This window comes from Vidua macroura, chromosome 3 (assembly GCF_024509145.1).
Source record: "Vidua macroura isolate BioBank_ID:100142 chromosome 3, ASM2450914v1, whole genome shotgun sequence".
NCBI classification, from domain to species: domain Eukaryota; kingdom Metazoa; phylum Chordata; class Aves; order Passeriformes; family Viduidae; genus Vidua; species Vidua macroura.
Genome location: NC_071573.1, coordinates 21,652,258 through 21,724,346, shown reverse-complemented (window position 1 = coordinate 21,724,346; position 72,089 = coordinate 21,652,258). Strand labels below are relative to the sequence as shown.

Genomic DNA, 72,089 nt, shown 5'->3' with positions numbered 1-72,089 from the left:
TGACTATATGCTAGAAATGCAGCTCTGCTTGCTTGCTACAGGTCTTTTTACTAAATACAATCTTGTTTTCCTCTCTCTCTTGCTACAGTATCTGTGCTTTACTGTCATTTGAGCCACTGGCATCAGCCTGAGACCTCTACAAGAGCATGATCCGGTGAAGATAATCAAGCTATACAAGTAATATCCAAACATGAATGTGCCTTAACTTACACAAAGCAAGCAGACTTTGCATGCAATTGCAAGAAGAAAAGCATTCTACTTCCACAGAAGAACCTGCAACCTCATTTTTATGGGTCTGACAGTCGGTGCCTACTCTCATATAGCCTCTGGAAAAAGGCTGTAGCTTAGTATCAATCCTCAGTGCAAGTTTTGAAAACACTGCTTTGCTAATATCTTTGTATTTAAGGTGTTTTACAGGACTTCAGGAAGAAAAGCTCATTATAGCTTGACAGTCTGGTTTTAAAAAGTGCTTTTTGAATAACATCCTGCATATCTGAAATTAGTAAAGAGGTAGTATTGCATATCTAAACACCTGTACTCAGAGATAGGGGTTCCAAGCCCCAGCACTATCCTAGTGAAATATTCTTTAAAGAATTTGAGTAGCAAGTACATCTTTGACCGAAGTGAGCATTGAGGTGCCCAGAGCTGGAGGCTGCTGGTAACAAGATTCTTAGAGAAAGCCCGTGCTCTCAGGTGGAATCTTGAGTTCCTGTATCTTATTTATCTTCCTTTGAAATACAAGAAAGAATTTAATTAAAAAAAAAAAAAAAAAAAAAAAAGTAGAAATAAAGTTTGCCAGACTGTTATTTCTGCTGAAAAAGCAATTTTTTTTTCTTAGAGATTGATACTATATACCCCACACCCAGCCTGTTGAAAGCAGAGGCTGTGACTGTGAGCCAATTGCTGCTGCCTTTAGTTTCCCCACCTGAGGAATTGTGTCCTCCTTACAAACTATTTCTTCCTTATGGGCACCTTTTCAGAAAGCAGTAGGACTTACCTAGTAGCCTGCAGGGTGAGGCATTTTCTAAATACCCTTAAGGAATTATTTGCTCCTCCATTAAATACTGTTCAGTATCAAATTATTGCCAAATGGAGAGATAGAAAGGATAGCTCTATAGGAAAGGCTTTATTTGGAAAATACTTGTACCAAGTTGTGTTTTTTCCTTAAGTATGTCCCTTAGCTTTTAAAGTTAACAATGTGTCACTAACAGATTCAGCTCAATTTTAAATGCAGCAAAACTACCTTGAATGGAGGGGGAGGAGGGGCTCAGTTTAATACAGAAAGTAGCTGAAAGTTAGTGTAATGTAGAACAACAGTGTGTCTTACTGGTAACTTTTCTAATAAAAATCACTATTAAAATACCCAGAGTTAAAGCTTAAGAGGAGACAAAAGTTTAATGGTGGAGTAAACAAGTAGAGTAAAAACAAGTACATTGCCAAAGACTACAGAAAGTTTCTACACTTAGTCTTCAAAGTACAAACTACAATAAATACATGAGGCTCTTTGTAAAAAGAGGAATCTAAAACTACATTTCTGTTACAGCACATGATATTTTGAATACATTGAATTTCTAAGGTGCTACAGCTTTTAAAAAAGTTATTGCTTAATGGATTGGTCATGTGGTAATCACTCTTCAGATGCACTTCAGTTTTTTTAGCTTCTTTTAACAAACATTCTGCTTCCAGCAATAAGCAGTTGGGTGCTGTGCACATACTTCAATTTCTCCCATCTGGAAAAAGCCTCGGGATAAATTTGGACAAAGCCAAGTTGTCTGTTTTATGATGATTCCTTCAATGGCAAATTCAAAAGTATTTAATGCAGAAAAGAAGCGAGACTCTCTTCTGCCTTGTTTGAAGACAACCGGGTGGGTACTTGAACATAATGGCTTGATTAGACCAAAGGCAGCAGCATTTCATTTGCTTGTAAGCATTATTTCATCTTGTACAATGCCCTCATCCATTTGCTCATGGATCAATCCTTCATTTGTTTTCAAAGCACATTTTTCATATCTTTCAAATTACATTGTCATTGAAATAAGTCTCATGATATTGGAACCAACACAAAATGGACTTTTTTTGCTGTAAGTTATCCATGATTAGTACCTCAAGAATCTGGCTTCTGTACTATTTCATGTCAAGCTTCTTTGTCTAGGTTTAATCCTTGGATACAGCTGAAGGTAAAACAGAAATGAGGTTTAAAATTTTAGTACTTTAAAAGGTTACTTTTTTAAAAGAAAAAATAAAGGAAAACACCCCCCCTCCCTTTGGTGCTACAATTCTAATGTAATCCATAGGAGCAAAAAGCATGCTTATAAAAAACATCCAGGGCACTGACAAATATGAATTTAGCATTTTTAGGCAAGCTTAAAAAATACCAACCATGTCAGTACAAAAGGAAGGTATTGAACCGCACATAATTGAGTTCTTTCAGCTCTACCCAGATGGGTGGGCCAGGAAAAGCTTCTGGCTTCTCACAGAAGCGACTTCTGTGTTCAGTGAACTGTGGGATTGTTCCCTGTTTTATGAATGGGACCAGAGAGGTGAAGTCTGGTTTACTTTTTCTCACCTATCAGCTTTTATGGCAGTATAGCTTTGGGCAAGCTGGAAACATCTGTCTGCAGAAGGACCATGGAAGTGGAGGAGCTTTGCTTTAGAGAGTGGAGGGGAGGTGGCCAGTTCCACGAGTGACCTGCCCAGCAGGAAATTGGTCCCTGCCAGCCTGTGGGCCCTGGGCCATGTGCTGCTCACACAGCCTGGCTGTGGGAAACTAATTTGTAAAGAATTCTTAAAATTTGATAGAAAGCTCACATAGTCTTGTACATCTGTATGCAAACACTGAGATAAGGTGTGTTGATTTTGGAACTAGATTGAACTAGAAACAAGTTTCAACAAGTTTCAAAATATGGCCTTGCAAAAAGACTAGATATGTGAGAGAATTAGAACTGTGATAGATGCATTGTAACAGGACTACGTGGGGAAAAAATAGGAAGCTGTTGGCTCACACTTGGAAGGGAGCCACCAGTAACCACTCAGTTACTGGTAATTTAATCCTTATTTTTATTCAGTACACCTGGCTGCAAAAGGATAAAGCAACTATGATAAAAATAAGAATATATTAATCTACCAAATGCTTTCATCTTTGGTGAAGATCATAGACTAGAATTCAGCTGCTATATTAAGAGGCCAGTAATTGCTTTGGAGAATCACCACAGGATATTTCAGTGGCAGCACTAGAACAACTGGACACAGGAGTGTCACAGTTAATTAATAATGTGTAGTTTTCCCCAAAGATTCTGTGTGGGATTGTGTTGTGCTTACAAAGGTAAGTTTTGATCCCCAGTTTAAGCTGTGCTGCCTTGTACTTCTTTTTTTTCCAGAAGCACAGATGTTCCTTGTGTTCTTACACACCTGTGCTCAGGCTCAAAGCACAAGCTTATGAACAAGCACTACATGCACAATTCACCATGGGGCAGGCAAAAATCAATTGCTCTCAATTTAGAAATGTTTACATTGGAGAGGGGAAAAACTGAGCAGGAGTAGTATGTTGGGCAGAATTTTACAGTACATGGTGTGTAGGCCTGACCTGGAAATGATACAGACATGAAAACTGATTTTGTATCAGATAGAGCCGCTCTTCAAAATCCAGCCAGTTTAAGAGTAAGGATTATCTGCATGAGGAAGGAGGCTCAGCCTCCTTCAAATATCATACATCAATCAGCTAAAATTCACAGGGATTAATTTTGGAGAACCTCTTATCTCCAGCACCAGGGCAACTAGAATTGCATAAAAAATATTAATGGAATTTTTATGTATGTGTCCATCTGCCATTGTTTTCTAGCAACTCAGCAATGAGGAGAAATACAGGGACATAATTTAAAGTATCTTATTTGTACACTGCTGTTTTTAATAAAAGGCAATACAAAAGGTGATGAGAGAAGGAGAGGCTATTCACGTAAGGCCTCGGACATATGGTTAAAGGTTACTTAAAAAGCACAGGAGAAAACAAAGATCTGCCTTTACTGAGCAATGTAATTTGTTTCCCAGCACTAGAAAAAAGATAACCTAGATTTTTGCAGTTTTTATCTCCTTGGATCAAAAGGTGCCCTGTATACACAGGGAAGAACTCATGACTCACTCTTCATGCAAGTTTCAGTTCTGAAGGCCTTTTGTGTCAGTACATCCCTTTTTAAAACAGGGAAAATTATCAAAAAATCATAGAATGTCCTGAGTTGGAAGGGACCCCCCCAAGGAATCATTGAGTCCAGCTCCTAGCCCTACATAGGACAGCCCTAAAATCACCCCATGTGCCTGAGAACATGCTCAAGAAAATCTTATTCACACATCATGTTTGGATAAAAGGGTTTTTTTTCCTCTAAGATAGTGAGACTGAGTGGAAATCTACCAGGGCTATTCTGTAACTTGCTTAAAAGCATTTAATCTGTGCTCAAGGTCCCATTCCAAGATAAGCAGGGGTGCCTTTACGGGAGCAAAGGCTGAGGCTGCAGCAGGGAGGAGGTGACCAGAGAAGCTCTCTGTACAGAGGACAAGGACTGCTAAAAGTTAATTGCACCTTGTAACACGAAACCAGTAAGATGGATATGCATGAGACTCTATGCATATGTATAAAAAAGTGGGAGATAAAAAAGGTTCGGGAATTCTCAGTGGCACACATGTCCTTCAAAGGGGGAATGATCCCCACATGCGCCCAGCGCTGCAATAAACATACCAGCTTTACAACTTTTACAAAGTTCTGAGTTTGATTCTTTTTCCTCAATTCAATATGATCAAATGAAATGCAATTGAAAAAAAAAAAAAAAAAAAAAAAAAAAAAAAAAAAAAAAGAAAAAAATTGGGAAATTTAGTGACTACAAGAAAATGGACCGGGATTACAGGAGTTGCAGTGGAAAGGACCAAAACGTGCCAAAGTAACCTCACAGATGTTGCAAAATCAGGGGGAAAAAATCAAGGAGGAAGAGACAACATTGAGGGGAAGATATGAATGCCATATGAATGGATACTGAAAAGAAAAAAAAAATCTTTGCCAAAGTGAAATCCCACTTAATGGGATGCCATGAAGTGCAGGGATATGGACCAAAGCATGCCAAATTGATCCCCATTGAAATCACATGATTTTGTTTCCTTTCAGGAAAGGAAATTAAATTTTGGAAACTGAAAAGAAGTTCTTACAAACACTCTGGAAAGGAGATATGAGCAAATGAAATGCTATTGAAAAAAAAAAAAAAAAGAAGAAAGAAAATTGGGACATTTCTTGTGAAAATTCTGGCATGGTATCACATAACCAGTTTAAGTTGGGAAGCAAAGTTAGGAAACACAGTTCTGACACCCAGGGCCATTCTAATAACCTATAATAGTACTGTACTGTAGGTTGGGAACACTGATGTAGTCTGTATCACAAACTGACTTTATTTCCGTGAGCTGCTTGCCAACTCTAAACAATGAACATTCTTTTCACATCTTGCTCATAGATGTACTCACCAGTTCATCCCTCTTGAGCCTGAACATCAATCTGAGAGCAGTAGCTGTTTATCTCAGTCATTCCTGATAGCTTTTGAAGAATTATATGGATCCATTTCTAATCTCATGTGATGCGATGTAGTTGACCTGTGAATTACGTACTATTCAGGTATATCTAGTGGATCTGTTGCTATTTTTTCTCTTCTTTCCTCTCACGTCCCATTAAAAAGGATAAATAAAACCCATTTATTTGATGTTTTACTTGCTACTGGGAAAGTTTTGCTTATTGAGCATTGCAGCTCATTTATCTGCAGTATCATTTAGTTTGAAGACTTCTTGCTTTGGGCTTGAGTTGATGCTGTGTAGGTGTATTTACAAGAAATTGAAGTTAGCCTTTTGAAGCTATTCACTTTTTGACAGATGATCTACAATGACAATGACAGGAAGCAGGACTCTGGCTGTGAAGGAGTGCTCAAGGGCAGGACTGCTCAACATGTGGGCAAGAAGGCTGCATTTGGCCCACAAGTGCATTGGTATGTTGCAGCTTGTGCTTATCCCCCAATCATGAATTGTAGTCCTGTGTCAGTAGGGCTCACCTGTGTACTCAGGACTTCCCTGGATTTTGGGGGATGGTGTTGCAGCAATCAGTTGCACAGACAGGCAGGACATGAAACTTGCGGTAGTTGGTTCTCAGGACTAGGTTTTTAAACAAGTCTTTATTTCTTACATTAGATCCCTAATGAATGGGTAACAGATTCATCTCCTGTCACTAGGCCTCTCGTTTTAAAAAAATATTTAAACTACCTTTGCAAAATGCAGCTGAGTAAAAATGAGATTGAAATTACCTCACCCTAACTAGCTGATCTATACACACACATGCGCGTTAGAAATGACACAGTGCACCCAGTGGGCATGTGAATTAATCTGCAGAGAAGCTGCACAGGGGGTCATAGACTTACATAAATTTCATAAGCTAAGCAAACCAAATTCCTGAAATATTTCACTGCAAACTGTTTTCCAATTTTTAATGGCAACTATGAGTCTACTCTAAACCTTCTTAATGTCTCCACACTGAAATTAGTGGAGATCAATCATACAAATGTCAAATAGGCCCCTTCACTTTTGATTTATGAGCACATTTATGGTTTGCATTAATGCTCTTGGCTGCAGAATCAGAGCAGAGGTTGAATGTTCAGTTGTCAATCCACCTTAGTCTTAGCCAAATTCTTTCCAACGTCACATTTTCACATGAGAACTCTCCCAGCCTTCACCAGTTGTCTGAATATGAGGGTTATGCTTTCATCCTTGATGTAAAACTTTTTGTTTGATTATGTCTTCTGTATCCAGTTGACCATGCCATCCGGATCATTCTGTATTATTGATCTTCAGTCTTCGTTCTTCACAACTCCTTAGGTTTTGTTGTATCTCCAAATATCATCATCCATTAGGCAGAGAGACACTGTTGTTTCCCCTTTGGAATGTTTGTTCTCACCACAGCTTCTGTACACAAGTTTGTTGAGGCAGCATAGCTCTGGTAAAAGCAGGATGTGCAAACAACAGAGACAAGGTTTCTGTTTGCTCAGGCTGCTTTGTGCTGGGCTGCAGCACATTGTTCCTGTGTCCTGGGGACTGGGTCAGCCTACTGGTGAGAGGCACGTGTGGTCCTGCGGGCTGGTCATCCAGGAGGAACTTTCTTTCTTTACATACACAGTGCTGCCACAGAACACACAGAGACAGCACTGTGGAGGCATCCAGCCTGGTTTCCAGAAAGCAATTTTTCAAGTCTGGATCCAAGGATCCTTCCTAAAGACTTGGCTCAGAAGGCTTTAAGAAATGGTACTTTTCTCCACTGAGAAGATAGACTCTCTGTCCACTTACATTGATATCTATGAGAGGTTCCTTAGGATACTCCTTCTGAATGCAGGATTGAGATCTAGCACCTGTACCTACAGATAGCAGCATGAACTGGGCACTTTCCCCAAGACTCAGATAATTCCACACTTCTTGCATATCCTTGGCAGACAGACATTCCTCTTCCCCAGAACTCTGAGTACTAACAGGAAAATCTGGACTGGCAAAATTGAATAGTGTCAATACCTTGAAACAATAGAGTATTAGAATAGAAATGCTAATGAGGTATCAAATATTCCTCCTCTTTTTGACCTTCTTGCTGTTAACTTAGTAACAGTCTTCCTGCAAACTATCAGTATCTAGTCTCACAGATAACAGTTTCACATAAACTGCTTAAAAATGGTTACAGATTTTTCCCCACATATTCCTGTAAAGCAGTATGCAGAGGATATTATGCATTTCTTATTTAGAGTTGGAATTGTTTCTTGTTCCCAAGAGTTTGGTTGTATAGTGATACCAGTAAGAGTATTGAATAAGCAAATATAAAATTTTCTATCCAAGAGAACACTAGGTCCATGCTGATAATATCCCTGTATTGAAACTTCATGTCTGAATTGCTGTTCTCTCTGGGGACCCCAACAATAATTTAGCTGTGACTTGGGTTACTTGTGTTAGTATCCTCTTGTACAGATTTTTTTTCCCTGTCACTTCCTTGGTAACGAGACATTCTAAGAATGGATTTTGAACTAATTCCAAACTACAGAACGACCAAATTACACCAGTATTGCCAGTAAATTGAGTATTTGCATTGCTTCTCTTTATATGTGAACCCTTGGCACCATCTAGTGTTTGAAAATGGAGACCAACTCTCACCTATTGAGTACAGAACATCACTGCAAAGAGCTTTCAGCCAAAATAAAAGCTAATGGTGCTCTGAACCATCACCTAATTAATATCACACAACTGTGTTTTTCCAGTTACCAAACACAAATATAGCAGACCGGCATACAGGAAAGACTTTCTATGCTTGTGATTTCCAGTCCCTTATCTCTCCCATGACATTACACTGGAACTAGTAGATCAAGTCAGTGTCAGAAAAGGACCTCTGCGTGCCCACTAATGGCAAATGCACAGTACTCTTCATGGAGGTAAGTATGATAGATAAATCTTCAAACACAGCCTGGATGGAGAAAATTATCTTCTGCTTCTTTTCTAGATTAGAGCTTTTCTGCAGCTTTTGACCCAACCAAAACAGCAGCCCTTCGCATTCCACATTTAGCTACTAATTATCCCTCGTTCCAGGGATTGATGTTTACCTTTCGGTTCTTGCATGAAGTTTGCCAGAAACAGAACCAAAGATACCTATAAATGTATGTATTAGTACATGTGCTACTCTGCAAAAATCTGCCAGCAAAACCTTTCTGTCAATAGTTTGCATTTCATGAGTTTGCTACCAAAGTATTTGTTTTAGTAAGATGAGTAAAGAGTGTATTGTTTTAGCATAGAATTCTATGGCTGCTAACAAAGCTGAGACACCACAGTCTCTGATTTCTGGTACCTTGGGGCCATTGCTTGCAGCAGCTGAGTGAAAAGATCTGTGTGAAAGGGAAAAATTGCTGTGACAGCAAATTTCACTTCCTTCTATGTGCTGTGAGAAATGTGGGCAGGCAAAAAAAAAAAAAAAATTACATCCCTTTGTCAGTTTATGCCAGGCCAATGAAAGCTGGGGAAAGGAGATACAATTTTTAACAAATAGCTTTGTCTTGTTCTTATGACTCCATGAATGTGACCCAGCCGCTGGTTATTGAGGTACTGCTAGGAATGGCTGGAAAAAGACAATCTGCTATAGCTAACTACAGCTAGAGACAGAGGATGTGTAGAAGACAGAAAACAGAGAGGATATTTAGCATTTAAACTAAATTCTATTGATTCTCATACATATAGTGAGTTTTGTTATGCATGGAACAGATTATGAATGCTTTTCTGGAAAAGTAATCAGCTTGACTAGAGAGTCTGGCCCATTATTAAGGAAATAATTGTGATTGCCTTTACATGGCAGTCAGATAATTTGACAGCTGGCCTAAGGCTGACCTAGTCACTCCTCACTGATCAATGGGAAGAGGCAGCGCATTCAGGAGATGATTCCTACCTCGTCTCTTAAGACATTTATTGTGTAACGGGGTGAATCCAGGGCTTGAAAGGTAGTTCTTTTTTTCCCAGACTATAGGTAAACCAAAAGGGGCTTACACATGACACCAGTTTGGATGTTAGGTGGGATGAACCCTCTACTAATTTGGAGGTGGAAGCAAGGTGAGAAGAAGCCCCCTGAAGAAAAGCACACCATTAGTGGTGTGGATTGCCTCCTATGGTCTTTCTTCAGCACATGGAGGATGAAAGGAATAGGCATGATAGTCTTGAGACCCGCTACCTGTAAGTATGTCAACTGACCTGCATGTGCTGGACATCTCTGTTCCCCCACTGCCCTCTACCCAGGGACTCCATTTACTTTTGTTTCAGTCCATTTTTATTGTATTAAATGATCTGATGAATACAAGGATCTACTCATAAAACCAGGGGCAGGAACAAGCCTTTCTCTGGGACTGATTGCACCCAGGTCCCTGTGCAAACTATTTGACAGCATTATCCTTGAACTGTGTCTAGTTGGGTTGTGGCTGGTGGATACAGGCCCTGAGGCCCTCTTCCCTCACAGCTGTCACAACATGATGTGATCTACCCACGATCCACTCTCATCTGTCCCTCAGAGCCAGCTCAAGACCCTTAAGCTGGGCTCACCACAGCACTCTCTGCAAGGAAGCACCCTGTGTTACGTGAGTCACTGACGTGGCAGGATTGCAAAAACCAACAATGTTCTGTGAAGTTTTAATAACAGGACCACACATAATTTTTGGGGTCTGTTTGGCACTGTGTTTTTCTTCCACATCTGGAACAGAGAGCCACATTTTGGGCACTGTGTTTTTAAAAGAATGAAAAACTAGAGAGAGCTGAGAGAAAAGTTGACAGGCAGTTCAGAAACCCTGAGCTGCGAGAAAGGATAGAAGGAATTTAGGCTGAAAAAAAAAGAGGAGACTGAGAAAGGGGAAATTATAGGAATCTGCTGAGTATGTTTTCAGTTTTCATGAAGCTGATTCAACTGGGTTGTGCTACTGCAGGTACAAAGTTAAGAAATTATTACCTTGTAATTGTTGTTGTTTGTAACCAGATTTGGATTAGCAATTACAAAAAATGTCAGGTTAGAAGGGCAATGAAGTAGCATGAGGGAATGCTGCTTATGATTACTGCAGTATCACCTTAACTGGCAGCTGTTAATAAATAAGCATCTGTCAAGAATAGTGTGATTGACATTCTGTGCTGATGCTGGAGAACGGAGTAAATGATACCAGAAAATCCCTTCCAGCTATAGATCTCTAGTCTTGTTAATGCTGTTAAACTTCAGGAAAACCTGTATTTACTTAGTTCAGATGGAGTGACAGCTACACATGACCTTTCCCATCAATTTAACAATATGCCTAGCCTTTTTTTCCCCCCCTAGAGAGGGCATGCCTTGCCTGCCTCTGGATGTGCAAATTGCAGTGTTGGCAGGAAGCCCCTTGTGTCCCTATGAACATGTGAGTACCTGTCTTGGACAATGACTGTGCTGCCTTTGTCCATCCATTTCTCACTTCTGTCCCAGATCACTGCACTCACTCTCATCAGAACAAAGGTAATCTGAGCTAATTCTGAAGTGTGCATTCATGCTCTGTTCTGTGTCATACACAGATCACAGCATGGGGTTTAGTAATTGTATTGCTTTGTCTCAGTAAAGAGACCGTAAGAACCAAATGCAGTTAAGCTATTTAAATGTTTGTATCACATGTATTTTTAAAGTACAGACCAATATAGAATGTAAGGTCCTGTGAAAGATACGTTCCTCACTGAACTATGTGTGCCATGTAGGAAGCACAGGGGCAGGAGTTTATACTTTATAATAAAGCGCTTAAGAAGTTCACCAGTTGCCCAGAAATCTGAAAGTCAAAAATTAGCTTTTTCTATCTGATGCAGAAACAGAAGAGAGGGGAAGGGGAGGAAATTACTAATGTTGAGTGTACATTAGCAAGAGGGGGATGCAACGGAGCCTTAAGAATGGAATATTTCATATGTTCCAATTATTTGCTTAACAAAGCTCTTTGCTAGAGAGACCATGCCTCCAACACAGAGTGTATCTATCAGAATTCAGTATTAAAAAGGATCTCATACTTCACTGCCTGAGGTATTTATAATTGTCAGTCATCCTGCAGATTTTACAGCTGATAGGAAAAAGAGAACAGTTTATTGCCTTACTGAGTCTTGAAGGTTTTATGTTCCCTCACTCATTAACCAATGACCTTGTCAGATAAGAGCTGAACAAAGGATAACATAGCAGTTCTAGAAGTCCTGCTGTACAGTATTTTAAACAGTAAGCTGTAATATTTAATAAACCAAATACACTGACTTCCAAGGGCAGGAGAGATAAATAACGGAATAGCTAGAAGTGCATGTGGTAGGATAGTTTCTTCTCTTTCTGTCATCTGTAAGGAATGTTCTCAAGACAAAAAACTTAGGATTCAACTGGAAAAATGGTAATTGTTTTCCACTCCTGTCATCAGGAAATTGAAGACAGAGCAAAGTGTTTAACTCCTTTTATCACAACCACAGATGTCTGTAGCATTTCCTGCACCCCTCATACCCCCAGATTGTTTGCTTAGTGTTTGCATTCAGGGAATTTAACACTTTAGGATAGGTATATGCACTGTACAGGCAATGTTCATGAGTGTAAAAAAAAACCCCAGAATTATTACCTAGGGTTGGCTGTAACTGCATATTACATTCTATACCCTTTATTTCAAGTTGACCACTCAACAAGATTATAGCTGGCAAAAAATTAAGACCAAGAGGGATGTATTCAAAGTTCAGGAGTATCTTTCCAGCTATAATAGTTCAGATTCTGGCAAATTCCATCAAATATTTCAAGGAAAGAGAAACTCCTTCCTGAAGTACACACTGTGGAAACACTGAGGTTCAGTTGTCTAATCAGAAGCATCGGTTGTCCTCTTACACACTAAGCAGACTCCAGCTGTTGCTGCAAAAGGGCTTAGAACACCTGTAAGTCATTTCAGAATTTTCTTTTTTTTCAATTTAATTTCATTTCATTCTATTTCCTTTCCTGTCTTTTCATTTCACTTCATTCCTTGATTTCTCGTTTCATTAAGAATTTTCATTTCATGAAAGGAAATGAAATCCTGAGATTTCCATATCCTTTCCCTAAGTTTTGTTTTATTCCATTCCATTCCATTCCATTCCATTCCATTCCATTCCATTCCATTCCATTCCATCTTCTCCTAAGAATTTTCTTTCTTTTCGGTTTCATTTAATTTCATTCCATTTCCCTTCCTGTCTTTTCGTTACACTTAATTCCTTGATTTTCCTTTCATTTCCTTTCGTGAAATTAAAATTCTTTATTTCATTTTCTTTCATGAATGAAATCTCAAGATTTTCATGAGTATCATTTCATTAAGGTTGGAGTCATTACACTGCACTTCATTCCATTCCATTAAAAAAAATAACTTCTAAGAATTTTCCTTTTTTTTCCATTTCCATTCCATTCCATTCCATTCCATTCCATTCCATTCCATTCCATTCCATTCATTTCCTCTCCTGTCTTTTCATTTCACTTCATTCCTTCTTTTCTCATCTCATTTCCTTTCATGAAATGAAGAATTTTCATGAAAAAACTACATGAAATTTTGAGATTTTCATGAGTATAATTTCATAAAGCTTTGGGTCGTTTCACTAAAGTTCCATCCATTCCATTGTGTTTAATTGTTTTCATTTCAGAATTTTCCTTTTTTTTTCAGTTTCATTTAATTGCATTCTATTTCCTTTCCTCTCTTTTTATTTCATTTATTAATTTCTCATTTAATTTCCTGTTAATGAAAAATTCTTTATTTGTATGAAAGCAAATGATATCTCAAGATTTCCATGAGTATCATTTCATTACATTTTTGTTCATTTCACTGCACTTCAGTTAATTCTTTCCATTTAATTGTTTTCACTTCATTCCAGAACTTTCTTTTTTTCCCCACTAACCTTTAAGCAATGTTGGGGCTGCAGCTGAGATGCCCAGCCCCATGCATGCTCCTTATCTGAAAAGTGGGACGCAGCATTGTTATTGAAAAAGGCAAATCTGTAAGGAAAGACAAGGTAAATAATTATCTTAACAATGAGCTTTATTTCGAAAAAATACAGTGGTCTGAGAAACAATTTCATATGATGTCATTCTAAATCCTAAAACCACATTACAACACTGTAAAGCTGACTGGCATTTAACTGTAATGGATCTGTAACACTAAGATGAATTTATTTGAAGAAATATTAGAAATGCCAGGACAATTAATGTAGTCACAATGGTCTCTACTCTCTTGCTAAGCCCCTTAGTCCTCCTTGCTGACTTTTTCTCTGAAATAAATGTTAGCAATAATAGAGGCTAATATCACCATACAAAGCTGTAAGATCATATATCATCAGAAATGGGAATTCTTTTCCAATGAAAATAGAAAAAGATTTTCACATTCTCAAATATCTTAGCTTTTGGCATGTGGAGTAAAACCAACTCTTTTTGAAAAATAAAGCATTATTTTATGGAAAACTTATGCTCCTTCAGAGCCTAGGAGCTATAAAAAGATACTTTCTTTAAATCATTGCAACTCTTAAAACAATAATGCAACTCATATGTTTTCTAAACCAAATTTAATTAGTTTTCATAAATATCTCAACAAAAGGAATAAGTCTTTCTAGGAAGAAAATATATGATAGGAAAACCCACAAATTTTTTTCAGTGTCTCTCCACTGTAGAGGAGAGTAGTCAATAAGAGTTGAAAAACATTCCAGAGGCAGAAGAATGTGTTGTGACAGAATGAGTGGCACATGGGAATCCTGCAGCCAGTGTCAGTGCCAGTGTGTTGTGCCAGTACTGCTCTGTCAGGAGCAGAATGTAATTACTACATAAAAATAATAAAAAGTATCAGATGTGTTCAAATTATAGAATTCTATGGAATTTTTTGGATTCTATGGAAATTCTATGGAAACCTTTACCTTAAAAAATATAAAGCAAAGTTTGAAGATGTTGGGAAATAATTTGAAGGTCCTTTAAGCCTCTCTAACTCTGCTTTTTGTGCACATGAACATATTTACTGTTCCTCCTGTGCAGGACTCCTCAAGAACATGGGCTTTTCCTGTATGTCTCTTAATCACTTCATTCATTCATAAGCCCTGCAGCCAGAAAGAGTCATTGCAGATCATCTTGTCTTATTCTGGCATGGTAGAGGCAGCTGGATTTCACTAATCAAGCCCACCCCTTCCAGTAGAAAGATACCCAGCCTGGCTTTTGAAATGGCATATGCCAAGGGATCCACAGGCCAGCTGTCTCCAGTTTCCCTGAAACCCTCCAGGTAAACCCAAGGGCTCTGGCCCCAGAAAAGAAGGGAGTTTACCTGTGTGGAATGGGTGGGAACTATTCTCTCAGTGTCCCTGTTAGTGAAGGGAAGCTCCATTTATTGGGACAGGATTTTTTAAACTTACCTGCAGAAGCCTAGAATGAAATCTACAGAGCTGGATAAGAGTAGACTATTGAAAATTCAAAAAGAATGAAAACTTCTTTTCAAACTTTTCAGTTTTGACAATATTTACTTCAGATCACAGAAGTCATGTCAGAAAACCAAGTATTTTCTTCTGTCAGAGAATCTCAAATCACACAGCAGTGCTAAATGAACAGAAAGTAAGAAGAATAATTTCTGTGTCCTTTTCTTGGCTCAGTTCATTGTAAAAGGCGTTTCAGCCGTATTACAGAAAGCCCCCTGAGCAGATTATGAATCTGCCAAATTTTAGGCCCAAGGAAGGGGAAAAAGTTTGAGACATCTACAGCTAATCCCTCATATTAGAGAGAGTTTGATTGCTGCACCAGTAGGTATCAACTTGCTTCAATAGCACTCTAATTCTATACTGTGGGAAAGGATGGCCAAGACAGTCAAAGAGATTTCAAATTCATTCAAATTTGAAGGGAAATTTTTAAAAAATCAGTTGTCTGTATTTTATCGTGTAATGGATTTCTGGAGTACTTTGTGAAACATTTTATCACTGTAAATTCAGACCACACTTGAAAAAGATCTGATAAGTTTGTAACCATTCTGAAAGCAATGTTTAAACACTAATAGAAATTAACATCCTCCTGACAATATGAGAGCTGTGCTGCTAGCTACACATTAAAGCAAAAATTTTGTTCTCTTGTGAACTAAAGCACCACAACTCCAGAGCAGTCAGCAGAGATCTCTGGATCTACTGTGAAAAAGAGGACAGAGCCTGGTCCTGGATCAGTTCATTGCTTTCAGCTCTGCATGTGCAGAAATCATAAAGAGGAGCCTTTAGATGATTCTAATGGAACTCTTGATAAAGAGGCAAGTCTGTTCTAAGATGCCACTTACATTTGTAAGGGAAAAGAATAATAGAAAGAAAATTATCTTATGGAAAGACAAGTGAAGTTATATAGAAATCCACATTATCACTATTAAATAAAAATAATATTTAAACTTATTGAGACATGAAGCTGCATAAATACTGGAGCAGGATGAAAGGCATTCCACTACTATGAAGGAGTTACAGAGATTTCAGAAAACAACTGCACAGTTGTGGAAGTTCATACCTAAATTTGCTACCTTGATACTGTCCATCACAAATATACAGCAAGTGTTGGGAGGAAAAAAAAAGGAATCCATTACAAGCATTATTCCTGTTTTTTTTAAAAATTACCTCTGCTGTGACATAATCTGTAAACTTTTAGCATTTGGTACCTTTAAATCAGAATGAGAAGCTAATGCAATCCACCAAGAAACTCAGCTAACAACTTTCCTGCAGCTCACTGCCAAAATTGGGAAAAAAAAAAAAAAAAAAGGAAGGCAGAGTTAAACTGAAACACTGACAAAACTGAATTCCCAGTAATATAAAAAAAAGAGAGCCAAAGTGATATTCCAGATGGACATTATTTGGATTTACAGCAGTGAACTGTGTAAAACTAAAGAAATGGTAATAAAGAATGAAAATCAATCTGACTGTTAAACAGAAGGGATAAGAAACAGTACCACTGAGAGATGGGTGTGTTAGTGTGCAATGTGAAATGGGATATCTTTGCAATAGATTGGCTCTAGAGCTGACAATCCTGCAACATGTCAATTCTTTTGAAAGTAAAACCAGCAACTCCTATTAAATACCAGATAATCTGTAGTGAGTTATGAAAACGACTTGCCCATGCAGTATTACTTTACAACAGGGAACAGAGAAGGGGTGAAATAATTCTCTCCATTCCTCCTTTGCTCTATGGGCTGGCTTTGCAGTACTGGCTCTGGAAGTCTCCTCCTCTAGCAGCAGAGGCTGATGGAGGACCTCAGGGAGGTGGATGCTGCAGCACCTTTGCACCTGAGCCCTAAGCCCTGAAGCTGTGACAGGATCCAGTGTGCATTCACCAATTTTCTCTTCACTCTTAAAGGTGCTGAATTAAGGAATAAAGAAGATATCTGGGGTGAGAAAGTTTGAAATGGACTCCCTGCTACCATCAAAACTACAAGTCAGGATCTCAGTGCAGATCAGATAGCCTCCCTCCCACTGGAAGAGCAGCACAGCTGGGAAGAGGATCCCAGGCACTGACCCACCATACTCAAAGACATCAAGGTATCTCAATCTTTCTTAAGGCCGGCAGAGTAAATTATAAATGTATTTTATTTCAGTGTGATCTTAGGCTACAGATGACATTGACACTTACAGGCTTCTTCACAGCTCAGTTTCCAGTTTGCTCTCACGTTTATCTGTCATCTTTATCAGAGACCACCTCCATCCCACACAGCTCCAATTGAATTCTGCACTGCACTCACAGACAGCCCTTGGCCATATTAAATATTTAACCTGGGGTGTGGCAGAACCTTTTCCCTGCTAAGGACTGAAAGACTTCTGATCACCTTTGACAGGGCACAACTTGACACACATTTTTACATTATCCAATAGTAGGCAGAAAAATAAATAAAGCATTGGCAAGCAGCCTGAAATAAAATCACAAGTCACATTGAGGCCTGACTCCTATCTCACCTTCCCTTGTTTCTTTCTGTCTCCCTCAGCATTTTAAAATCTTATTCTTCCTCAAAGCATCCATTTAAGGCTGAGTTCAGGGAGTAAAAGCCATAGGCCTGAAATGCTTTCCTTTCTCCCATTGTCTAGAGATGCACAGCAACAGCTGGAAGGGGCCTTGTCCTTCTGGACACAACCCACAATCCTGAACTCCAAAATTTGGCTTCTGCTATTTCTGCATCAGCCTCTATTTGCTGGCCCATTGCTGTTGTTTACTGCTTCTCTTTTAGTTCATTCACCCACTTTTCACTCTTCCTGTGCATCCTGGTTTTTACTCACACTCTCCTCTCGCCAGCTCTCTTCCTACACTGTTGCTCCTTCCTTTCTTCACCTTTGTAAACTCCCTGTCTTGCTGCATCAACCTCTAACACCCAACAGCAATATCTTCTAGAAAAATGTTTTGACCTCTCTCTTCATGCTCATGTGCACACACTCTTATTTATGTGACTCTTATTTATGAAATACATGCTTAATATGGCAGTAGATGGTTAGTTATCTTCCTGCATCAGGTTAAGTGGAGACATTATTTTTTCACATAGGAAAGGACTTGTATTGGAGCAGTGGTTGGTTCCCTACTCTGTTGTTGCTTGGTACCATGTTCAGGATCATCCATGAAAGAAAGGACAAATTAGATCAGTTCTGTCTCACGGGTAAAAGCAGCAAAGGGTAATTAAAAAAACCCCAAAAACAAAGCCGAAACAAAACACAAAAACCATCAACCAACCCACCAACAAAACAAACCATGCAAAAGAAAGCAGACAAGAAAAGCCCTTCAGACAGAAATCAAGGTTAAAGATTTAGCAGTCAGAACAGTATCAGGGAGGAGAACTTTATATGACAAATATCACATGATATGTGGGAAAAATGTGAGGCCAGATGTCACTGAATCTTCAGAAGTCACATGTGTTGGCTCCCCTGTACAACTCCTAGGGGAAAGAAGTACTTGTATTTAAAGCCTTCTGTTTCTATATTGTTTCTTAAGTTATACTTACTGCTTGTGGAGTAAGCAGAAAAGTGATCTACACCTGTTATAGCTAAATCTCTTACCCTGTTTGAAGTATACGAGAGGAGAACATCTGACATTTTAAATTAATGAGACAGTTGTGTACTGTCTTTAGCTGTGCCACTGTCAATCAGCTCAATTTTGTTTAATACACTGTGCTCACAAAATGTGTGAAATGTTTTCTAGATAGAATGGGAGTGTAATCCTGACCTTTAAAAAAGGGTAAAATTTAGATAGCTCATTCTCACTCTTGGCATATTTTATGGCTAAGACATATTTAGCACAGTGTTAAAATTGAAACTCTTATCAGAGCTAACATAGACTGGAAAGTAAAAGTCAGTAAGAATGTCCCTAAATTAAATTGTATCAGTCTTTCCCACAGTTCCTGTGATATGTTCCAAATGGATGGCAGTCAGATGGTAATTATAAATCATTGCTTTCAGTTTTCTAACTTGAGCATGGTCCAAGATAGACAGTGAACACCTCTGAAATAGCTTATACTGTCACCTCAAAGACTTCAGGAAGATGTTAGGTTTGCTGTCATTCTGTAGGACTTATATGGCAAAATCTGAAAAGTGTTTTCTCACATAAGGTTTTTTTACCCCTTTGCAATTTGGGAAGGTGTTGGTCAGCAGCAGAGACTCTGGAATAAACTTCTGTGAACTCAGGAAGATGGTACTATACTGTGTCATTCTTAAGTCACATTTGAATTTTTTTTTCAGGAACAGCACTAGAGACTTTTTTAAAAAATGAAAGTCATTGGCATTCGTGGTGGGGAGCAGAGGGCATCCTGCTGAGTGCATTTTAGACAATTTTTTGGATCAAATTCTATCTGTCACTAACTCAAAGAAATATATTAATAGTGCTCAAAGGATCATGTATTGCACTCTTGATCTGTGAAAAATATAGACTGGGTAAGTTTCCTACTTGCAGTTTCCTCTTCCACAGCTCACAGGATCTTGTGAAATGTTGCAGCAAATTTGGGCTGTAGTAGTACTAGAACAGCAATAGAAAGTGTTGGATACACAAAAATGGAGCAATGGACAGTAGAGGCTCTTCCAAAAGGAAGCTTGAGAACAGATAAATGTATTTCAAACAAAAGTTCTGAACCTGGTGAAATTTGTGCAGAGGCTTAACATTTTATTTAGTGACTAACTCCATTTAAATCAATGAGGCTCTTCACAGCATGTAAAACTTGACACATACACAAGGCTTTTCAGGATGAGGGCCAAATATTTTTTTTTAAGAGTGTGACTTGCTTGGAGACATTCCAGAGGAAAAAAACCCACGTGGAGCTCTCTATAAAATTGTTGGCACCATTCTGCTTATTAAATAGACATTAATTCACTCAAACAAAATAAGGTCTAGACATTTATATCAAGTATGTGGAAGTTTGTGCCTATTCCTAAGTTTAAAAAAAAGTGATAATGCTTCTAGATTTGTATGTTGGGTCAAATTCTTGTAAATATTCACTTAGAGTTTTATAAGCTTCCCTCTCTTACCTATTTTAGTATCTTACCTATAGTTCCTCTATCAGGCTAAGTTTGCTCTGTGAGCCAGTAAATTGCTGTAAGTTTCAAGCTGACAGCATGGAAAATAATTTCTATTATTTACTATATTATCTTAGATGTGGCAAAACATAAAACTTCTTATCTTACCTCAAGTTAATTCCATGCTGAGACAAGAATTTCTTGTTCAATTTGCAGCTTGTATATTGAAGAGCAATATATTCATTTCAGGAACAGAGTCAAATTTTAGATCCATATTGAAGGTGTGATGAAAAGGTGAATACTGGGAGTGTCAGTAGGACTTTTCAAGAGCAAGCCCAATATAGTTCTTGAACTATATAATGATTGTGAGATGAAAGAAATCATAGAATAGAGTTTACTGATCTAAGTGGAACCTGTTACATACCTGAAATTATTTACCCCCAGCTGCTATCGTGGGCATGGCCTCAAACTACTCCAGATAAATGCATAAACATTATAGCTCTTCAAGAAAACAGAAATAGTCATCTGGCCCACTGGGTGCTTGACTGCTGGTAGGTAGCTGCTGCCAGCACTTTAAATAAGAGGTCAGGGGAGACACATGGAACATCTGGCAGCAGCAGCTACTTTTTTTAATTACACAGGCCACAGATCACATTGTACCACAGCTCACAAAATCAGTCACTTTTGGCAAAGCAGGTTTACTTGACCTCAAGGTGTCTTGAGGTCAGATTCAAAAACTCCAGCAGGATCTTCACAAGCCCCCAAGTGCTTGCTTCCAATTAGTTTCTCACTAGGACTGTCTTTGTAGGAATACTTTAAAAACAGTTCAAAACTATGGCATTAGGTGTGTTAAGGCACACTGCTTCAGGCTGCAGACAGCAAGATGCTGCCTTTTGGGTAATTGGTTTTCAACTACAGTTAGGGCAGCTGTCCCATATCCATACCAAAGTCCTCTAGTCCTCCCAGTCTGGGAATGGAAGAGACCTGGATGGGTTAATAAGGAGAATTGCTACATGAACCAGGTACATTTTAGTGAACAGAATTGCACAGAATGTCTTGGAAGTCTTCCTCTTCTGTGACAATCCCTGTGAGTTTTACAACAAATATAGCACCCCACATATACAGGGAAAAGAATAGTTTCTTCATCAGCTGGGCTGGGCTTGATGCTTCAAAATCATCCTTGAAAAAAGGATTCCTTCCCTTCTATAGGCATACTTTCCAGAGCAATTTCTGCATTCCTATTTTTAAAAGTTGCACATTTTAAGATATGGGAACACATGCTCTTTGCAAGATAATCTCCAGCTCCTTCCCCACTCCATACTGTCACACTGCTCAAAACAAATTTTAATGCATTGCTGCAAAGTCTGTTACAGAAATGTATATAACCTATATGATGACTTGCCTGAGAAAAAACGGGGAATATTGCCAAGAAAGGTAATTGCATTTTCAAGGTTTCAGAGTGTTTAGAGGTAGAAGTATTGAATCCAGAGCAATGTCCTTGGAAACTATACAGCAAATACAAGGATCAGCAGAGTAGCACTAGATGGCACTACAGTAATTTCCACTCAAAAAGCAGAGGCCAAGCCCAGGGAATGATGGACTCAGGTCCAGCTCTGAATGGGAAGCTCAGATTTACTGTCCAAATTTTACTTGTGTGGCCTAGGGAGATTCTGAGGAATATGAGGTGTAGCAGTCTTTCCAAGGATTAAAATATAGAGCCTTCAGTCGGTTGATAAGTGATATAACACAGATGATGAAGAGTGGAAAGCTACCTGAACGTTTTAATTTCACAAAGTGAAACCACAAGGTGCCTGAAAATCTGTTATGTTCAACAGAATCCCAGGTAAGCATATCCAGATTCAGTATATCAAAAAGCATCTCGCTCAAAAGCATACCAGAAGTGTTAAGTGTCATTTGGGCAATCAGACAGTTCATTGTCTGTCTGCAGGTACAAACTGCCTGTTTATAATTACAGTGGCTTGTGCTTATAAGTGAAAACTTGACTTCCTTGACCAAAATCAACTGGATATTGGGACTAACCTCATAGCTTACATTTCCTGTCACACAAAGTTAATTACTGGCTGTTGCAAATTTCTATTGTTTCCCACAGGTGATAGCTAACATCAATGCTTAATACATATCTTGTTCTTATAACAGTCAATATAGCTTGTTATCTCTAGCACACTGATTTGAGAGCTTTTAGAATTTTGCAGAGGAACAGTTTTTACACAGGAACAACTGAGTGATTCTGTAGCTTACATTATCAAATACATATAGGAGAAAATAGAGCCTGTCAAGAAAATCATACTCATTCTTGTAGGCTGAACCACTTTAAATTCATATGTTTGTGGCATTGAAAAAAAATGGTCTATCTCAGATTTGAATTCTAAACCACTGTAGAACCAGATTTATAAATCTTGAAATTCCTTTAAAAGAAATATCCAAATGCAGAATATTCACTACAACAGTACTACAAGTTATTTCTACAATATAATTATTTTTCTATTATGCATTCCTGTGAGTTATATTTTGCCTTCTGTTATGCTCCAGGTTCAAATCCTCAAGGGTAATTATTATCTATTTAACTGGAATCAGTGAGAGTTAGATATTTCAAAGATAGGAAACTCTGACATTTAAATTTTAATGCAAGGTCAATATTAATGTTTGAGTTTCTTCAAGAAAAATCTTGTTCTAGTCATACAGCTACATATACTTTAGGGATATTGCCAGCTAAAAGTCCATTTACTTGTCAGTCAAAAACAAAAACAAAACCAAAAAAACCTACTAGTACATTCCTTTAGAACAAGAATAGTCTTTATCAATGGAAATAGCCTGACTGGAGAACTGGAGACAATACAATCACTTAGGTAAATAAGCACTGGAACCAGTAGTATTTGACCATAAACTGTACTCTCAGCCAGCCACTGTGCGGAGGTTAACTCAATGGGCTTTCATCCCAAAAATGCTGAAGAGAGTTAAAGAGCATAAAAATCTAGCATTGCACCCTTGCTTCAAACTGCCAACATTTAAATAGTATCATTTAGTAATAAATGAGACGCCCCTTGTGCTGGAATGTGCACGGACTGTTTGCCCATGGTAAAGATGAGAGACATATGATCTCCAAAAACACTTTAAACTGTCTCTTCCAGTCATGAGCCACTGCTCTTTGAAATGATTCCCGTGTGGTTCTGAGCACATCCTGAGAAAATGTTCTGGTTGTCCTACTTCTTCTAATGTGTTCTCTAATAAGGGCTCCTTTTAATCTGTGCTTTAATCTCCTTTAATCTGGTCATGGTTTCACACTTTGAGATGTTTCCCTGAGGCTTCCTCTCACCTCAGAAGAGGCTTGAAAACAACCATAACTTGCTGCTTGCTTTCTCAGACATGTTTGTGACTCTGTTTCTGGAGTCCATGTTGGTCCTGACAGACATTGCAGACTCCATCCTAGATGCAAGAATGGTCTGTGTAGCTGGCAATGAAGCGTGGCACTCTTAGAATTATTTGGTGAAGGTCTGATGAGACATACAGCTAGTTGTTCCCATTTTGCAACCTGAGTGACTTAACCAAAGTCAATCCCAAGAACCCATTAGAAGTCTAAAACAGCATCTGGAAAATATCCCCAACAATGTGGTATGCCTCTGGGAAACAACAACAGTGCCCCAAAGCTCACTGTTTTCTTTGTCACCCCACCAGAACAGGATGACACAGCGGTGAAAGAGCAAGGCCAGCTCCAGTGGAGGTATATCACTGCCTAGCTGTGCAGGCTCGGGAAGAGCGCTATGCTTGACAGATGTGCTCAGTGCATTGCTAATGACATTGGCAAACCACTCTGGGTCTGTTTGTGTGTGGGTGTTTGAGGCAGGAGATCCAGGAGTTGTCTTACTTGGCTCTATCACCAGGTAACTCACCTAAACTAAACCTATGCTCTCTTAGTGCCAATGGCAAGGTAGGTAGGCTAATAAATATATTCTGATCTAACCTAGGAGACAAAGATTAAAACATACTTTAGAAGGTTATTAGCTACTATTTAGTTAGCTGAACATATGATAAAACTTTCCTCTCATTTAAAAAATAAGTCAAACAATTGCAAAACATTTTCAAAATATAGCACATTTAAGACAATCTAATTGCCTTCTAGGTTTAATATTCACATCTAAAACTTTCCCGACTTCTTCAATTTGCCTATTGTCCTGAATTTTGTCCCTCTTCATTTCCAACCTAGCCTATTTCACTCCTCCTCAGACAGCTGTGGCTACCCAGGGATCACTATAGTGCTGCTGGCCTTATTGAGGAGCGTTTAGCTGTCTTTAGAAATCACATTAGTACCACTAACACCAACCATTACTGATGATCATCAGATTTTTATGAAAGTAAAATATCTAAATCCTAAATCCTATATTGCTGATCTTCAGTGCTTTGAAAACACACAACAAGTTCAAGACTTCTTTTGAACTTCAAGTGTGGAAATCTCCAAGTGGAGTGAAGCCACCAACCAGAATGTCTCCCAAACTACCTTATGGTAGGCATTGCCTCAGAATACAGCCTGCACAGATATTCTTGGGGACTGTCCAGCTGCTTTCATTTATACTCAAATTGTGCTGACAATCAAATGACCTGGAGAACAAAGAGATTTTTTAAAGCAATTTTGTAGGTTGTTCGGTAAAAAACCTTGGTTGGTGTAACACAGCCCTGTTGATGCTGGTGTCAGATGGCACATGCAATTTTGCTTCACCTCTCTCTAACTAATGGTAATCTCTGCAGATTAAAATTGCTCTTATAAGTGCTGAAAAGCAGTCTTCCATCTTGAATCATGGAAGGTATGGTCTGCCAATCCTGCAGTACAGTGGACAGTCAGAGGGACAAAGCACTGAAAATACAAGTCTGGCATGCATCTGGGTGGTGTAATTAGGCTTCAATCCAACCTCTTCCTACTGTTGCTGTAGCCTGAAAATTTGTGCAAATGCATTGCTGCAGAAGAAAGGAAGGAAAACGAAACAAGTGCAGAGAACAGAACCACCAGCTCACATTAGTATTCTGCCCTGGTGAAATAAACCAGATCTTTCAGACTAAACAGGCACAAACAAAGATCTCCTCAGGAATACAGCTGCTTGAATAGGAATGGCTCTAATCTCAGCAGTTCCACAAATCCCCTTTGAGAAAAGGAATTTTGGGACTCTTTAAATTTTTAATTGTTCCTTGTTTTCCATGAAACAGCACTGTGCCTCAAGCACTCTAATATCATTCCTGGCTTGCTCTGCTGTAACAATCTGTAAAAACTCATCCAGACAGATGATTTGGAGTTTAATATCAAATTGCTTTGGAGAACATTCATGGTTGGAAGTGCGTAATAATATGTTTTATTATTGCTGTAAAAAAATTTAAAAAAGAAAAGCTAGAAGAGAAGTGGCTTGCTTTCATTCATTGGGGAGCTCTGCTTTGTTATTACATTCTATGCAGTGATAATTAATGATTCCACGACCAGCACTAAAAAATGTTCCCTGGCTAAAATTTTCAAAAGTAACTAATGATTTGAGGTTTCTCGGCTTTTATGTATTCAGTTTGAAATACCTTGAAGATGGACCTGGTTTTCAGAAAATGCTAAGCACTAATTTTCTGCAAATGGTCGAGCTCCCTCTCAAAACCTTTAGACCCTGTCATTTTAAGACCATGGTAGATACTGTTTACTTGTGACAAAAGCATGCCAATTCATGAATTAGTAACAGAGAACCAGATTAGATCACAAATAAATCCATTTCAAAGGAAAATATTTTAAAATTATACCTTCCTTGCACCTGCAAGAACAGACTTCTCAACTCTTGAGATGATTGGAAGTTACTTAATGAACAAACAAACAAGCAAAAGATGGTAGGCTAGGGACCGGTTCTAGCAGTTGCTTTGTATTACTCAGTAAAAGAAAGATGAAGAATGCATACTACAGTCTTGGGTGGTGCTTGGACATGTCAGAGTACTTTTCAATGTCACTGCATGTGTTGTGCCTGCCTGAAGCTGTCATGGAGCCTAGCTGTCCTTTTTCTCGCAGGAGGAGTCACTATTAACACCTATGCAAAGTGGGGAACCTGCAAACAAATCAGAAAGTTTATGTTTCAGCCTTGATGTCAATGCTTATTCAAAGTACAGAACAATGGAGAAAGGAGCATCATAGATGTTCTTATTTCATCCACCCAAATGACTCAGCTTCCAAAAAAATCAGAAAGGCTTCTAGGTCTTTTCCCCAGCTCAGCTGCAGTGGGGGAGGCAGAGGAAAGCAAAGGACTGGAAAGCAAGTAACCAGCCCCTTCTGAGCTCCTCCTCCACCAAAGTGATTACACTGGGGAATCCTGATTTCATGCCTCTCTATTTCTAGTCATGTTCAGTTAGCCCAGATTAAAAATACTTGGACCTATATTGTCCAGCTCGGTCCAGTCACGTTACCAGCCTTGCCTTTTCTTTGAAGGGCAGTCCCTGGCAAGGGACTGCCCTTCAAAGAAAGGGCAGGTGTGCTGGATGTTCAGGTGAACATTTCAAAAATATATTTTTCTTCTGATACCTGAGGTTCTTGCATTTTTAAGTGCAACTTTGCCTTCTATTTATTAGACAAGATAGAACTTCTGGTCCTGCAAAATGAACATAAATCTGCTTGTGAACAAACAGGTCACCATGCTGTGACTGATTTTACATGCAAGCAAAACTGCCAGAGGTCAGTGAGGGCAAAGTACTTGGTAGGTGAAGGTGCCCAGCAGGAGCTGGCTGGCCTGCTGATGAGGATTCCTCCATTCTTAATCCTGAAGCTGTGCCGTGTTGGGATTATTTTTGTTAGATTAGACACCAGACAAGACCCTGCATTTGCTCTACCTTTCCCACGATTGCCCACTTTTGCTTTGCAGAGGTCTCTGTCCCTATTGCAAGTCCCTCTTGCTAAATCTTGTTGTTTATCTAGTACATGCTCATCAGCCTTTTGCTTCAAGGTATCCTTTGCTGACAGGATTTATACACAGACACCAAGATTTCCTCAGCAGGATAATGAAAGTGCTTATTGTTTTATTCCTGCTCTCTTTCCTTGCTATTATATTAGGTTTTCCATCACTAATTATTCTTCTCTGCCAGGCTGCCATTCATCTCACTCTGAATGGAAAAAGACTGGAAGTAAGAAGGCAGCAATGAGTCTTCACACTTCTAATGACTTCTCTGATTCCTATGGGCAATCCTCTGGCTGTTTGTCACCATGGCCTAGAAAAAGCACCCTAGCACAGGAAATTCCTACCATTGTAGTTGCACCTCAGTTCCACAGACACACAGATTTCTGGGCACGATGCTGGGTCTGCAGAAAAGGCTGCTTGCCACATCAACCAGAACTGAAAACTGCTCTTTTGCCTCGCTGAGCTCCAATTCAGTTTTACAAGCCCTGACACTGAGGTTTGGTATGTGGCTGATGCTGTTAGGAGTGAGGGGAGAACATGTACATTGACTAACTTCATCAAACTTATTAAACTGGAATAAAAAAGTTGTATTTAAGGTTTATGCCTGCATTTGCTTTCTCAGAATTGCTCTAGGCTGCAGAGAGGATAAACTCTGGACAAGGGAGTGGGAGAGAGTGCTTGGGTCCAGAGCTGCAGAGGTTGCCAGGGTCAAACAATTTGCAACACAGAAGCAGGATCAGCCAGGGACACACAGGGCAGCAATGACCCAGCACATATGGGCTAAGGAACCCTGGTTAATGTGGCAGCTCGGGGCTGGTGAAGCAACCACGGTGGCCCATAGCACAGAAAGTGGGCAGTGTCACCCAGGAGTGGCAAACTGAGGGCACTGTGCCCCGCAGCGCTGCATTGTTGGCAGCACACACCCCGGGCTGGCAGCATGCCTGGGAAATAAACACTGAAAGATGAAAGCAAGCCACTGTGGGAGGTAGAAGCCGGCTCTGTTTCCAGCCTCTGATCACCTTCTTCCAAGTGAATTTCCTCACAGCATCCCCTTGTCCTCCTACAATGCACAGATCATTGCCCTCCACCAGGAAAATTAATTGCCTTACAAAAGAAGGGGCTGCCCAGAAATTTCCCCAGGGAATTGCTTATCATTCAAGGGTGTGTGCACATCCTGAGAAAGGAGGTGATCTGATTTCTTCCAATAAGCTCATTGCAGCCTCATAGTTTGGAGCACCCACAACAGTCCATGGCTTTCTCATATCCTTCTCAGTCTTACTGACAGAGCTCTTCATATGCCCAACACATTAGTACAGAAAAGGCACAGCAAGTTCCGTCATGCTTTGAGGGCTCAGAGCTGGTCCCTTACATCAATGCTTCCTCACAAAATCAAAGTATGGCTTACAGCTGTGTGGGTCAGGTTGGTGAAGCCCGGGCATGATAACCACCAGCTGCACAGTCTCCATCCTGCTGAGCTCTGCCCACAGCCTAGTTCTGCTGGTATTAGGAATTTTTCTTCTTGTTTATAGCATGTAGCAGCCTATTTCCTTTCTTTTCCTCAATCCTATCATCAGATCTTCAAAATGAAACAAAGCAGTTGATTATTTCCCTCCAGCCAGTTATAAATTCTTTGCCCTAGTAGCAGGCCAGAATTTTCAGGTAGGTGTTTTCATTAGATGAAAACTGTTGGCTGAACCTTAATCCTGACAAAAATGGTAACATCAAGAGGACCCACTCTACAAATATAAAGAGATGTAGCAAATCTGAGGGTTTATGTTACTAAAACTTTATACTTCTGATAAGTTTTAGGTATCTAGCATAAAAAGTTTTACTGCATACTGGAAATGAAAAGGCTACCATTTGCTACAGAATTAATTAAAAAGTGAAACAGCCTGAAAGTTGAGGTTAAAACTGACTTATGGAATTTTTATACAAGTGGAGTCAGTGTTGGATAACTGCAGAAAAGACTGTTGTGGTTTAACCCCTGGCTTCATCCTCTTTGTATCTTCCCTTCAGGTATTTATACACATCAATAAGATCCTCTTCTAAGCCCTCTCTTCTCCAGCCAGAACAGCCCCATCTCCTCCAGCCCCTCTTCACAGGAGAGGTGCGCCAATCCCCTAATACCTTAGCGACCCTCTGTTGAACCCTCTCCAGTAGCTTTGTATCTCCCTTGTACTGGGGAGCTTAGCAGGTTCAGCCTCACTAGTGCTGAGGAGAGAAGCAGAATCAACTCTCAACCTGCTGGCAACATGCAGCCCTGAATACTGTTATTCTTCCCACAAAGCTGCTGGGACAGCCCCCTGCATATACGGGCACCTAGGGCTGCTGCTCCCCAGGTGCAGGACTTTGCATTTCCCTATGCTGAACTGTTAAGCAGATCCTGGCTATGCTGGCTCTGTATTTATTTTGCCTGTTGTTGCTACCTGTTAACACATTCTTTCTTGCACTGTTTACGCAGGACTGCCAAGTGGCAAATTAGCTGCATTTGTGTGGGGTGCACATGAATCCTTCATGAGTGCTACCCTGTTCCAGAACTGTAAATTCATACATTGGCCTCATCAGTATCATTTTGAATGCAACTAACATCAGTTATGTATGTTTCATTATATTTTTCATCCTTTTCCAAGGTGCAGAATTGTTTATATAGTGTATTATTTCACCTTTGGGTTTTTTTGCTGGTAATGTATATGCCAGGCTGTGTCCTGTATGCTGAAGTATTTTAAGCTGTCTCTTCTTCAAGTTAATGCAGGTGGTTAGCTCAGATTCTGCTCACAGGGCAAGTGCTGCACCTTTCCCTGGAGCACTTGGTGGCTTCCACTGAACTTGTTTTAGTTTGTTGAGATTTTCCTTGCATTTTGGGACCCCAAACTGGATACACTATTTCACAAATAGCTGAGCAGAAATAAATAAACACTTTCTTTGGCCTACTGGCTATGCTTCCAGTGGTATGACCTGGGATGCTCTTGGCTGCCTTCGCTGCCAGGACACAGTGCTGTCCAACATGCTGTCCAACGAGACCCCACATCCTTTCCTGCAAAGCTGCTCCACAGCCCATCAGTCCCCACCTTGTACTGTTGCAGAGGCCTGTTCCTTCCCAAGTGCAGGACTTGTCAAATTTCCTTGTATTTGTCCTTGCTGAGTTTTACAGACTTCCTGTCAGGTCATTCACCCAACCGGTCTAGATCCATTTAAATGGCAGCTCTGTCCTTCAGCGCTCACTGTTCCTGCTTTAGCACCGCCTGCAAGCTTGTTGAGCACAGACTGTCTCCTGCTCAAAAGCCTCTGAGAAAGATGCCAAGAGAACGGGCTCCTGCCATTCTCTGCTTGCTGCTGCCTTTCAGCAGACTAAACCCATGGACCCTTCCCTCCGAGCCTGACGTATATGCATCTTTTCTCATCTAAGTGTCCACCCTCTGCACTGTAGTGTCCCAGTGAGTCTCCCAGATACAGGAAGATGCGATGTGTTGTTACTTGGAATAGCAGCCGTCTTTTTGCGCTTCTGCAGCAAAGAGCGATTCCTTTGCCCGACGTGATCGGATGTTACTTCACCTGCACTTAGGCCAAGCCATGGATTTATTCTCCATTATACGGAGGAAGGGAGAGGAAACTGCTTCGAATGGAGTATTACTCCCAACAATACCGACGTGTCTCCAAGGGTCTCCACGCGTAAGCTTTTCCTGCTCCCTGCGGCGTGCAAGGAGCCGCCTGACGCCTGCAGGCGCAGTGCCGGGGCGGTCCCTGCCTGCGCAGCATCCGGCCTCCTCGGGAGCGGTACGGTGAGAAGCCAGCTTCCCACCGCCGTTCCCGTTCCGCCTCAGACGCCGGCTGTCACGGGGAATTCCGGCTCCCGGCGGGGCGGGGCGGGGGCTCCGCTCGGCCGCCCCTTCCCCGCCGCCCGCCCCCGCACGTGACTCCGCCCGGACCCAAGATGGCGGCCGGCCGGCCAGCCCATTCCCGGCGCGGGCATCGCGCCCGTCTCCAAGATGGTGGTCAATGGAGGCCACCGGAGACAGCCTAGCGGGTCAGTGCGAGCGCCGTGGCCCGGTTGGCTGGGCGACGCTCCGCCCCCGCCAACCCGCCGCTCCCATTGGCGCCGCGGGGGGCCAGGCCGGCTCTCATTGGCCGCCGAGGTGTCGCTCCCGGTGTCTCCGCTCCGGGGCCCGGGGAACTATTTTACATTGGGCGGAGGGAGGGAGGGAGGGGGCTCGGTCCGGTCGCTCCGGGAGCGGCACCGGCGGCGGGCCCGGGCCGGGGATGCTGCGGGAGCTGCCCCCGCCGGGACGGCGCTGAGGCGCCGCTGCCCCCGCCGGGACGGCGCAGCGGTAGGTGCTGCCTCCGGTCGGGGCGCGGGCGCGGCGGGCGGGACCTGCCTGCGCCGCTCGCCCCCCGGCGGCCACGGGCGGCCGCGGCCCCTCTGCCGCCCGCCGAGGCCGCGGCTCCGTGCGGGAGGGAGGGGGAAGCTGCCGCCGTGTTCCGGCCCGAGGGAGCCGGGGGAAGGGGCGGCGAGGACTCGGCTGTACCCGCGGCCGGGAGAAGGGCGCCTGGGGCGGGGGAGGCGGGGAGCGGTGTGGGGGGGCGGTTCCGTTCGGTCCCAGCCGCTCCGCGGAGGGTTCGCAGCGGAGCCCCGGGTGCTGTGCTCGAACCTGCCCCCGGGCGGACGGGGGTGCCCGGTGTCGGCACCTGGGGTGATCGTGGGGCTGGTGCAGGAGCAGCGGGGTGGTCGGCGGTCTCCTGTGTCCGAGTTTGCACGCACGGTTTGTCCGTATGGAAATCACCCGGCAGAATGACCACTAAGGAGCCCTCAGGGCGTCCAGCCTCCTGTTAACCCCTTCTGCGGAGGGGCGTGCGTTAAGTATCAGGCCGTCTTCCCTCGTGAGCGCTCATAAAAGTTTGCAAGTGGTCTTTATAAGCATCTGACTCGAAGTTGTGAATGATTTCTTGGAATTGTAGGAACAGTAAATCGAGTTATTTTTGCTCTTGTTGTTAACTTTGTACTTCAATACTTGCACTGAATCACAGTAGATTAATCCTATGGAATACGTTTCTGTCTCTGAATATTTGTTTCATCTGGTGATGTGGTCTTATGAACCCAGCATGTACATATCTGTTTCCATTCCCTGAATACTTATGGAATGCTCCCTTCTTTTATTTTTTTCCCTCTCCTGTAAAGCTTGTTGAAGTTTTCTGCACTGTTTCTGATGGTAAGCGATACATTTTATGCTGTTCATCATATGGCACCATATCCCATTCTGTGAGATGTGATCCCTGGCCATACCACACAAACCAAAGATGCTTTTTCACCTGGAGCTAATTCCAGTATTATTTGGGAACGTTACATCCATAGAAATCTTGAAGTGTGATCCATACACCTCAAGACCTTGCGTCATGCAAGTTTGTGCCATTAGAGGCTTCCTGCTGAAGATCTCATGCAGCTCTCAGCCTGAGCATAACCCCTGTTACCTTGAATATCCTCAGCTGATGAGTTTGCTGCAGTGAAACATTTGAAAGGAGGCAAGTTTCCAAGTTAGCAACCTCCTACTTCATTCAGTTGTCAGTCTGTAAACCAAGATACTCATATGGACCTCATATTGAGGTGATCACCTTAGCAATAGAGTTTCTGTCAGAATAGATTCAATTCTTTACGTTTTCATACATGACTAAATATGGCAGAGTGAATTAGCTATACTTCTTGTGTGAATTATTTGTCAGTCCAAAGCAAACTACAGAAACAGAGAAAACAAACCAATTTTGAGACCTGGTGGACTGAGCTGATGAAATCTGTTCTGATTTTCCAGTTGGTCTAAATGTCCTGCCTCTGCTCTGGTTTTCAGGTTTGCATTAGCAATACAAATCAGGTGGTGAACTCAGACAGTTGGGTAGCAGTAGCTTGACATGACTTCATGTGTATGAAAGCATTGGAAAAATGTCTGGGTTAGCCCTTGTAGGAATATCTAGAATTTCTCTTCTGTTGCTCTTTTAATGATGGCAGGTACATCTAAGAAAGAGGGAGCAAATGCGAGGGACTAGAAATCAACTGTGTTCAAGCAGAAAGGGATTTTTAAGTCTTCTTTGAAACATGTGAAACCTGTCACACTGCAGCAAGGTTCTAGAGAGATGACTGACTGTTCTTCAAATTAGATGTTTCCATGATGGACTTATAACCCAAGATGGTATAGTATGCATTTCTGGGGTTCATTCATTCTGTTTAGAGATGGATTTTAGTCTAATCAATCAATAGTGATGGTTTTTGTTAATAGTTGTAAAGCACCTCATCCTGTGATAGTGTCCTGCAAAATAGCTCAGTTTTTGATAGATACTTCATGGATTCAGATCACTCCCTGTAACTTCCTTAAAGCAATTTTATCTATTCTTAAAATTTAGTTGAACTGGTGGTATTTTATTTATTGCTCAAATAGTGAAAACAAATGTAAAATTTAAACAGGATACCATTTTGTTTACTAAATCGCACTTTCTTGATTTTGTAGATGAAAGAACTTTTGATGTAAAGGCTCCATCATAAACTCCTAAAATACTGATTTTTATTCCAAAGTATTGGAATAGGTTGGCTAGTTAAGTAATTATTGAATAACTGTCTACTTTAGGCTGATTTCCTTGCCTTGTTTCCCCAAGAGCTCTGCTTCCTAGTTTCAACCTTAGGGGGAAATTAGCACTTAGTTTTACCTTGTGGTATTTGTGCCTAGAGGCTTCTGGGAGGTAAGGAGTTTGGTTGTGTTGAGCAACATGCAGTGCCTCCTCTCCATCTGATCATGGCCTGCGTTGTACTGACAAGCTCTCTATCTTCCAGAGATATCCACCTAGTTTAAAAAATCACATTTTGATTTATGGGGTTTGAGGTCTGAAGGATGATCAGCTTTTCTGATATGCTGACCTATGCATTAGTTTGAAACAAGCATGCAATTGCTCCATTGAATAAGAAGTGCCCTGGACTGATATGTATTTGTGTGGTTTGGTTGTTGGACAGCTTATTTTAATCTTTGAGCTATATCTGGTTAAAATGTTGTATTTAAAATTTAGTAAATGTATGCTATACCTTCTGGAGCCCTTATACTTTGTCAGCTTGATAAATTAACTTTGACACACTGAATATTTTTCACCAGCTAACGTAGTTGTTAGTTAAGTTAAATAAAGGAGAAGAGCCCACATGCTCTCTCCATGCATACAGCTGGACATTTCTGTTAAATTTTTCAACAAAAATGAAATTTTGATTGGTTCTTAAAGCTTCATGAATACACTAATTGGTGAATCATCTGATGTGCAGTTTAGTTTCAGGAAATATGAAATGGCTCACTAACTTTGTAGTTACAAGATTATGCAGACCTTCTGAAAATCTCAGTAAGAAAATGTGTGCAGTGGTGGTGGTTGATATTTTTGGCTGTGAGAGAGGTTGGCTAAAACTCAATGCAGTTATGCATAGTCTGCACTAGTTATATGGTAGGCACTCACTTGAAGAATTATCTGGAAGGAAGAAGGAATAATTTACAGGTTTATCTGCTTTCAGGACCTTATCCAGATTTTGCTGAAGAAGTTTGCAGTCAGGAACCTCTTCGAGCTCTGTAACAGATCCTGAACGTAGTTGCTTTTCACCCTGTGTTTTTATAGTGCCGTGGTTGTTGAATTCTTCAGCGTTAATGTTGGACAGCTGCAAAACATTTAAAGCCTATCTATGAAAGATTGGGATAAGAAGGAGGGGGAGATGGAGGCTGGCCCAGATAAGTAATACTTCTTGAGGACTCTGAAGTATTTTCTTTATGTAGCCATATACGGTGTGTTCAGGGCTAACTAGAGACTACTTGATTACGTATTATCAACTGAAGTATTTAAACCAGTACTCCTTTCTTGAGAAAGTTTGACTCTTTACAGTAGATGAAGAGTCAAAGAGGTCAGGAATTTGGTTTTCTTTTTGTTGCAGCAGAATAATAGCAATTTCAGTGCAGTACATAACTACTCTGTGTAAAGGTTTTTACAAGAAATATTTTCACTGCTGTTGTAGGTGTATGGAGCATTCCTTAAGATGCTATTGTATTGGAATACCTATAGTGAGCGCCAGTTTGTTAGAGGCAGAAACTTTTACAGTGTTTGTAAGTGCTTCAGTGATTTCGGACTGGAACACATTTACAGAGGTGAAATTTGAGGTGTTGCTTAAAAATTGAAGTGGAGTAGGAACAATCAAAAATAATTTTTCTGCAATACTAAATCTGATATATTTTTGTTCCTCCTTAGCAGAATGAATTCTAATAGTAATTCAACAGTCAGCCTGGCTCCCAAATGAAATAACTTGGGCCTCATTGCTCAGGACTCAAATGTCAATCATAGGATTAAGAATTGTAATTCTGGGATAAAAAATGTCTGGTGCTTACTACCTAATATTCCCATTAGACTAGTAGAGACTAAAGGACTGCAGTTGAATGAATTAGGCTTGATCAAGGCTCTGATAAAAACTGATCAAGATAATCTCTTAGACTTTTGGCCTCTTATAACAAAAATTTAGCTTGTAGTAGTGCTTATGCCAGTTTGACTTAATTTTCTTCATGGAACTAGCCTAACTAAGGATGAATATGTTTAATGGAGTAGACCCTGTTTCTTGAAAAGAACTTGAACAGGAACTGTCTACCTCCAAGATGTCTTTAACTCCTGATACTTAGGATTTCATCTGCTTCGGTACATCTGTTTTTATATCAAACTACATACTTTGCCTCTGTACCTTGGGTTTTTGGTTTTGCAGCAAGATGTGTGCAGCACTGTTTGATTTACTGACACATTTACTTGTGGAAAAAGTACCTATTACTAAACTTTGGTGTGGGGGAACTTTTATATTTGGATCTGCGAAGGAGATACTTTAATCACTCCACTAGTGCACTAACTCATCGATTTTATCAAAATATATTTTTTTAAATTTAAAATTTGCTCAATAATTAAACTTTCTATTGAGTTGTATCTTGCAGTGTTTTTGACTTGGCAGGTATGATTTCTCATTTGTTCGTCTTACTCGTGGCTTGGAAGAGGAAGGTACCAATGTGTTTTTAAGCTGTCAAAGAGTTGTGGTGGTAAAACCATTAATGGTTAAGATTGAGACGTCTGGCTAAGGGGTTATCTTTACTCGAAGAACATTCCTTTCAACCAAAAGCTAGCAGTCAGATTGTTTCAAACTTTGCATCTCAGATAGGATAGTACCAGCCATCCCTGTAGGCTCCACCATGAGCCATCTCCATATTGTCATGTTGTTTACTGCCTGAGTCCTCATTAGAATTGTACCTGTTTAGCAACAGACTTACGGAGTCCATCCCTCCCAGGGGAGAGTACCTGGCTTTGTTAACGTTGATAGGATTGCTTTTCGTTGCTTTTTTCTGAAACAATGTATGGTTTGGGTCTCAGCAATTGCTTGACAGAGAACCAGGAAAGATGCTCTCAATGTTCTCTTGCTGTGATCATAGTTAATAAAGCTTCTGTTTGACCTGTCTTAAATTGCACTTGTGTTATTACCCACTTGAAGTTCCCAGATTCTCTGACACAGTTTCTCCATTTTTATTCAACCAGTTCTTTTAATCCACACTTTCTCTTTTTTTTAGTTGGTAGTGGGTTAAGGGAGACCAACTCTGGGGGGTGTGACAGGGTGGGGGGGTACAGAGGGGTGATGGTGTTATGTTGTCCCTTCAGACTGCAGTGACTTGTTATCTCTTAAGTCTGTCTCATACAGGCACACTCTTATTGTAAGAAAACTCTCTTGAATCCAGTGAGTCACGTTTCTGCTGCCAGTAGCTCACTGGGTATTTTGGCAGGTTCTTGCCAGCAGTTTAACTCATTTGGACATTTGACATGATCCAAAACTTTGGCAACAAACCTGATCTTTGATTTTTGCATTAATTTTATTGTTCATAGTACATTGAGACCTTAATTCAGATTGTCACAGTGATGGTAGATTGGAATATGTCAGATTTAAAGTTTCAGTCTCAAACCAACTTTATCTTCAAAAATATGTGTGGTTTGTCCACCAAATAGATTCCTCATACTTATTTTTCTTAAGATCTGGTAAACTTATATATGGAAGCAAGAACTTTGACCGCAGGAGCTCTGGTTCTTACAGATGTAAAACAGATTGTGTTATAATTTATATTTAAATTATGAGATTAAAAGTATTGATTGTATATCTTGGAGAATACACAATACTACTTCTGGGTCTAAAAATGCTGAACTGCAGAGTGCTGACCCTGGAAGAGGATATGACAACTATGTTAAAAAATAGTTCACCTGTTCTTGTATTCTCTGCTGAGCAGCATGTATTGGCTAGCCAGGTTTTTTATTAGGTGTACCCTGTAATGGTCTTATGTTACATCCCATTACTGTATTTCAGGAGTGTGTCATCTGCCTGTTAGTATTTGCTGACATGATTAGAATATAGCCTGGTTTGGCAGTTAACAAATTCTGTCCCATCTGGATTATAACATTGTAATTGGTGGTTTCTTTCCATAACTTAGTTCTCTTTAGTTGAGAATGTTTGAAATGGTCTTTTTCAGAAAATCTGGCTTTATACTTGACACTTAGCATAATGTGCACTGGTAAAGTTGTAGAAATACTGATTTTTTTTTTTTTAACCCCTATTCACTTAATCTATTTGAGAAAGAAAATCCATTTCTTGTTCTTTATGAGAAAGATAACTTAGCAATTAGTCTTCCAGTATGACAATTCCAAATTAAATTCTTTTAAGTCTTCTGTGGTTTTTTCATGTCTCAGTTAAATTATTTCCAAATTCACTTAATCTACACAGTAGTCTACATTAAAGAGGTATTTTTATTGAATTGTATTCTAGCAATATTTATTTTAATAAACACACAGACTTGCAGATTGACCTGATGATCTCCTATTTCCCTTTACTGGAACTAAAAAGATAAAACCTGAGAATCAGTCAGGAGTTTTAATTTTTATAATATTCAAATAGTTGTGCTGTGAGAAGTGAGAGAGCTGTTTTGCCTCAAGAGTTTGTGTTGCCCAGTATCATTTCTCATGTGCAGATGGTAGGATTTTGTTTTCTCAAATTCCTTGGGGTCTGAAGCATTTGTTAGAGGATTTAGCATAGGACCTAGGATTTAGGGGACTAATGACCACTGTGTTGAAAAAATTTTCTATTTTGATATTTGTCCAACAGTTGTGAACAAAATAAACGAGGTTTGATGCCTTAAGGTCCAGACCCAGACCAGTAGAGCAACCGGTGTCTGAAATAGTGGTAGGCATCTTGTATCTTAGATCAAGGTTTGGACTTAGATTCAGTATGGCACTAGTTTTGGGAAAAAATTGTGTTCTGTAGTTCTGTATAATTCAGGAAAAACTGACTTTTTGTTGATTGAACTTACACTTGCTTTCAGGTCAGAACCTGATTTCTTAAGCAGCTTGAAAGTTTGAAATGTTCTTGCTTTGAGTGTTTTTTGGTTTGTCCCTTCCCCATATTTGATGATCACTGTTGTATTTTTTTGGTGACTGATGTTTAGCTTTTTTCACAACTACTTTTGATCAGAATTTTAAGAATGGAAAAAAATAGCAATGTACCATTGCTTGTCTCTTTGACAGTATCTATATTTAAGTACATGTGGAAATCCCTGTTGCTAGTGTGCTCTATAGGAACTTTACAGCCCTTTTTCAGCAATAACTTATGTGGGTAGAAAATATTCTCCTGGAGTGTCATAGATGACAATAGATAGCAGTAACTGCAAATCTTCACCTTATTTTGGAAATGGTTTTTAAGATAGAAATTATTTAGGTTTTAGTCCTGGAAGTTCTTGCTTGTAGGCTTAAAAATTATCACATTATGAAACTTTTTTATTTCTGTTATGCAAATAATTCAGTAGAAGCAAAAACTGCAGAATGTCTACATAGCACATGAATTCTATATTTTTAAAGCATTAGTCAAATATGAAATGTTCATAAATTTTGCACCATGATAAACCAATTGTCTCAATGCTAATAAAGTTAATATGGCACACTAATAGTATATCTGTGCATGGTTGAGGAATGTGTAATCCTTCTACTTACTTTAAAGCCTGTAATAAGTGAAAAGAATCTTGATTTGACAGTTTCATTGACAGTAGCATGTGTAATTTCACACAAGTTTCCTAATGAGACACCTGCAGTGGTGTTTTCTGTTTTCCCGAGAAATACAGAGACAGCGCGATTTTTGGTTTTACGTTGTTCATAATTGCAGAGAGCAGTAACTAAAACAAACCTGAAAACTGTAGAGAGAAGAGAATAATGTTATGTAAGGAGAGAAAATGCCATACTGTTTTTATGATTTATTCTTTACTATGAAATTTCAACAAGTTGTATTTCTCTTTTTTAATAATAATGCTTTTTTTTGACAGAAGATGAGCAAAACAGAAATTTTACCCTTTTTGTTATGCAGTACAAATCTATAAGGAGAATGTTCAGGGTCCATTCTCAGTTTTCCCCTATAAACTCACCACTTGTATCTCATTTTCTGGGTTCTCACAACTGCTGGGCTTGGTTTCTTCTTTTACTCATAGACTTGCTTTTCTTCATCCTATTAAGTTATAGCTGGAATGCCAGAAAATCTACTTTGCAATTTAATTTTGGCTGACTTCAAGAGGGTCAGTAATTACAGTTACTGTTTCCAGCAAGTTGAGTTTTTCCAGAAGTCTTTTTATGAAGAATGTGACTGTGGATTAATTGAACGTAAAAATGAGTCAAAAACTTTGTTCTGCCAAAGGCAAATATAGGAGTAGGTGCTAGTAAGGTTTTCAAAACTCTGTTACCTAGGTAATTTGTAGATGTAGTGCGAGCTGTTGCCCAAAGAAGTATAAAACTGATTTAATTTGGTGAGAAAGTTACTGGAGTACAGTTCACCTGTAAAATAGATAGCAATTCTCTGCAAGTATTTTAGTTTTCACTCTAACGAGCAAATTGATGTTGAGATATTTTTAAAACCTTCTACAGCCAGGCTTCCTGTCAACAATAAGGTCGTCATCTCTAAAGCATGGTACCCTGTCTTTTTTCAAGTTATTCTGAATTCAGAGAGGACAGTAAGTTAGCAGTTGTTGATTTAAGTATATGCTGACATCATGGATGACATACCTAACAGAACTTCTTCTCTTCTGCCTTGCTTGTTTTTGTGCCTTCCTCCAGTCTGGAGGGGCTGAAGATGCAGCAGTGGTGCTCTGAGGCAGCAGGATGACATACTTCAGTCATTCAGCTGCGTGTGAGAGTACTCAGCTGATGCCTCTCTTCTGAAGGATGTTTAGTTCTGTGGTTTCATTAATCACTGTAAGTTTTCCTTATACCCAGGATGCACAATTCTTCTATAAAAACATCATAGTATTGCAATAAGAAATGATCCAAAGGGAAGCATTTTGCAAACATAGAGGAATTTGTTGTTAGCATGGGAAAATAGTCTTGGTCTTTGCTGTTGGAAACCCTTGTGATTTGTATATAGGAATTGTGGTGTTACAGATGCAGCTACATATGAAAATATTCTGGTCTTTGATTTGGAACAGTGATGAAAGCCAAATCTGGAAAAGAATGTCAATGTACAGAGGTATCTCTCTATTACAAAATCTCACTAGGTGGGCCTACCAGTATAGCACTGTTTGCAAATCCTTTAAGTGTAGCTGAATCCAGTACTCCTAATCTTTGTTTTCTACTCATTTAGCTTTGCATGTGTATTTTGTCTTTTTACTAATTTTGGAGTTGAACCCTGTATTTAGCTCCAAAGGGAAGTGATGCCTCTAAGCAGGAGCTGAGCCTTGGGCTCAAATAAGTATGTGTAGAAAGTCGCTACTCAAAAGGCTTTGCACAAGCATACCTGTCCTGTGTGTGCAGGAGTCAAGCACACAGGGGTAAACTGTGTATTATGCACTCTGCTTGTTGTGTGGGAGTAGACAGAAAAAAGATAGACTTGAGCCTCCTTGGTCAGGAGCAACAGCAAAGGAACATATCATGAAGTGAGGGAAGTGGAGTTCTGTGTCATCTTTGCCGAGCTGAAGTTGGCAGTGTGTTGGCAGTAGCACAACCACAGGTGCTGTGGTGCCAAACTTGTGTGTGATCCCTGGGCTGTAACACAGTGTCAGCCTGGTAAAAGAATTATTTCTGCTTTTGTATCTTCCTCCCTTGTCATCAGGTAGAAAGGACATATGACCATGGAAATCTGTTGTGGGAATATGTTAAGTCCTTGCATGCAGAGATGGGCAACAAAGCTGGTGCGAGGCCTGGAAGCAGTGTCTGGTGAGGAGCAGCCAAGGGCTTTGGGCTTCTCTGGTTTGGAGAAAAGGAGGCTGAGCATGACCTCATTGCTCTCTACAGCTCCCTGAGGAAGGGAAGTGGAGAGGGAGGTGCTGAGCTTTTCTCTCTGGGATCCAGAGATGGGATGTGTGGGAATGGTTCAAAGCTGCTCCAGGGCAAGTTCAGACTGAACATTGGGAAGCATTTCTTCAAACACTGGAACAGGCACCCTAGGGAGGTGGTCGATGCCCCAAGCCTGACAGTGTTTCAGAGGTGTTTGGACATTGCCATTAAGAAGTGCTTTAACTTGGTCAGCCCAGAATTGGTCAGCCAGGTGGAGCAGGTGATTATTTTAGGTACCTCTCAACTGAAATACTCTATAGAGCAAATCAGCTACAAAAATCCCCAACAACAACAACAAAGAGTAATTAGACAAAGGTAACTTTGTACCAAACGTATCTGTGTTCAAAGGTATTGCAGTTTTAGCTGGGTGCAGGTAGTTCTGGTGTCATGATACTTCAAATAGCTTACAATTGCCCATAGTGGGAGTTGAACAATGGTAACTGGATGTAAAGAGTTAATGGCCATGGCTGTTTCTGGTTTTACTTATATATGATTGGAATTTAAATAGCATGTCTGGGACTGTTTGTAAGAGAATCAGAAGAGTGAAGGAAAAACTCTCCTTGTGTATTTTCTTACAATTGAGGTGGGGTTTTTCCCCTCTTGAGACTCTTTGAGTGGCTTATCTTGTCCTTATGTACTTATCTCCTGTTTACTGTAGGCCTAAAAGTCCTCTACAGTCAGTATTAACTTAAGAGAATATTGTCTTTGTATATGCCCATGTTGCTTCACTTGTTCACGCTCTTAGGATGGAGCATGACATTGTTTGAGATCAAGGCTGTGAAGTCTTCCAGTTGAGTCTGTCTCTGAGGCTTGCAAAGGTCACTCTGATTTGCCTTCAGATTTTTTCAGGAAAAATAAGATGGTATAGAGTGTTAATGTTACCTGCTCACAATGAGTAAACAAGCAATTGGAATTTTTAGGAAGGAAGATAGTATCATGTTTTGTTTGTATTTGCTGGCTCCATCCCGTGCTGTCATTTCACTGAACCTGACATTGGTAATCACACAGATAACTCTTAGAGTGTCCAGCTGTTCACCCAGCAGTTTGCAGAGTCAGAATGGACAATTTGAATGGTTTGATTTTGTATCATTGACAAAGCATCCTATTTTGTTATGCAGCTGTAAACTTCTGTAACAAAGAGCATTGCTGCTTAAGTGAAAATGGGAGTTCACACAAGTCATTGTTCCCAGTGGTGTTCTTCCTTCATCTGTTTCTTCCATAGATAATAGGAAGTGTTGGAAAAAATTTAAGAGATGGTATATATTCAATCATTTATAACTTTCCTGATCTCTAATCTCCTGGATCAAAATACTTTAAGCCTTTTCTTTGCCTTGAGTTTAATTTTGTTTAAAGCTTTTTGCCAAAATTCTTCATCTGTTTTCAGAAACAGAACTAGAATAATTGTGCCATTTTTTAAATGTCAGTCCCTACTTTGAAATATTATAGTGCACCTCTGAACTGGAACATTTACATGAAATTTGTCTGTGGGAAGCCTCTGGCTGAGCAGTATTGTTTTAATTTTACATGAAAATCTGTCCAAATTGAGCCAATTCTTGCAAATTTCTGATCTGGACATGGCAGTTTTTTGTTTTGTTTTGTTTTTTGTGGGGTACCCTGGAGACCGTCTGCATTCTGTACCCTCAGCAAGATTTTTCTTTCAAGTACATTTCTGGGCTGCAATAAGCTGTGCAGAGCATGGGAGCCAGAATTGTCCCAAGTTAATTAGGGGATTGAGGGGGGTCCTATGAGACAGCCCTGACACGTGTCAGCTCCAGAATCATGCCCTTGTTCCTCCTCCTTTCCTGTCCCATCGGCTCTGCAGTATCTCCAGACTCCTGCCAGCACCGGTATTTTGACTGTGACTTTTTGTTAAGACTCAAGAGGAGTTGAGGTATCCATACTGGGCTAAAGCTTGGCTTCTTCTGTATCTGAATACCTTTGTTACTTCTGAGCATAACAAGGATGTCACTCATCACACTGGTGTAGCTGTGGTTGTAGGGAGGGTGCTCAGTCACTTCCCAGACATGGGGTACATGCATTTGGTCAGGACTGATTGCTGTGACAGCCAAAAAAAGCTCAGTATGATTCTTCAGAGACCTTCACAAATAAAATCTCAAAAGACTATTAGGATAATGAACTGAAAGGTATTTTTCTTTAGGAGTTCCAAACTGGACCAAGTTCATCTGAACTTTTGTAAGGATAGCAGAAGATACTCCACACAGAGGCTGCACTTCCTGAATTTATGAAATGAGGAGGTGGCTTTTTAAAGATGTCCAAAATGTAACTTTTTTGACATTTTTCCTACAACAACTTAGACTTTAAAGAACTATTTTAGGTAGCTACCTAGCCTCTGAAATTCTGACCAAATCAGAAAGCTACAGAAAGCAATTGAATGTATCTGATGATGGGAAGCATTAGATAATTAATTTTTAAAAAGGAAAGAGAGAAAAAAATATTTTCAGAAGCATGTCCCTCCTATTGGAAAAGACTTAAGGGCCACCAAGTAGACTGACTTTCTTTGCATTTTTTAAGGTGACTAGTTTAAACTTTAAGAAAGATGGCCTTGCCTGTTGACACAGTACAGCTGAAAGTTTCTTTTTTCAAATGCATTTCCCCTGTAGCAAAATCTGTGTCAATTATGTAGATACTTGCAGCTGTGTGAGAGAACTTTACCTGAGTTTCATTGCTGTGCTTTCTCTGAACCAGCAGCAGAGCCAACTGTGGCAGTGTGAACTTCTCTGGATGTTGGTACCTGCTGGATCAGGTGTTTTCTTTTCCAAGTTCATTCAGTATAGGAGCAAACAAATTTTGCTGAAAGAATGTTCCAGTCTGGCTGCTTATCAGAATTCTTATGAAGATAAATAATTTTTCTTCAAATCATGACAGATTTTAAGTTACCTGCAAGTTAATTTTGTATGTCTGTGTGCCAGTACAATCAGAATTTTGTAGCTTTGTGTACAATCAAACATTAGGCAGTGTTCTGGGCTTTTCCCCCCCTCCCTTCCCCCCTCCCTTCCCCCCTCCCTTCCCCCACCTAAGGGGCAGACTCCTGCCAGTCTGTAGCAGAAGAGGTTGAGATCTCTGAACTTGCACAACTGGTTTTAGTTATTTGGACCCTTCAGCTTTATATAATGGTTTGAAGGGTGCTCAAGCTATGACTGATCATGAGTATCTTAAGAAAATTTATTAGTTTTCATCTAGTTTTGAATCTAGAATTTGGAATTCTCATTCTTGTCATCACCATGCAAGTTTTCTTCAGGAATTCCTGGCCACTGGGTGAAAGTAGTTAGATGTGGAAATTGCTGTGTTTCATAATGACTTTTTTTTTTTTTTTTGTAACATCAAGAATCAAAGTATTTTTCATAATGGAGGATACTTAAGGATCACACCTTTCTGAACTCATTTATTGAACAGGTTGTTCCTGTGCTCTTAAAATGTTCCTGTGCTTTATAAAAAATATGAGAAAATGTCTGGTCTTTCAAGTAGCAGTTGAACCACCTTTTTGAAAAAATAAAGGTGAATATTTCTTATATTTCTATATTAATAGTTTTCCCTGTTAACAGTGTTACAGTTCCTGATCTTCTGAAGGGTACAGTGTTTTTCTTGATGAGTGTTAGTCTTGAAGCTAAGTTTTAGGTTTTGCTTTACAATTAAGACTTTTATTTAACCTTTCATTTAGTAAAACATGTTTCAGGTTATAAGGAGAATTGGGTTAACATTAAGGAGTAGGTTTCACAGAAATGGTTTAACCAGCATTAATGGCTCACTGCTGCTGGTAGACATGGTTCTTTTCCCCTTCCTCTCTTTTCATAAGACTGGAAATTCTCCTACCTCCATGCTATCACATGTCTCTTCTGGCTTCTTTTTCCTCATTGAAGTGCTGTTTGTCTGTCTGGTTCTTCCATCATTTAGCTTATGGTGAAAATGGAGGTCAGATGAATGTTGGAACTGATGCAAAAGTATGGGAGAGAAGCAAGAATATCCCTTTTAATAGGAGCAAAGCAGTGGCAGATTAATTATAATAGGCTATCACCCTTAGGGTGCCCTTTCTATGGCTAAATTCTGTTCATGAAGAACAACCTAGAAAAAACTGTACTCTTCAATAGCTGCCCTCTGACAAGTTTATCACTCAGTAATCATTGATTTAGGTTTGCTCAGTTTTCAGTGGTGCTGCAGACTGCATGAAATGCAGCCTCTTAAACCATTACAGAATCCCAGAATAGGTAAGGTTAGAAGGAAGGGTCTGCAGTGGATGGTCTGGTCCAAGCTCACTGCTCAAGTAAGGTAAGCCATTCATACAACTGAGTCTCTGCTTTCACAGGGCAAAAGAGCATTACTGCTTTTATTAGTCTCATGCAGCTGGCAATGGTGTTGTAAAAATTCATTTTTCTAGTCAGTTCCTGCAGCCTGTAACTTATATTCATCCACATCAGATAGGAGCCCTTGGATACCAAGCAGCTTTCTAATACTGAATGAGCTGGTGTGGAGGTATTCAAGTGGTATCACAGGTTAGTGAGTTGTCTTTTTAGATAGGCCATTTGCCTATTGATTAATAGGAATGCCCAGTAGCTAATCAGTGGATTAGTGATTCATGGCTAGGGTCTTGCTGCAACAATCCTTTAGTGATAACTGGAGTCAGCTTTTGGATTGAATAGATGATTTCAAAAGACAAAGCATTTATATATTTTATTTTGAGAAAAATTTAGGAGCTAACCAAATACGTATATTTTTCTTAGAAAATTCTCATCCTGTGGGGGCTTACTTACATAACATGCACAGGTGCTTCTTTGCTAGAATGAGCATTTCATTAAAATAGTTTTTATTTAACTGATTGCTTTATGTAAAACAAAGAAGAAAGATGTAGCCACATATTGAGAATCTTGCTATCTTGTTTAATCTTCCTATGCAGTGGAGTCTAGCCCCTTGAAGATAAGATAGCTGCGTAATAATCTAGTTAGCACCTCAGTTGTAATGGACTGAGGCAACTGATGCTCTTAAGAGGAAAGACCTGATTTTCTTATCAGTGCTTATTCAGTCTCTGTAATGTATATCCTCTGCATTTAGTCAATAGTCTTACATTTCTGACTATGGGAAGGGTTAGATATTATTACTTGAAGCTTTTATGCTACATCTTGATTTAATGTTTTGAATCATGGGCACTCCTGTTTTGCATGGCACAAGGAAAGTGTGGTGTGGGTTGTTTTTTTTTTGTTTTTTTTTTTGTGTGTTTGTTTTTTTTTTTTTTTTCGTTTTTTTTGGTTTTGGTTTTTTTTTTTTTTTTGTCTTGGTTTGGTTTTGGGGTGAGGTTTTCTGGTTAGGTGCTTTTATTTGATTTTGTATGGGGTTTTTTTTTAAAAAACACTGTGTCATGAAACTCATGAGTAGAGACCAAGAGAGCCTCTAGATTACTCATTAGTAGGCTTTGAAAACAAATGGAGAGCAGGTGTTGCAAAAGGCTGGACCCTTTGCTGTCAGACAGAGAAACATTCTTTTGTTATTGCTAGAGCAGTAACTCTAAACACAGTAACTTATCTCATTACCCTGAGGTTTTTTCTTTTTAGATATTGCTAATGGATCGTTGTATTGGTACTGTTTAGTATCATGAGCAGTTAAAGGAATGTTGCAATCGTTCATTTGGTGTGCTCAGGTAAGAGCACAATGGCACACTCTGGTTCTTTGGGTGAGTTTGTTCTATTGCTAACAGTGGGTTGACTCTCAAGGGGCTCCACTGTAATCTTTTGTTCTCCCCAGCACCATCATTTGACATTAATGCTTATTGATTGAACTGTTTTTCAAACTGAGACTATGTGCAAGTACACTTCCAAATTTCCAGGGTTTTAAGATATGGAAATTTAGTGCTGCTCTGCATTGTTAGAATGCTTGACTAGCAAGCTAAAATGCCTAAAATGTGAAACTTGGCCAAGACGTAGTCAATGTACTTGCTGAGCAATTTGCTTTGAAGAAATTTAGTTCTGACTTTTTAATGTTTATACTTACACTATCTTGCACACAAAAAAAATCTGAGGTATATTGATGTCATACATATTTTACGTATATCAATTTTTGCATATGTTTATATATAACCAGACACTTGTTGGTTCAGTTATACAAACTCAGCTAAACTAACTACGGGATTTTTTGGTTTTTTTTGTCCCTTACCCCTAAGAAAGATCTTCCTACCTCGGGGGCTGAACCTGCAAGGCTAATGCTTTAAGTTTTTTTACTTGAGTTTTAATAATGTGAAAAAACCAAGGGCAGAATTTCTGAAAGCTTCACATTCACTGAAATCATGGTTCTTAGCAGAGGTCAAAATATGTTTAAAGTCTTTTAACCTTTCTGGAAATCCCACTTAAAATTCCTGATTCATCCTTCTAGCTGGTTTCCAGAATGTTGGGGTTTTTTTAAATTTTTTTTTTTTACCTTTTTAAAAGATGCACTTTAATTTACTATGTTCATAAGTTGTCATCGTGCATGCTTTATGTGTTCAATGTACAGAATATCCAGAACAGTCTTAGTTTAGATTTTCTGGCAATTTAGTCCACAATTTTAAAGTTATGGTAACACCTTTAAGCTAATTTTTGGTGGCATTAGAAAACCAAAATTTCAGTTCCACTGCAATTTAGTGATAGTGTTGGTGTTACAGCTGGCTGTGCTGCAGCACGACCCTCCACACCAAGGCTTGGTGAGCGCTCACTGGCAGAACTTGCTGGTACAGAACCACAAAGCACAGGTTTCCTTCAGCTGGGAAGTTGCAATGTTTCTGGTAGCTCTAGCTGGGTATAGTCTAGGATAAAGTTGCCTGTGGATTAAAGTGAAAACATGAAACAGGCTAGACCTACTGGCAGCCTTCCAGCTGCTTCTCCTTCTTCTTTGCAGGGTTTATGTTCTTTTACCTTCCCCAGGCCCAGCCTGGGGAACCAGGTGCTTGCTGCCAATTAGTCTTGTCAAGACAGCCCAGAGCTTCTCTTGACAAGCCTGACTGCTGACAGCAGCTGTGGGCTAGTCTTAGGCAGGATTTTAACTCCTTGCTTGCCAAATGCTTTGCAGGTTAAATCCCCTGGTCTCATTCTGCAGTTACTCAATTTTCTATTTTATGAAAGTATATTCTCTACAGAAACTCATCTAAGATTTCCAGTGGTGTTGTAGTGATAGCATTTACTTACCAAACTTCTGACATGAAAGAATGTGAGTTGGGAGTTAAGTCATTATGAAGGTCACTTTATAAGTTTATGTTGTTAGAACTGTCCATCTCAGGCCACCTTCTACTTTCTGTAAGCATATCTGTAGCTGGGTAGTAGCTTGGACTGTTACTTTTCTCAGTTGTTTTGGTTTTAGAAACTTTTGAACTTTTGGGTCCATTTCACTTAAATTTGAGAGAAGGGCTATTTTATTTTATTTTATTTTTCCTGCAAATTGCATGAATGGCAATAATGCTTTTCCCTATGTGGTCACCATGCTGGATACATTGCTAGAGAAAGACAAGTACAACTTTTGTTTTATCCGTTCATAAGAGGTGTCAGGTAGCTAGTTTGTTTTGGCAAATATGATCTTTTGCTTGGTCGGGTTAAAAGGACACATGGGAAGTGGCTAGGTGCATGAGAAAAGCTCTGTGTCCAGGAGGACTGTAAGCTGATGGGGGGCACGGGTACAGTGGTGAGGGAGAGGCATTAGACAGGCTGTTGATGTTTTGAAAGATGTAGTGAGAAGAAATAGGACTGTTAAACCAGTATAAATTGATCCCAGAACAGAAGGATTGTGTTTGGAAAATAGGCCATTTACAATTGAATGAAATGCACTGTTTACAAAATACATTAAATTGGATGTTTTTACTGAGCTTGTCAAAGATGTGGGATGTGATTTGACTTATCTTTCAACTTTGCTTCCAATTTCCTTTGCTTTTAGTGAGGCACAGCTATTAAGGTATGCTTTTTCTTAACTCAGGACACCCAAGAATTACATACAAATAACCATTAGATCACTCTTTATCAATTTGATACCTGTTTATGTTTTAGAACTTTGTAGAGGAGGATACACTTCATTAGTGTTCTTAGAAGTAGAAACAAATTCTTCTCTACTACGGGAGAGCTCCATAACTTTTCTCAGAGTACTTATGGCTTTTGCAGAGGTCTTCAAGAGGGCTGCTGTACTTACCTTGAACACTGACTGGAACCATTTATTCTATCCACATGAATTTTAAAAAAGTATAGTGGCAGATTCTCTGCGAGAAGAGTTAAACATAGCAGTATGGAAACCATTATTACACTAAATCACCTAGAGTTCCCTTTCATGGCAGGTACTTTACCTTGCTAACTTAATGCTTGTTCTTTTGTTTTTTGAAATGTTAAGGTGAAATTGAATTGCCTGCTTAGGAGGTAGTTTAAAGGAAACTGCTTTCATTTAATGTTGCTTGTGTGGATTTACATGTTATAATGAGTGGCCACCATCAGGATGCTGCCTAAATGATTTGAAGGTTTCTTGACTTGGAATTAACGTGTGCCATTGTCTTGAATTTGCAGTTTCTAGCATAGAAATCTACCACCATGTGGAGTTCTTGGTAAATCTGTATAGTGTTATTTATGTTTTAGTATCTGAAACTCATGTTTGCTCTGTGATTCTTACATAATTAGAACTACCAGCTTTGCTCATGGTGGTTATTACCTACTAGACTTGTGTAAGTAGAGGGAAAGGAGCATTTAAAAAGCAGTTGTCTCTAGTTTTGATTGAGTGCCATAACTTTCTGTTCATCTATTGAGGTCTTGTGTGCTTCAGGAATTTCAGATTTTCTGAACAGCAAAGAAATGGATAGCAACTGTACAGTACTTTTCAATCCAGGGTGAACACATATAGTCCTAAAATTGTCCTTTTGGAATCCCAAAGTCTTGGAGCAGTGTTTTTGGACTGAAGTTACCAATGTATAGCTGCTTGGGAAGAAACTGGCAGAGCGTCAGCTGTCCAAGCTAAGACTGCTTTTTTCTCATTACAAATCTGCACAAAGGAGGGGGAGGACTTTACTTCTTACTCTAGGTTGGAACAATGGCAAAATATCATTATTTTACTTTGACTTGACAGTCTGCCAGCTCAAGTCGTTGAAACTTTCAGCTTTCCTTGTGTTTTAGCACAATGCATCAAGTCAACTCAGCGTTTTATTTTCGAAGTAAAGGTTTTCAGTGGCTGAACTTTCAATGCAAGTGTTCAAAGCAGCGTCTTAAGTAGAATCCTAATCTCTTTCTTTGCAGCCAGAGCCCTACAGCTGAGAATGGAGATTTCTCTTCAAAGTAGCCATCTGAGAACTTAATAACTTCAGCAGAGCTAACCAGTGCTGCTGTGGAAGGAAGCAGTCTTGCCCTGGCTGCTGCTTCCTCCCTCCTCATCTGCTCCTCCCATGTGTTAACTTGAATGTTTGTACAGAAGTCATAAACCAGATGGAGTAAATGATTGAGACTTTTTCTGAGAATTCATTTTAGTCTGGATCAGTTCCTTGAGCTGGTTGACTGAGCAGCCATATGGTATACAGACCACCTCCTGCACCAGCACAGGTGGCCAGGAAGAGGCTGACACCATTTCTTTTGGTTGCAGTGCTGACTTAGGCCAATTCTGTGTGTTGTTGGAATTGTAGCTCTGTATCCTTTACCTCTTTTCTGGCAGGTTTGAGTTTTGGTTTGGGGATTCAAACCTTCGTATTCATTTTCTTGTGCAACTGCTCTTCCAATTTATCAAAGCCTAATAGTTAAAAAACAGTAGTACTTTATCCTAATAAGGCTTTCATGAGCGCTTGAGACACTTGGCCCCTTTACCTTGTTTAGTTAAAAAAATAGCAGCCACCTTTTCCTTCCAGGCCTCTAAATCAGCTCTTTGAGCTGTCTGCAGTGAGCACATTTCTGTGTGTGTAGAAAAATGCATGGTTCCTCTTGAGCCAACAAATTCCTTGTTTTTAAGAAACGTTATCTCTAGTATTACAGTAGTAATTCATTATTTCTAGAATGTGCATTGGAAGGGAGGAAATTGCTTTGTAATCCTTGGTATTGCCCTTCCTTCCTCAAGTGGGTTACTTCAGATGTAGGGGGGGGTGCCAGCCTTCCTCACTTTGAATAAGGTTGAGGAGCACTGACGAGAGCAGCTCCCTCCGTGCATCCCTACAGCAGGAACCTGCAGCAGGCATTTGGCAGCGTGCAGATAGGACAATGACCTCTTCAGCAAGCATCTCTTAATGGAAGCAAATGTCTTTAATAAGAGTCTCTTGTCACTGCTAAGCAAATAATTTTGAGGAATGACACAGATAGAAGCAGCGTTTCCTTCCAGTCTTTTGCTTGTACCTCCATGGTCTGTGCACCAGGGTCATGGAATGCGGTAGCCGGTTTGCCTGTATAGGCTCCAGCTAACATTGTGCTAAACAGTGTGCAAGGAGCAGAGAGACTGATTTCTTTCCCTGCTCTCTTTTCCTTCTCCTGTCAGGTTACTGAGATTTGACTTGTAAGAATTTTCTGGTTTTGTATTCCTTCAATGTTTTGACCTTGTTATCTTTCAGTGTTTTGAAGCTATCATCTTACAAAAATACCAAAACAAATAATTTTGTAGGTTCTTTTTTTCTGAGCCTGTTCTGTAGGGTATCATATTTTGTGCAGTCTATCATCTTTTGTGAAGATGGTACATTGTTAGGAGTTAATACTTTGAATATAATAAACCATACTGAATACCTTTTAAACTGGGTGAACTGTGAGAGTGAAACGAGTGTATTATCTTGCAGACAGAGCACAGCCTTGACTTAGAATAGTGTTCCTATGAAGTCACAGGCAGAAAGCTCTGGCTAGGTCTTGTGATGTTTCTGGTAAGAATAGTGTGAGTTTTCACAGTAATCTGTTAATATATGGTATTTTAGGATTACAAAAATTTGCAACTGTAGCTTTATCATACTGCTTAAAATCTCCTTGTTGTCTCAGCATTTGTGCACTCAGAATACTCAAAGACTACACTCATGCAAACTTCATGCATTGGAATGTCTCTAAATTTACTGCAAATGGGAATATAGCACTAAGGTATTGCTGCTCATTGCTTCTGTAATCTGTGTAGAGTGCTTATTACCTGTTATTTTTAAGATAATTTCTGCCAGTTCAAAGTAGGTAGAAATAATTTTTAGTTGAAAAGGATTGTGTTAAGAACATCAGTAGAACTTATATTTTTCTTAGAAAAAATAATTGGGTTTTTTTTTTCTTAGAAAATCTACAAATGGTTGAATTCACTTTGTGGATTTTGATGGAATGAAATGGATTTCCTGTTTAGGCTAGAATAACCATTGGCGGTGCTCCTTTGTAAAACTGGGATGGCTTTAGAACCAGTTCAGAAACAATTTTTGTCAAGCTCAGTGCTGCCACAAGAAATCTGTGAAACCACACATCTGTTGCACATGGATTTAAACTAATTTAAAATCACTAAGTTAAATTTAAATACTTTACCAGTGACTCAACTTTTATTCTAACACAAGTCTGAGATGTTTAACTGAGACAATTTGCCCAAATTCAAGGAACTGTTTTCCATTAGGGAAGGCTGGTTCTCAAAGAAACCACTCTCTCCTGGAGTCACCTAGCAGTTTGTCCAACAGGCCATGTCAGCTGGCTGGCAGTGGTGATGTGATAGGTGGTATATTGACTGCTCATGTTTCTGAGCAGAACTGAGAAGAATGGAGATATATAAAGCTAGTGCCACTAAGTGTGACACTTCAGGATAAGTATCCATGTGGGTTTTTTGAATTTTTGATGAGTTAAAATGGTTAGCATGCAGCCCCTTTGCCACCTGTGCCCAGTAAAATAGCATCACTGGTTTTATTTGCAATGAAGACGAACTTCAGAGGGCTGAATGAGCTAATGTTTCAAGTAAGGTTTTGTTTAAAGTTGGATAGCCCTTATTTTAGCAACTTTACCTTGCATTTGCTCTGTTAAGGCCTTGCACTGAACAAATTTTAATGGTTTTGACTGTCTTGTGTTTGTAGGCTTGCTAGGAACATAATGCAGAACAAAATAAATGAGAGTAAATGTTACAGTTGCAGAAGAACTGTACTTGTGCTTTGATCTTCATCTGGTATAAATACTCTGTACTTGTCACTCTGTTGCTCTCTGAAAAGGTTACTTTTATGGAATCTCAATAGCAGTAGAGTGGCCTAACTTTAAAAATGTTTCAGGAATTTTAGCACTTCCAGAGGTGAATGGAAACTAATAATACTTGGACTTTTCTGCCATTGCTCTGGAGTTTCTACCTAGGAATATTAACTTTGAATATCCACCTAGTGATTGCTCAACCCTGTAGCTTTTCATTGAAGTACATGTGCATCACATTTCAATAGTTTTCTTCTTGTTCTGTGTGTAAAGCTTTAATATAAGTTCCCAATGTTTTCTGTTAACTCTTACTGCTTTCCTGGGCTTGGGTCTAGCATGGAGAAGCAAATTATTCTCTTCTATTACTGTTAGATTTCTGACAATGGTGTGAGCATATTAAATCCCTCAACTCCTCTTGGATTTCTGAAAAACAATGATGATTATTTTAGGGAAGTGCTGACCTACTCTTTTAATAAAGAACTTGTCTTGTATTCCACTTTCCCATTTTTAGAATCATGGTTCATATTGCTCTTGCTTCACAATCATATAACATCCTTGTGGAGAGTACAGCAGTTGCTTACCTGGAAAAGTAATATTAGAAAAGTGTGTATTTTTAGCTGCCTTTTGATGTGATGTAGCAGCTGGAAACAAGGAGAGACAGTATGTAGTGATCTGACAGCACTGCCAACCACAACTTGAGACCAAAATGTGAGGAAACAGTTTCATAGGCTCGATTATGCCCATTGTGCCTAGCACTTCAATGATCCAGATACTGTGGCTTTGCTCTTGGTTGTCAAAAGTTTTATTTCGGACTCCTCCCCATGACTGTACTTGAATGTTGTTAATGTATAGAAAAAGCAAGTTCTGTGAAGCTTTTTGTTTATGTTAATATGCATTAAAAATATATAAAGAGCAGACAGTTACACGGACACATTTCAGAAATAAATAGTAAAATATCCCTTTGATCTCAGTGATTAACAGTAAATGTCTAAATGAAAAGATATTCTAACTATTAACAAAATTTCTGCTTTTCCCTTTGTAGTAAACATGTCCACAAGTCAAAGAAGGAATCTAGCAAGTTCATGTTGAGGTATATTCTCAAGACAAGACACAGTGACTCATTTGCTTTTCTGGGTAAGAAAGGTATCTTTATTCTCTTGAGTGTGATGAAAAGTACTTAACCTTTTTAGTTTAACTTCTGAAAAGTACAGTCTGTCAAGCCAGTATGCTGGGGGGGTTGTGGGTGGAGTGTTTTGTTGGTTTTTATTTTTATTTGTTCTTGAAGCTTTCTGGGCACATGTAGAGAACTTTCCACCTGTCTAACAGTCTTAAAACATTTTAGACTAGTAGTGCAAAGGAAGAGCAATAAAGAGCAATTTCAGAATAAAAGACACCACTGAATAGCATGTGATTGTTTGGATAGAAAAGTAATTCCAGTTCATTGTCACAAAATGTGTACATTTTCTCGCCTGACTTGCCAAGTGGAGTTTATATAGTATCTCATTCTTTTCTCTTCCCAAAAATTTTAAACATCTCTCTGACTAGGAAGAGATTAAAAAACTTAAAACTTGAGACAAAAGTGTAGAAGTCAACCTTATATATATATATTTTGTTGACAGGCTGGCAGCCAGCAGACACGTGCTCCTTCATGGTCAGCATGGCTATTCTGAGACACCACAAACAGCTACGATCATTGCAATGACATGATACATGTTGGGGGCTTCCTGCAAATTTGTGTGTAGTCTGACTTTAGTAGTTCTGCTGCTCCTAGAATTTCCCCAGCTTGATCCAGACAACTCCAGAAAGAAAAACAATTTAAGGATTTTTTATTTTATTCAGGAAGACATTTTTTGCTCATTTGCTTACAGTCTTTATGTATACATGGAGCTGTGTAGCATCTTTTATGTTTAACATTGTTCTTCAAGTGTCTGCCTCCTTAACCATGTCAGTGTTGTGCAGATTGTCCTTTAGCAGTGTGTTGTAGGTAACTTGTACCAGTAACCTTCAGAGACTGGTGGCTTGATTTTTCCCCTTTCTCCAGCTCCCTCATCCACACTCAATTCTTAAGTTAGGTACCTGGCTCGCTGGGTTTGCTGGATGATCTGATGACAGAATGAGACAGAAAGCTTTTGTTTTTTGTTCCTATCACAGTCAGGTGTTACACATCATTCTCTTTCATATTTCTCATATAAGCTGTGCCTCTGACTCTTCTCCAGTCTCAGTGGATTCTGCTATAAAGTCGTAGGCTTACAGCTGTGCTCCTGTTGTAAGGACTTGTAGGCTGGATCACCAGAGCGTGGCCTACTTGTTTATCATCCACTTTGTTATGAGCCCCAGTGCATTTAGTCACTGCTTCAGATTCCTTTCCAGTTATGAACAGAAAAGAAGTGCAGCAACAGAGGAGTGTTGCTGCAAAATAATGTTTCCAAAGAACAGAGCAGTTTCCATAAAGAGTTAAATTAGATAAGCTGACGTGTTTTAGTCTTTTAAGTTTAGCACTTCTCTCAGAACTTAATTAGATCTAATTTAGTTTGGCATTGCCTGACTTTTTTTAGTACAGAATTAGCCTGTTTCTCTCTGTCCTAGGGCAGTCCTGTAATTTTGGCAGTCTTGTTCCAATTATCAAACTCAGTTTCTAAAGATGCAGTTTCAGAATACACACTGCTAATGTTTTTATCTTTTTACAGTATCTTCATGATTCACTGTCATCGTGTTTCTGCTGTGGAGCTGCTTTCTTTTTAAGTGTTCTTACTAAAGATAGAAAAGCTCCTTGGGCTCTTTCATTCTTTTATATCTTAAGTAATAAAGCCAACCATTGGTTGGTGGGTTTTTTTTCAGCTGTTTCATATGGCTTACATTAATGTATCAGAGACTTTATAATTCTAAAATTGTCTTTTGGTGATTGTCTCATCTAATAAGGATGAATGCTTTTCCCCCCCCTAAATTTCTATTTTTGTGCTAGTTCTTTTAATCTTACAAAGCTATATCTTAGAATTTATGTGGTGTGCAGCTGGAGCTTTTGTTTTACATGATGTATCTGGACATTTGCAGTATATTTGTTGGATTTTACTAACAGCTCTCCTAGTTTGGAGTAACTTGAGCAGTTCTTATTCAGAATTTGTTTTACTGCTACTTGTTGGAAGCTTATCAGAGAATCATGCCTAACATATGACTTAAAAATTCTTTCTTAAATGAAGAATTTTAGACTATGTATTTCCTATTCATCAGATACAATATGTGCCTACAGGAAAATAGTAGGGCCTACTTGTAAATGAAATGTTTGTAATTTCATAAACTCTTTCTTTGTGGTGATTTTTCTAAATACTCATTTAGAAAATATTCAAAAATATGGATATTTTTCTAAATGTCAAAATGGTGTGATGCATCTTGCTTCCACATAACCCTACAAAGACTAGGGCACTTTTTAAAATGCATTGCATTCAGTTAGTAATAGTCATCTAGGGTCTGTAACTTAATTGATAACTGAAGATGTATCCTCATGTTTTAAAGCTATATTTTTATTTTACTATTTCTTCTCCTCTTGATTTAGATAACATAATCCATGGATAAAGTGGGAAAGATGTGGAACAATTTCAAATACAGGTGCCAGAATCTCTTTAGTCATGAGGGTGGAAGCCAGAATGAGAGTATAGTTGTGAACTCAAATAATTGCTCATCTGGTAAAGAGAAAGCCATCCAGATAACTGACTTGACTCAACAACAGCCCAGCAGTCCTTTGAGAGAAAACATTGCTTTGCAATTAGGCTTAAGTCCTTCAAAGAATTCAGCAAGGCGGAACCAAAACTGTGTCACAGAAATTCCTCAGATTGTTGAAATAAGCATTGAGAAAGAGAATGACTCATGTGTCACCACAGGAGCCAGGCTTGCTCGAAGGGACTCTTATTCTCGGCATGCTCCTTGGGGTGGGAAGAAAAAGCATTCCTGCTCTACCAAAACACAGAGCTCGTTGGATACTGAAAAAAGATTTGGTAGAACGCGAAGTGGTTTGCAGAGGAGGGAGAGAAGGTACGGGGTGAGCTCAGTCCATGACATGGACGCAGTATCCAGCAGGACAGTAGGTAGCCGTTCTCTGCGACAGCGTCTCCAAGATACTGTTGGGCTGTGTTTTCCCATGAGAACTTACAGCAAACAGTCCAAACCTCTGTTTTCTAACAAAAGAAAGATCCATCTCTCTGAACTAATGCTTGAGAAATGCCCTTTTCCTGCAGGCTCAGATCTGGCCCAGAAGTGGCATCTGATTAAACAACACACAGCACCTGTAAGCCCTCATTCAACTTTCTTTGACACATTTGATCCTTCCTTGGTTTCCACAGAAGATGAAGAAGACCGGCTCAGAGAGAGACGTAGGCTTAGTATTGAAGAAGGGGTTGATCCCCCTCCCAATGCCCAAATACACACTTTTGAAGCTACAGCACAGGTAAATCCATTGTATAAACTGGGACCAAAGTTAGCCCCCGGTATGACTGAGCTGACCGGGGACAAAACCATAACACCTCCAGGGAACTGTGACTCTGAAGAGGACACAACAACGCTTTGCCTGCAGTCGCGCCGGCAGAAGCAGCGTCAGATGTCAGGAGAGAGCCATGGCCATATCAGCAGGCAGGGGGCTTGGAAAGTGCATACTCAGATTGATTACATCCACTGCCTCGTGCCAGACTTGCTCCAGATCACAGGTAACCCGTGTTACTGGGGCGTCATGGACCGCTATGAAGCAGAAGCACTTCTGGAGGGAAAACCTGAAGGCACCTTTTTGCTCAGGGATTCTGCGCAGGAGGACTACCTCTTCTCAGTGAGCTTCCGCCGCTACAACCGCTCCCTGCACGCACGCATTGAGCAGTGGAACCACAACTTCAGCTTTGATGCCCACGACCCCTGTGTGTTCCACTCCTCCACCGTTACGGGGCTTCTGGAACACTACAAAGACCCCAGCTCTTGCATGTTCTTTGAGCCATTGCTTACTGTATCTCTGAACAGGACCTTCCCCTTTAGTCTGCAGTATATCTGCCGGGCAGTAATCTGCAGGTGCACTACATACGATGGAATTGATGACCTTCCTCTACCCTCAATGTTGCAAGACTTTCTAAAGGAGTATCACTATAAACAAAAAGTCAGGGTGCGATGGCTGGAGCGGGAACCTATAAAAACAAAGTAAATGGAAATCAAAATAAGCTTCTGGAACATGCTTTTTTTTTTTTTTTTTGTGTATTACAGTTTAACTGCAGCAAGCGCACCGATGACGTCTAGCTTTTCTGCAATACCCTATTTAAGCTGAGTGTTAGTATCCTGTCAGATGCTGCCTGCTGTTAATCAAACTAAGTTGTGATGCCTCTTGGAAACAATAAGCAGACACAATTCTGCACGTTTTTCATTAAGGCCTAATGAAATATTTTTGCTAATTTCTAAATATTTTGTTTCCCTTTTGTAGCTGTAGTAATTGGATGAAGAAACTATGAGGCATTTCCCATGGGGCATTCATGTAATGCTGTTAAAGAAAGGCTTTATTGGAGGGGCATTTTTGCTAATATTTGAAGTATTTTTTTAAATTTCTCTTCTTGAAAACTTTCCTCAACTCAAAGTAATAATTTAGCTCACAAACAAGTTTCCAAATACTAGTGAATATTTTCTTGTGATGAAGAGCAGTTCGTTAGAAGCAGTCCATTAAGAGTTAATGGTGCTTTGATGCTAACAGATGAATCATGCTTTTCACAGTGTATAAGGTTTCCTAATCATTAAGACTTGAATATGCCTGCTCAGTACTGTAATTCTGTTACAAACACTTGGTGATTTAAGTGGCATTGTTAGCAAATGTAATACTGTCTCAGACATTTAAAAATACCTTCCAGTGTGAGTTGCTGCTTCTGTGGCAGGACACAGAATTAGATTATTGCTGTGAAACAGAAGGTTGTGGGTTTTTTCCAAAACAGATTTTGGTCGCCTGACTGCTAGTAACTTACAATGGAAGGTAATAGTGACAAGAAAAAATGCTTAATTATTTAAAGTCGTCTGATATTTTTATGGAGAACATGGCAAGTGGATGAATTATTATAATCAGAGTACAAAATCTGACATATCTGAAGCAAATGTCAGGTTTCAAAGGTACTGGTACACTTTATTTGTAAATATCTTTCCATCTGCGCTTTTAAAAATGTTTTAAAGTAATATGCACTGATGATAGTTTCAACAGATTACTTAGAAACAAGATTCTAACTTCTGTTTGCTTATTTACGTGGAGATGGAACTTAAAAGTAGTTCTATCTTAGATATTTTGCACTAAAATTTTGGTGGAATGCCCTGACCCCTGTTTAATGTTTTGTACCAATTCTGAGTGCTCCCTAGTTTCTTTACCAGCTGCTACAGTATTTTATTTCTTACTTCTCTATGGCAGTGACCTGTGCGAGGTAGGAAACATTTTGGCTGCAAGTACAATAAACGTTATTCTTGTATGCTACACTAACCCTTCTATTGATGTATTTTTCTGCTTGCTGTGCCTTGTTCTGGCTTTTTGTGCTAATAAAGTACAGTATGTTCAGTGTTATACTTGTATATCTGCTCTGTTTTTATATATTCACATAACTTGTAGCAGTTAAATGAATTTTTAATAGGCTTTTCTTAGTATTTAGGATAGGTAATGCACAAGTACTGTGCAGTTGAGTATTAGGTGGTCAGCACACCTTATTCCTGGTTTTTGTTAAAGCAACTTGACAATGTACACCATTGAATAATGTTTCTGTAGTCACTGCAAGGTAGTGGACTTGTCTGCAGGCATAGAGCATTTTACAGGTTTTTGTAATGCAAAGGATAAATGTTAAGCAAAAAGTGTTCTAAAACATTATTGATTCCCTGTAATGGTTGCTGAAGGTGTTTCAGCTTGTTGTATAGGTAACTGCTAAGGTTAATATTTTGATACTCCCCACTGAGGAATGCTTATTCCTGTAAATTGACAGTACAGCAGTGGCATTTGTTCACTTTTAGGCTATTTTGATAAATGGATGTACACACAGGCTGGCCAAATGTCCTGTTTTTACCAAAGAATACTGTCAATTTATGTTGGGGTATTTTTTTAGTTAAAAAAAAAACAAACAAACTCAAGAGTGGAGAGGTGCAATTTTTGTTCTATCAAATATTTATCCCAAGCTATGATAAACCAAAGTATTTGACAACTTCATCTGAACCTAAGTAATGTATACGTTTATGTTGTAGAGCCTAAAGCTTTTACATCAATGGTGTTGTCATTATTCCTGAACTCACAATGCACCTGAAGAGGAGTGATTTAAATAATTTTGTAATGACTGGAACAGCACTACATAAAAGCTCATACTGCGAGGGGTTAATCTGAAGCACCCAGAAAGCACTTTAAAACGTGTTTATATGCTTGTGGAAAGTTTGTGATCCTGTTATGCATTCTTTGTAGTAGATTATCTTCTTTCATGTGTTAAAAGACTTCAACTGTTAAAATGGAACTTTGTTTAGAATATGTAAATACTAAATTTATGTAATTATGTGTACAATTGTGCTCTTGGTCTCTTAAGTTTTGAATTGTGTATGTGTCATTGGATATGCAACTCTTGGTTTAAAATCTACTCTAAGCATAAAAAGAGGAAAAAGTCACCAGCATGAAATTGCACCTAAGTGTACCTTCACTGTGTCGTTCTCACTGTTCCCTCAGTCAGATCTGAATGCCAGATGAGTTTACTTAAATTCTTGCTTTCAATATTAGTGTCATACAGTCAGCCTGCAACCAAGCTTTGTCCCAGTGTAGGGACCTGTTTTTCATTTACACTCGTTGCAGTTGCTTGTCATGAACTAGCTGTGACATTGTCAATGTGGTCAGGAATACACATTCATCTAATTTTTAATCATGTGGAATCTTTGGGAAAAAAAAAAAATAAAAACCCCAAACCCTTATCTCAGAAAGTTTGCTCTTGCTTTTGTATAAATAATCTTTATGGAGAGATTTGCTCCCCTAAAACACAAAAAAGGAATGATCTATTTCTCTACAACTTTTTTAAAGCTCTGCTTCACTGAAATATACAGAATAATTTGCTAGTGTGCTTATGCTAAAATGAATCACTTTTTAAATTTTGGTGGACTTGAGGGTTGACTATTCCAGTTGCAGTGTATTGCTTAATGAATACATTTTCAGTTCTAAAGGCATTAAAATGCTAGTAGGTGGAGAATGCAAATAGTTGATTTCTCATTTGTGTTTCTCATTCTGGTTTCATTTAGAAAACCTTAAACGTCTTAAAAAGGTGCACAAACCACAGCTTTATTTTTTTTTTTTAATTTAACAGTAGGATTCAATGTAAAAAGGTACACTTGTATTATTCCAATTTAATTTGGTTACATGACAGATGAGTTTTTGAGCCTCAGTCTTGTCAATTGGTTTTTTGAGGTGATTCTCATTTCAGCAGAAAGAGCTATAGAAAGTGCTTACTCTGTAGGAGGGTTTTGTGAGGAATCTTACCAAAGGTATTTTATGTTCCTGTGGAATTGGAGAAAGGAAAATATACTATATTTTGAGTATCCAGGAAGGGTTTATGAGTTTAGAATCTCTTAGCAGTTTTATCAGGTCTATGGTGTTTATCAGTTTTAAATGCATAACTCTTGAAAATACTTGTAAGGCAAGTACATTTGTCCAGATAATTTACTTGTCAGAATGGAACTTGTGAAGAAAATAAGTTACTAATTAATGTTTTGCATTTATGTACTTTTAAATTTTATTCGTGTTTGAAGACTTGCTGCTTACAAAATAATAGTCCTTAAATCAGAAGCATAGAGTTGTGAAAAGATGTGTCTGTTTATCTGTAGTGTTTGACAATATGAAGTCAAGCCTTCCAGATGTCGCCCAAATCCTTAAGTCCCTATTTATCTTTAAGGTTCGGCACTACTTAGAAACAAGCAAAGGTTCTGAGTTTCTGTAGTAAAAAACCTGTTTGCTCTAGTCTCCATGTGCAAGCCAAAATATTTGCAGAATGCTTTAAATTTTTTCTCTGTTGCAGAATTGCATGTAAGACAGAAGTTGTCATTGTCAGAAGTTCCTGAGTGCCAGAGAGATATCTGCAGGCATCATGGTTATTTTTTATTCCAAAGTTATCTTGAAAGACAGTATTTAATGGAAATATATGAACTGAATCTTAGCTGATTCTTTTCTAAAATAGGTTTTCTCCATTTAAGACATTTTAAACTAACATTTAAAATTATGAAAGCACTTTTTGACCCTCATTTTCTGAAAGTTTTGTTGTGAAGTGGGCATGTATGTGCCAAATCTTAGTCTGCAAGTATCTGGCACATGTATATTTATATGTTAATAAGATGCCTCCAAGCATGTTTACATTCGTGGTCTTTTTTTGAAGCTACTGAAGTACACCAATATGGTGAGCATTAATATATTGGAATTCTCAAAATTCTGTCTGTTTTCTGTCTGTGTATGGCATGCTTTGCAATTAAAAGGACTATTTTATTTGTATCTTCACCTGCACTTACATATTATGACCAGTTGATTGGTGTGTTTTTTCCTGCTGTTGTCACACTTATCTAAACAGTTGTCTCTGGACTGTGACCAAAGGAGATTTTTCATACCTGTTTATTTTTAAGTAGAAATCAAATCAGTTGGCTTTTAAAGTATTAATTCCTGTGGAGCGTGGTATAATACTGCTAATTACTCTTTTCCTTTTTGCAGTATTCATGTACAGAGAATCATTTAGCTTGACCATGAGTTGTATCTGCTGAATGCAGTTGACTTTAAATGTCTGAATTTTAAGCATTTTTTTTAAATTGAAAATGCTTCTGATGAGGACTTTGAAAAGAAAAAGGTTTGATGTTTTTATGTCAAAATACATAAAGTGAATGTTTTGCAATGAGATAAGAATCTTTTGAAGATGCTTTTTAGACATTTTCCTCTGTCACTGTCTTAAATCAAGACTCTTAAAAAACAAAAATCAAAACCCAAACAGTCTCTTGATGACTTAAACCTTACAATCTTTTGGAAACTGAAAAGAAATCTGGTGCTTTTACTTAATTTGCTTGCATATTGCTAGACTGATTTAAGAATAGTTGTTTCAAGAAGCAAATTAAATCTGTTATTTCAATGAAGCATTGCTATTCGTGATTTTATAAAATATTCCATTTGCAAAAATTGTCTATCAACAGGATGTTAACCTGATACTGTATTTGTTGTTATCAGGGTAACTATTGTGTGTATGCTTTTCGAGCTGAGTAAGTGTTCACTTTGTAAATTTGCATTAAGGCTACAGCTGTTACCAGCAAGGTTCCCTAGGGCCAGCACAATGAGTTTATGAGCTGAAGCTCCTGGTGCTTGACCCCTTTTTGTCTACAGTAGTAAAAAAAGTGTGTAAGTCTCCGCAGTACAGCTCGTGTTACAAATTTCCATGTTAAGCACACAGCTATGCTGACAAGCAGAAACATATCTGAACTTGCTTGTCTGGAGTAAAGCAACCTCTGACTTCTCAGCAGGAGCTGTAACTTGGTGGCACGTTGGCAAAGAGGAAGCAGAAATAGGTTTTGCTCTTCCCTGAGCAGCTGTTAAACTGAACGCGGTGTGTGCTTCCTGTGCGGTAGGGTATCTGAACTCCTTAGAGCCCTGAGAATTTTAATAGCGTTCAGAAGATACAGAAGCACTTAGCTGCTTTGCCACTTCTTGCTTTCGTACTTGTAGTTTTGCAAAAGCTTGAAGAGATATATTTATTAAAATTGAATCTATGTAGTCACCAACTGTATAAGCACTGCTTTGTAATATCTTTATAGAGATCTCAAATTCCTACACAATTATATTTAAACTGTTTTGGGAAAATGAATAATGACACTGTGGGCACAAATTAATTCAGATTGCACTATAAACTTTCTTACCAGAAGCCTTCATTCTTACAAAGAACTATGCGATCCCTACACAGAAACTGTAGCTTTGGTGGTGCGCTCTTTGGTAGATGTCCAAAAAAGTGGCATCCAGACGGTCCCTGGACCTTTTCTGACATTCCAGTTGAAGGGGCCTGGCAGGCCCGCGGGGCACTCGAGGAGTTGGCTGGCAAGCACGCCATGCTGAGCGTCACCTGATGCCAGCACCTTGTATAACTCTGCTGGTTTAGGTCTCCCCAGCTTAGATGTTTTTTAACTCACTGCAGCTTAAATGTTTCTCCACCCTGCCTAATTTGTCTTTGTTACTTGGTTGCCAAACTGTCTTGCATCTTAATAGAGTAAGAAAATAATGCGATTTATGGCTACCCAACCAGTGTATTAAGTAATAGATGGCTCTGTCTTAATAAACGGGGTATAAACTGCCATATCGTTTTCTTTTTATATTTGTTTGGGAGCAAAAAGTTGTGGGTTTAATGAGTTTATTTTAAGTCCATGCTGTAAATGTGTAGTTTTACAAATATTTAGTTGCACATGTCAAGAACAATAAGTAATCAGTAACTCAGGTTAGAGTTCTTTTCTGTTTCATCTAAAATACTTGAGTGAAGAGATCCACAGTTGTTATCTTCAGAAGTTTTATCAGTCTCTGAAATTCATCAATTAGTTTAGCGAGTTTTCACTTAAATCACTTAAAGTGTTTGTCTCTCCAGCTGTGGGCTAAGGACATGTTTTTGTGACATGTGTCTTCTAGAGTACAGCCCCCACGAGCACAAGCTCAGGCGCAGATGTAGATGTCATCCTGTAAACTGGGAGCGTTTCTCCTCTGTGCCTGATGGGAGCCGCTCCGAAAGCAAATTAGTGCAAACCCTATAGCTAATTATGAAAAGTGAGCAAAATGCTGCTGGTGAGCAGTTATAGCTGGGCACAGCAACAACCATGTGACAAGCTGAAGAAGTGTCGTGGGCTGCTCTGTGGAACTATTTTGGGCTTCTTAATTTGTTAATTATATATTTTCTGGACCACTGCTCCTAAAAATACATTTAGTCTAGGCTTCATTGGAGTATTTATAGCTCATCACTGGTGAACTAATAGAAAACTGAAACCCTGAAAACAAACCATGTGTTTTTGGCTGTTTTATATAATGATCACCCTTGTAATTTTAGCTTCATTGGTACATGGAGAAGCCTATGTGGCTTAAACTCACCTGAAATAAATCTGTAATTGATTAAGAAATGAAGGTTATGGAAATTGATTTGCCTGTTGTAGTGGTGGGTTTGAAATATTAATCTCAAATTCTGTAAAACTTACAGCAGATATCCCAATATTATATTAAGTATTTTATGTATTTAGCTAAGGAAAATACAGGCACAGTAATACTTCAAAAGGGTTTCAAAACACCACATATTCTGAAGCTACAGTTCCTAAAATCAGTATCTTCTGCAAAGGGAAAATTCCCTTTCCTAGGGAAGGGAATTTTAGGAGTCTCTTAGAAAGCTGTTGTGTTGTGACTTCGCAGGTATCTAGAAGAGAACATGTCAGTATATAGAATAGATGTAGGAGAGGCTCTGCAAAGAACTTGTCTGTTACACTAGCACAAGTTGTGCAGAGCAGAATCCGTTCCTATAGGGTTTTTCTTGGGCTTCTAAGTGTCCAGTAAGCATTTATTTACCTAGATTGAATGCAAGAGTTCTCAGCACAGTATAGATTGCTGCCACTGAACACAGAGGACCTGGACAAACGAATCCATAAGAAAGGTTTGTGTTGTAACTTCACCTCTGAAGCAGCTGGTGGTGTGAGGAACATTAGGGTGGTTTCACATCTGAGCTTTCCAACATCTGATAGCTTGGGTGTGGATGAAATAATGTTGGCATGACCTGCTTAGAAGACTGTTTTCACTCTCCCATCAGATGTTGTGGGGTATCTGGGAAGTCAAAGTTGTAAATCTTCAATGGAGGTTTCACAGCTTCTCCTAAAAGGTTACCAAATGAATAAAAATTGCTATTTACAGGGTTTCTGATCTTCAGAATAGCATTAGTTGTAGCTCTCATCTATTACTTTAGTAGGAATATGTAAATTCATCTTGATTTCAAGAGTGGGACAAAGACTTCACAAGACCACAAAGAACTGCTTGGAATCTGGCTGGACGTGGGGCAAATGGGATGTGCTGTGCTGCTGCTCAGGTTTCCCCTTCGTGGAAGAAGAACAGTGAGACTTGATTCATCTATGAAACAGTTTGTGCTCTAGTGAGGAGCATCACATGTGTGACACTCTCCCTTCAGCGAGTGGTAGAGCTGAGGTAGGTGTATGTATCTGCACTTCAGTGTTTTTGCTCAGGGATGGCTGACATGACCTACATGATACGCAGGGATGCAGTGGTGTGGCACTGAGTGCCAAATGCCCTTTATGGCTTAACCCACCCTTTGTTAAGCCATACTTTGGGTTTTCCTACATGAAGTGGCATTTTGCTCCTTAGAAGCTCTGTTGTGGAGACACTGGCTTTTGCCTCCTTGCTTTTGTAATTTTATTTTTTGTGTCCAATCTGATAAGGCTGATAAACCTACAAGCACTGCGTGAGGAGAATTTCCTGGCGTGAGCCAAGGAATTGCTGAGATTGTTATCATTCTGTACTACAGAAGCGCCCTGTTTTATTTATACACCGTTTGTCTTCAGTTTCATTATGTGCCAAGAGGAAAAAAGACAGACTTTCCCTTCAAGTGGTTGCTTGTATAACCATTCATACTATGGGCGTGCGGACGCCTTGATACTTCAGCTAAATTTCTGCCCTAGAAGTGCTTGTGACGATGCTCTCCTTCCCTCCACCCCCAGCCTTGGCACACGCTGTGTACTCATGGTTGGAGGATGCTTTCATCCTTATTCTTCTAAACGTCCATTTGAGCCTGAACTATCCAGCTTTTCTTTTAAATGCATGTTTGCTTTCCTGACTTTGTGGGCATGGCTTTGCATGGAGGCTGTGGCTTAAACTGTTCCAGATGTGGTGGAGTCAATGCTGACCATCAAATGAGTGCTGCCAGTGTTTATGCTGTTCAGGAAAAAGCCAGTGTGAAACATGCTGTGAGGAGTGTTTTAACTCAAGTGTTTGCAAGAAACAGCAACAACTTCAGCACTTTTTTTTTTTTTTTTCTAAATGATTTTAGCTTCATCTTGATTCCCTACTTAAAGGAGTCTTTATCTATATTCTCAGTCACCTCAACTAGATTTTTATTTTGCTTGTTTGTTTTGTTATATTGGAAGGTAAAGGAAAAGAAAGGGAAAAATGCTTGTAAATAGTTCCAGCACAAACTTCGAAAGAGCTATTTCCAAGACTGATATCTGTGTCACTTTAAGACCTCCTTAAATTCTCAGGTGTCTGGTATCTGGCTGGAATTTAAGGCTGGCACTGGCTCCAGAGATACAGTTGCCCAGAGAGGTTGAGCACCGCCCTGAAGCACTACTTGGCTGCAGCCCTTGGTGGATGCCTTGGAAGTCACTTTCCAGCAGGTCATCACTTGCTGCATGCACTGTGTGCTTCACAGGCACTGGTGCCCTCCAGAGCTTGCCCTGAGTCCTGCTTTCTGGCAGTTTTAACTTCTTCACAAATGTTCCATTTCTAATCCTTATGCTCCTCCCAGGACCAGTGCTACCTCATGAAACAGCCTAAGATGGTCTGAGGCTCTGAATGTGGCTCAATCTTCCTTTGCTTCCTTGGGGATACCTGTTGTAGGTGGAAAGAGAGGGGGTTAGGCACAAGAATTGATTCCCATTTCAGACTGGGCAGAGAATGGATCTAGTGGCCAACCTTGCTTTCCATGCCCTGTATTTAGAGAGCTTTTACTACCCTCCTTTAGCCAGAAGTCTTGGGGTGACAGGAGAGAATCTGACTTGGCTCTTGCCTGAGTAAGCCTACAGACCAAATCCCCCCATACTAATAGGGCCAGTTCTGGCATCCCCTTCATCATGTACAAGGTAAGAGATTGTGCCCATCTGCCTTGGTTAATAGAACTGAGCTCTCCTCAGGCTGCCTTTTCCCAGAGTACAGAGATAATGTCTGTACCTGTATGATGAGCAATTTGCACTCTGAGCAGTGAGCTGTCTTCAGCTTTGTGTAAAGAGAATTTCCGTAGTATAATTGCCCCCCCCCCCCCCCGGTTGTTTCAAAGGGCTCCTCTTGGTTTTCTCAAAACACTGTCTAGTCTTACTATGTCCATTTTAACTTGACTCAGTAATAGCTTATAATTTGTTGTGGTACAGCAAGTTTTGCCAAAAATAACTAAGCAATTAACTAATCAGTGACAATCAAGTAGACACCGATCAACACTATGCTTCAGAGTTGCTCACAGTCTTTTAAATCAGCATCTCCACTCAAAGCTCTATTCATTGCCCTTAGTCATATGGTCCTCAGTGTTAAATCATGACTTTGCTTTTCTGTTGGGAGATACCCTAATTAACAGCAGCAATGAATGCTTAAGCCAAGTAATTAGATTTTCTCCTTCAAGTTTAGTCATCACTTCTCTGCAGGGACATGTTCTTCCCTTTCCTTTTGGCACACTGTTTGATGTCTGAGCTTCTTAGTAAAAAGTTGTTTGTGGCCATCTTTGCTGCTCAAACACTGTTTTTCTCCTCCATCCTTCAATGGTTAGAAACCTTATGGATTTAGAGACATTTCCTTTAGTTTTCTTTCAATTTTCATCTCTATATGTTATTTTAAAACCTCTTTCCTTAGCCAGTATTTAAATTGGATTAGACATCTGTGAAGATCAGATGGCTGAGCCCATAGCAACCGTTCTGCTGGCTGTCAAATTGATGACAAGGGTGAGCAATGCATGCCCTTCTAGCTGGCCCTCCCTGCACTGCCTCTCTCTTGACAAAACTGCCTTTTGCACTTGCTTTACTGTTTTATCTGAGTTTGGTTTGTGCTAATTACAGTTTTTTCCCAAAACTATACATATCTGAATCATCTCATTTTATCTTGGAGATTGAGGAACCTTTTGGTTTTCTGTTTGAACAGCATGAAATTTTTTGGGACTGCCTTCCACAATATAAGTCCAGGTCTCAGCTCTTGTATCTAAAGGTTGTGGAACCAAAGAGCTGGTTGTTACACCACCTATAATGAAAGTGAGAAGATGAAAATATTAAATGTGGTTAAAATGCCACTCAGCAAAGCTTGGACTACTCTGGTGAACTGGGTAATGAAAGCAGCTACCTGGAAGTGTGGTTGCATCTTTACTAAGGAGTGTGCTGATGTGAGCTTTCAGCAGAACAGTGCCCTGCTCCCCTCTCTCCAAGGGACTGCAAAATACTGCACCTCATAATTTATTCAGATTCCAGGGATAGCAGGGTTGTCTACCAAGTGGAGTGTCTGTGGAAATTGATGTTGCTCCTGTAAAAATGATGTTGTGACCCCTTGTGTAGTGAATATGTGCTTTAACAGACATATACTTTTTATGGTTAATTATCTGAAAAATTTCAAGCTTATTGAAGTTGTACTTTGGGAGGATGTTTCTCTGTGCCAAGCCAATCTCTTTGCATGGATGATGAAAAGATTGAAAGACTTTAGGCAAATGCCTTCACATAAAGGTTTTTGAGCTAATCAGTAAACATGCAAAAGAAATTTAAAACCTTTTACAATGTGTTTATGTACAGAATGACCTTCAAAGTCCTACAGCTTACTTAACTTGTGCGTATGTATCTCTGTCATGTCTCCATCCAAACTTACTGTGCAGTTGGTGGTCAGCATAGACATTAGGGGAAAGTTAGAAGATGTGCTTGGCATATGTGTGATGGGTTATAGAATCATAAAATAAGATTGAGTTGGAAGTGACCTGTCAGGATCATTGCATTCCAGCTCCTGTTTAGGTCAACAGGTATTGGAACCCAGGTTAAAAATGACAGGGCTGGGATTCCTCCTGTATGAGATCCAGACCTGGATCAGCACGTCACGTATGATTTTCTGTAGGTGAGCTTGTAGATCTAGAAGTACAGAATTTGAAGCTGCAGGTTTTAATCATTTATGTGTTTTGTTTTGATTAAATTGGTTTATTCTACAGTGATTAAATGCTGTTGTGTGAGATGAGAAGTTAGAATGAGTTTACAATGGGGACTTAAGGGAAAGCTGTGAGGGGCTGTTTTGATTTATTGTGAGAACTTGAGGAGGCAGATTCAGAAACAGTGGACTGGGTTAGGCAGCACTGCCTATGTGGTGGAGGGCTGGGAAGCATTCATGGAATACCTTGTGGAATGCACCCCCAGCCCTAGCTCCCCACTCAGCCAGCCTGTGAAATTATTGCAGCTTTTGAGCTGTGCATTTGAATGTTGTTTGCACGGAAGCTGCAACATAGGGAAGGGTGGCCATAGATAGTGCAGGCTCACCTCTTTCCTCAAAATGTCCCACAGCATGGCCCTGAGGCCACAGCTGCTCTGCTGGACTCTCTCTGTAAGGCCAGGGTCTTCCAGGAACACAGCTGTGCTTTGTTCAGTGTTGGAATTAGATCACTGCTCCAAATAAGAGATTTCTTGTTGTGTATTTGTGGAAAGAAAGTTTGAGTCTCCTTTATTCCTTGCTTACTGCATCTGGCTTGGGATCCAGTGCTGTTTGGTGGCCTGTTACACTTGCCTGTGTGGTCACCCTCTGTCATATTATCGCGCAGTGTGCGGGCTGAGTCAGCTCGCTCTTTGTCCTCAGCAACCAGCCTGGGAGAGAGTGCCAGTGTTCCCTGTTGCTCCCAGGTCTTCCATGCGTATTTACAGTCAAACTTTTTTAGGAAGAGACCTGTGGTCATCCTGGAGCATGTTTGCCAAATGGCCATGGCAAAGGCCTCATGCGCAACTCGTGCTGTGGCAATATTGAGATGGCCAAAGGTTCAGCCTGCCGACTTCCAGCGAGGGGAACCAGCTGCAGGGGCATCACAGGTAACTGTCCATTTTACAGATATCCCAATATTGGGTGTATCGGGACACACCCCAAAGATCACAATCCCAGCAATTGCTTGTGCAACAGAAAGGCTCTTCAGCTTCTCAGAGATGATTAAGATGGGCTGTGTGAACACAGAGCACGGTAATTCATTTACACGTGTTGTCACTTGAACGAGGTCCTGTATGTCTCTGTGTCTCACGTGTATAATTGTGATTTAAAAGGTAGACATATTTAAAAACTAACTTGAATTTTTTTTTTTTTTTTGTTGTTTTTTTTTTTTTTGTTTGAAGCTGGCACAGAGACAAACTGTAAGTAATTCACTGCCTTTTCTTTCCTATTGTGATGGTTGAAATTTAATAGACCAGACCTGCTGTTCTGATGATGATGCTTGGTCATTGGGATTTTTTGGGTGGTTTTGGGCTTATTTTGTTTTTTTGGGGTTTTTTTTTTTTTAGATTTGTTTTTAAATCTATTTAGTTAAGATTTCTGTAGCATTTACTTTGTCTGAAACTGTTGAACTGATACATAGGAGAAAACCTGTGGAAACAGTTCTTTTAATATTACAAATTAATATACATTATGATGTTAGCATTTTACACTGCAAACTGGGACATACCCACATTCCCATTCCTAATGGGACTACTCATTTTGGGATGGAATCTCCTATTTATACCAATTTATTATGAGAAACAGTAATGTCCCTTAATGGCAACACCTGAAAGGTCTATCATGTGTGAAGAGACACATTAAAAGAGTACTGTAGTGTTCTGAGCTATGGAACATAAAGAAAAGCCTGTTAAACAAAGAATTTTTCTGTTATGAGAGCTAGAGATAATGGTCAGAATAGGCATGATATTTAAATTAAATTTTGTTTGTGATAATGAAGGAAGTCAGACT

General features: G+C 39.5%; 2 protein-coding genes and 1 long non-coding RNA gene across 5 annotated transcripts in view; 2 read left to right on the top strand and 1 right to left on the bottom strand.

Annotated features, from left to right (window-relative positions):
• LOC128805148 (calpain-2 catalytic subunit-like) overlaps positions 1 to 2,406 on the top strand; it is a 5,424-nt gene extending 3,018 nt beyond the window's left edge. The window contains exon 5 of the mRNA XM_053973657.1: positions 89 to 2,406. Within this exon, the coding sequence (XP_053829632.1) occupies positions 89 to 150 (62 nt within the window). The 3' untranslated portion in view covers positions 151 to 2,406. The remainder of the gene's footprint in view (positions 1 to 88) is intronic.
• A 22,515-nt stretch (positions 2,407 to 24,921) lies between these two features.
• On the bottom strand, positions 24,922 to 30,826 carry LOC128804749 (uncharacterized). 3 transcript variants are annotated; one of them, XR_008436178.1, is made up of 3 exons: positions 27,284 to 30,826; positions 25,956 to 26,099; positions 24,922 to 25,388 (listed from the first exon to the last, which is right to left on the bottom strand). It is a non-coding gene; the product is annotated as an uncharacterized LOC128804749 (long non-coding RNA). The 3 variants fall into 3 exon arrangements; XR_008436179.1 differs by lacking the exon at positions 24,922 to 25,388 and having other exon boundaries at positions 25,888 to 26,099; XR_008436180.1 differs by lacking the exon at positions 24,922 to 25,388 and having other exon boundaries at positions 25,888 to 26,099; positions 28,345 to 30,826.
• Positions 30,827 to 31,147: 321 nt separating this feature from the next.
• On the top strand, positions 31,148 to 64,710 carry SOCS5 (suppressor of cytokine signaling 5). Its single transcript, XM_053972866.1, has 3 exons — positions 31,148 to 31,264; positions 54,435 to 54,526; positions 56,943 to 64,710. Exon 3 carries the CDS (start codon positions 56,955 to 56,957, stop codon positions 58,563 to 58,565), a length of 1,611 nt encoding a protein of 536 aa, XP_053828841.1. The 5' UTR covers positions 31,148 to 31,264; positions 54,435 to 54,526; positions 56,943 to 56,954; the 3' UTR covers positions 58,566 to 64,710.
• Positions 64,711 to 72,089: the final 7,379 nt, after the last annotated feature.

Bases quoted from the DNA above. Each gene is read 5' to 3' on its own strand.
- SOCS5 (XM_053972866.1), top strand. From the start codon at position 56,955: ATGGATAAAGTGGGAAAGATGTGGAACAATTTCAAATACAGGTGCCAG.